Genomic DNA, 71,768 nt, shown 5'->3' on the forward strand with positions numbered 1-71,768 from the left:
AAAGACAGAGACAGGGAGAGAGTCAGAGAGAGAGAGAGAGAGTCAGAGAGAGAGAGAAAGACAGAGACAGGGAGAGGCAGAGAGAGAGAGAAAGACAGAGACAGGGAGAGAGTCAGAGAGAGAGAGAAAGACAGAGACAGGGAGAGAGTCAGAGAGAGAGAGAAAGACAGAGACAGGGAGAGAGTCAGACAGAGAGAGAGAAAGACAGAGACAGGGAGAGAGTCAGAGATAGAGAGAGAAAGACGGAGACAGGGAGAGGCAGAGAGAGAGAGAAAGACAGAGACGGGGAGAGAGTCAGAGAGAGAGATAAAGACAGAGACAGGGAGAGAGTCAGACAGAGAGAGAGAAAGACAGAGACAGGGAGAGAGAGAAAGACAGAGACAGGGAGAGGCAGAGAGAGAGAGAAAGACAGAGACAGGGAGAGGCAGAGAGAGAAAGAAAGACAGAGACAGGGAGAGAGTCAGAGAGAGAGAGAGAAAGACAGAGACAGGGAGAGGCAGAGAGAGAGAGAAAGACAGAGACAGGGAGAGGCAGAGAGAGAGAAAGACAGAGACAGGGAGAGAGTCAGAGAGAGAGAGAAAGACAGAGACAGGGAGAGAGTCAGAGAGAGAGAGAAAGACAGAGACAGGGAGAGAGTCAGAGAGAGAGAGAAAGACAGAGACAGGGAGAGAGTCAGATAGAGAGAGAAAGACAGAGACAGCGAGAGGCAGAGAGAGAGAGAAAGACAGAGACAGGGAGAGGCAGAGAGAGAGAAAGACAGAGACAGGGAGAGAGTCAGAGAGAGAGAGAGAAAGACGGAGACAGGGAGAGGCAGAGAGAGAGAGAAAGACAGAGACAGGGAGAGGCAGAGAGAGAGAGAAAGACAGAGACAGGGAGAGAGTCAGAGAGAGAGATATAGACAGAGACAGGGAGAGAGTCAGAGAGAGAGAGAAAGACGGAGACAGGGAGAGGCAGAGAGAGAAAGAAAGACAGAGACAGGGAGAGAGTCAGATAGAGAGAGAGAAAGACGGAGACAGGGAGAGGCAGAGAGAGAGAGAAAGACAGAGACAGCGAGAGGTAGAGAGAGAGAGAAAGACAGAGACAGGGAGAGGCAGAGAGAGAGATAAAGACAGAGACAGGGAGAGAGTCAGAGAGAGAGAGAAAGACGGAGACAGGGAGAGGCAGAGAGAGAGAGAAAAAGACAGAGACAGGGAGAGAGTCAGAGAGAGAGAGAAAGACAGAGACAGGGAGAGGCAGAGAGAGAGAGAAAGACAGAGACAGGGAGAGGCAGAGAGAGAGAGAAAGACAGAGACAGGGAGAGAGTCAGAGAGAGAGAGAGAAAGACGGAGACAGGGAGAGGCAGAGAGAGAGAGAAAGACAGAGACAGGGAGAAAGTCAGAGAGAGAGATAAAGACAGAGACAGGGAGAGAGTCAGAGAGAGAGAGAGAAAGACAGAGACAGGGAGAGAGAGAAAGACAGAGACAGGGAGAGGCAGAGAGAGAGAGAAAGACAGAGACAGGGAGAGGCAGAGAGAGAAAGAAAGACAGAGACAGGGAGAGAGTCAGAGAGAGAGAGAGAAAGACGGAGACAGGGAGAGGCAGATAGAGAGAGAAAGACAGAGACAGGGAGAGGCAGAGAGAGAGAGAAAGACAGAGACAGGGAGAGAGTCAGAGAGAGAGAGAAAGACAGAGACAGGGAGAGAGTCAGATAGAGAGAGAAAGACAGAGACAGGGAGAGGCAGAGAGAGAGAGAAAGACAGAGACAGGGAGAGGCAGAGAGAGAGAGAAAGACAGAGACAGGGAGAGAGTCAGAGAGAGAGAGAGAAAGACAGAGACAGGGAGAGGCAGAGAGAGAGAGAAAGACAGAGACAGGGAGAGAGTCAGAGAGAGAGATAAAGACAGAGACAGGGAGAGAGTCAGAGAGAGAGAGAAAGGCGGAGACAGTGAGAGGCAGAGAGAGAGAGAAAGACAGAGACAGGGAGAGAGTCAGAGAGAGAGTGAAAGACAGAGACAGGGAGAGAGTCAGAGAGAGAGAGAAAGACAGAGACAGGGAGAGGCAGAGAGAGAGAGAAAGACAGAGACAGGGAGAGAGTCAGAGAGAGAGGGAAAGACAGAGACAGGGAGAGAGTCAGAGAGAGAGTGAAAGACGGAGACAGGGAGAGGCAGAGACAGAGAGAGAAATACAGAGACAGGGAGAGAGTCAGAGAGAGAGAGAAAGACGGAGACAGGGAGAGGCAGAGACAGAGAGAGAAATACAGAGACAGGGAGAGAGTCAGAGAGAGAGAAAGACAGAGACAGAGAGAGTCAGAGAGAGAGAGAAAGACAGAGACAGAGAGTCAGAGAGAGAGAAAGACAGAGACAGAGAGAATCAGAGAGAGAGAGAAAGACAGAGACAGGGAGAGTCAGAGAGAGAGAGAAAGACAGAGACAGAGAGAGTCAGAGAGAGAGTGAAAGACAGAGACAGGGAGAGAGTCAGAGAGAGAGTGAAAGACAGAGACAGGGAGAGGCAGAGAGAGAGAGAAGGACAGAGACAGGGAGAGGCAGAGAGAGAGAGAAAGACAGAGACAGGGAGAGGCAGAGAGAGAGAGAAAGACAGGGTGAGAGTCAGAGAGAGAGAGAAAGACAGAGACAGGGAGAGGCAGAGAGAGAAAGACAGGGTGAGAGTCAGAGAGAGAGAGAAAGACAGAGACAGGGAGAGGCAGAGAGAGAGAGAAAGACAGAGACAGGGAGAGAGTCAGAGAGAGAGAGAAAGACGGAGACAGGGAGAGAGTCAGAGAGAGAGAGAAAGACAGAGACAGGGAGAGAGTCAGAGAGAGAGGGAAAGACAGAGACAGGGAGAGAGTCAGAGAGAGAGAGAAAGACGGAGACAGGGAGAGGCAGAGACAGAGAGAGAAAGACAGAGACAGGGAGAGAGTCAGAGAGAGAGAGAAAGACAGAGACAGGGAGAGGCAGAGAGAGAGAGAAGGACAGAGACAGGGAGAGGCAGAGAGAGAGAGAAAGACAGAGACAGGGAGAGGCAGAGAGAGAGAGAAAGACAGAGACAGGGAGAGGCAGAGAGAGAGAGAAAGACAGGGTGAGAGTCAGAGAGAGAGAGAAAGACAGAGACAGGGAGAGAGTCAGAGAGAGAGAGAAAGACGGAGACAGGGAGAGGCAGAGAGAGAGAGAAAGACAGAGACAGGGAGAGAGTCAGAGAGAGAGAGAAAGACGGAGACAGGGAGAGGCAGAGAGATAGAGAAAGACAGTGACAGGGAGAGGCAGAGAGAGAGAGAAGGACAGAGACAGGGTGAGACAGAGAGATGAAGAGCGAGTGAAATAAGTTGTGGAAAGCCCAGCTCCATGTTGGAACCAATGATCAATGTCTGTTTGAGGTCTTGCAGAGGGGTCACACAGAAATCCATAGAATCTACAGCCAGTGTTTAAAGTCCACATGAGCCTCCTCCCACTTCTCTCTTCCCACCTTGCCCCCTTATCCCTCTATTCCTTTCTCCCTCATTTATGGTTCAAGCCTCCCCTTAAATTTGTCAATGTTTTCTGCTTCAGTTGTTCCTTGAGGCAGCGAGTTCCACCTTCTCACTCCCATCTCCCAGCCCCTGAAACTCTGCTCCAACCAGCTCCACTTCCCTGCTTCCCACACTGCTGTACATTTTGCTGTTTAAGTATAAATAATTTTAAATCAAAGTGTTCGTTCATGGGATGTGGGCATCGCTGGCGAGGCCGGCATTTATCGCCCATCCCTAACTGCCCTTGAGAAGGTGGTGGTGAGCCGCCTTCTTGAACCGCTGCAGTCCGTGTGGTGACGGTTCTCCCACAGTGCTGTTAGGAAGGGAGTTCCAGGATTTTGACTCAGCGACGATGAAGGAACGGCGATATATTATTGCACAAGGTTAGGACTCATGGGGTTGGGGGCAATATATTAGTTTGGGTAGAGAATTGGTTAAAGGACAGAAAACAGAGAGTAGGGATAAATGGGTCATTTTCGGGTTGGCAGGTTGTAACTAGTCGGGTGCCGCAAGGATCAGTGCTTGGGCCTCAGCTATTTACAATCTATATTAATGACTTAGATGAAGGGACCGAGTGTAATGTACCCAAGTTTGCTGACGATACAAAGCCAGATGGGAAAGTAAGCTGTGAGGACGACACAAAGAGTCTGCAAAGGGATATAGACGGGTTAAGTGAGTGGGCAAGAAGGTGGCAGATGGATTATAATGTGGGGAAATGTGAGGTTATTCACTTTGGGGTAGGAAGAATAGAAAAACAGAATTTTTTTAAATGGTAAGAAACTATTAAATGTTGGTGTTCAGAGGGATTTGGGTGTCCTGGTACAAGAAACACAAAAAGTTAACATTCAGCTACAGCAAGCAATTAGGAAAGCAAATGGCATGTTGGTCTTTATTGCAGGGGGTTTGAGTACAAGAGTGAGGAAGTCTTACTACAATTGTACAGGGCTTTGGTGAGACCTCACCTGGAGTACTGTGTACAGTTTTGGTCTCCTTATCTAAGGAAGGATATACTTGCCTTAGAGGCGGTGCAACAAAGGTTCACTAGATAATTCCTCGGATGAGAGGGTTGTCCTATGAGAGGTTGAGTAGAATGGGCCTATATTCTCTGGAGTTTAGAAGAATGAGAGGTGATCTCATCGAAACATATAAGATTCTGAGTGGGCTTGACAGGGTAGATGCTGAGAGATTGTTTCCTCTGGATGGAGAGTCTAGAACTAGAGGGCATAGTCTCAGGATAAGGGGTCGGCCATTTAGGACCGAGATGAGGAGGAATTTCTTCACTCAGAGGATTGTGAATCTTTGGAATTCTCTGCCCCAGAGGGCTGTGGATGCTGAGTCATTGAGTACATTCAAGGCTGAGATCGATAGATTTTTGGACTCTAAGAAAACCAATCCATCTACTATCTCTGCAGCCATTTCTTTTAAGACCCTAGGATGAAGTCAGTCAGGACCTGGGGACTTGTCAGCTTTTAGTTCTAATAATTTTTTCAGAACCCTTTCCCTGGTGATTGTAAATGTTTTAAGTTCCTCCCTCCCTTTCACCTCTTGATTCACAATTATTTCTGGCATGTTATTTGTACCCTTTACAGTGAAGACTGATGCAATCCAGACAGGTGACAATTTGATAATATTTCATTTTATTCCTTATCTTGCTTCAGAATAATTCCAGTTGATTGCTCACAGCTTGAATCCATTTGATCCATACGTGGACCTGCTCCCATTGAACAAAGTCCCCTTGATGAAACATTGGGCCAGATTTAGCTGGAGTGAGGCATCTCGCACATCGAGGGTTTAACACTTTTTGCCCACAAAGTTGCTGAAAGCGCGGCCTGATAACGGGCACAGCGAGGGCAACAGGAGCAGGTGGGAACTGAGTGAACTGAAAGGGACAGAAAGATTAGATTAAGAAAGAGAGAAAAAATCATGAAGGCAAAAGCAAAATAATGCAGGTGCTGGAAATCTGAAATAAAAACAGAAAATGCTGGAAATACTCAGCGGGTCAGGCAGCATCCACAAATGAGTATTTCCAAAAATCATGGAGGGTTTTGATAAAGTAAATAAGGAGAAACTGTTTCCAGAGGCAGCAGGGTCGGTAACCAGGAGACACAGATTTAAGGTGATTGGCAAAAGAGCCAGAGGGGAGATGAGGGAACATAATTTACGCAGCGAGTTGTAATAATCTGGAATGTGCTGCCTGAAACAGTTTCAATAGTAACTTTCAAAAGGGGATTGGATAAATACTTGAAAATTTGCAGGGCTACAAGGAAAGAGCAGGGGAGTGGGACTAATTGGATAACTCATTCAAAGAGCTGGCACAGGCACGATGGACCGAATGGCCTTTTTCCGTGCTGCCTCATTATAGAATCTTAGGATTATAGAAAGAAGTAAGAAAAATAAAATTTAAATTTAAAATTTGACATTTTTAAAATCTCCAACAACAATTCACAACCTGAAGGAACGAGACTCCATATTTTTAATTGTTCATTTTCCGGGCCAGGGAGGTTGATTGGCAGGCATTAAAAATTAGCACCATGTTAAAAGGATACTTACACTGTTAATGACTAGACTTAAAATCATAGAATCATAGAAAGGTTACAGCATGGAAAGAGGTCATTCGGCCCATCGAGTCCGCGCCGGCTCAATGCAAGAGTAATCCAGCTAGTCCCACTCCCCCGTCCTTTCCCCGTAGCCCTGCAAATTTTTTCCTTTCAAGTACTTATCCAGTTCCCTTTTGAAGGCAATTAATTGAATCTGCCTCCACCACCCCCTCGGGCAGTGCATTCCAAATCCTAAACACTCGCTGTGTAAAAAAGTTTTTCCTCATGTCACCTTTGGTTCTTTTGCCAATCACCTTAAATCCGGTTCTTGACCCTTCTGCCAATGGCGGAAGGGTCAAGAACCAGAGGACCTAGATTTAAGGTGATTGGCAAAGGCACCAAAGGTGACATGAGGAAAAACTTTTTTATTCAAAATCACAAAGACCCTTCGTGATTTTGAATAAAAATCTTCTCTCAACCTTCTCTGTTCCAAGGAGAACAAGCCCAGCTTCTCCAGTCTATCCACGTAACTAAAGTCCCTCATCCCTGGAATCATTCTAGCAAATCTCTTCTGCACCCTCTCAAAGGCCTTCACGTCTTTCCTGAAGTGCAGTGCCCAGAATTGGACTCAATCCTCCAGTTGTGGACGAACCAGTGTTTTATAAAGGTTCATCATGACTTCCATACTTTTCGGCTGCGAGTTTAATGGTCAATTAATGTGCAAATGCAGCAACTTCATGAAAATCTCGGGGAGGTTAAGCACGAGATCCTGTTTTCACGAGGCGAACAGCGGAGTGGTACAAATCGGCCGATTCTCAATTCACGGGGTATCTCTTCCTCGCCTCAAGTTGCTGGCCGATTTGTGTGTTAATAACGGCATGCGTTGTTCAGACGCTGTTATTTTGACAGCACATTAGGCAGACCGTGTGAGGAGGGCGCCAGATGCAGAAATACAGCCGTGTGTGGCCCAGGAAATCAGAAAAAACATTCTGTCGAAATCCAGCTCCAAAGTTAGATTGTTGCAGCAACCGGCTCTTGCCACCAGGTGGCGATGCAAACCGCCGGTCAGGCAGCCCACTGAGACTGTGCCGGGTGTGGCCAGGAGCGGCGCTGTGGAGCCGCTCACCGCTCAATGTGAAGGAGAGTGAAGGAGAGTGAATGGGGAAAGTTTGATGCAGGTCACACTGTCACACAATTTGACAACCAGTTAAAGCACTAGGGATGGAAGAGGCTGGTCCTGCTGCTCAGGTCTGGTCCTAGTGCCTAAAAACAAACTTCATTCAGCATTGTGTGTTAATATTTCTGCTCAAATGTGAACTGAATGGGAATTAGTCCAGAGGAAGTTTGAATTTTAGTTTTAGGCTGCAGTGTTACTGGGCTGGAAGCAAGAGTGACAGCCGTGGCTCAGTGGGGAGCTCTGTCACTCCGGGTCAGAGGGTCGTGCATTCAAACCCCACTCCAGAGACTTGAGCACAAAATCTAGGACTGAGGGAGTGTTGCACTGTCGGAGGGTCAGTACTGAGGGAGCGCCGCACTGTCGGAGGGTCAGTACTGAGGGAGCGCCGCACTGTCAGAGGGTCGGTACTGAGGGAGCGCCGCACTGTCGGAGGGTCAGTACTGAGGGAGCGCCGCACTGTCGGAGGGTCAGTACTGAGGGAGCGCCGCACTGTCGGAGGGTCAGTACTGAGGGAGTGCTGCTGTGCTGGAGGGTCAGTACTGAGGGAGCGCTGCACTGTCGGAGGGTCAGTACTGAGGGAGCACTGCACTGTCGGAGGGTCAGTACTGAGGGAGCACTGCACTGTCGGAGGGTCAGTACTGAGGGAGTGCTGCTGTGCTGGAGGGTCACTACTGAGGGAGCGCTGCACTGTCGGAGGGTCAGTACTGAGGGAGCACTGCACTGTCGGAGGGTCAGTACTGAGGGAGCGCTGCACTGTCGGAGGGTCAGTACTGAGGGAGCGCTGCACTGTCGGAGGGTCAGTACTGAGGGAGCGCTGCACTGTCGGAGGGTCAGTACTGAGGGAGCGCTGCACTGTCGGAGGGTCAGTACTGAGGGAGCGCTGCACTGTCAGAGGGTCAGTACTGAGGGAGCGCTGCACTGTCGGAGGGTCAGTACTGAGGGAGCGCTGCACTGTCGGAGGGTCAGTACTGAGGGAGCGCTGCACTGTCGGAGGGTCAGTACTGAGGGAGCGCCGCACTGTCGGAGGGTCAGTACTGAGGGAGTGCTGCACTGTCGGAGGGTCAGTACTGAGGGAGCACCGCACTGTCGGAGGGTCAGTACTGAGGGAGCGCCGCACTGTCGGAGGGTCAGTACTGAGGGAGTGCTGCTGTGCTGGAGGGTTAGTAGTGTGTAAGAAACCCTATTCTTTAAAATATGAAGGATTAGCATTTGGTTTAATCTCATATGATCAAGATTTCTTTTCACTGATAAACAGTTTATGGACTTGTACTGTAGCTGGAAATAATAAACTGGTCAGGTTGCTCATTGGTATGGATGACATTTAGTTCGAAAAAGCTTTCTCAGTCAGAATGGTCTCTTATTTGCAAGGGGTCAGTGGTCTCCCAGGTAAGAGGGTAGCCTGTATCACAAACAAACAGGGCAATGATCAACAGATCAGTCAGGAAACTGAAAACAACTCCTTGTAAGGGATGGCTGAGCACGATTCGTCCTATAAAGATCTCACAATTTGTAGAGACAAGGACAGAACAATTGACAATGGTTACAATCTCTATCCAGTAATAATGATTGTTCCTCTGTATGATTGTTGCTCAACACATTGAGGGGGTTCAGAGTCGGTCAATCTCAATAAAGATTACTTGCAACCAAATTGGTGTCAACTCCAAGGACCTTACAGAGGATTCAGTAAGGGGGGGGGAGACATGGCCAGATGGGGAGGATTCGGTAAGGGGGGAGACATGGCCAGGTGGGGAGGATTCAGTAAGGGGGGAGACATGGCCAGGTGGGGAGGATTCAGTAAGGGGGGGGAGACATGGCCAGGTGGGGAGGATTCGGTAAGGGGGGGGAGACATGGCCAGATGGGGAGGATTCGGTAAGGGGGGGGAGACATGGCCAGGTGGGGAGGATTCGGTAAGGGGGGGGAGACATGGCCAGGTGGGGAGGATTCAGTAAGGGGGGGGAGACATGGCCAGGTGGGGAGGATTCGGTAAGGGGGGGGAGACATGGCCAGGTGGGGAGGATTCGGTAAGGGGGGAGACATGGCCAGGTGGGGAGGATTCGGTAAGGGGGGGGAGACATGGCCAGATGGGGAGGATTCAGTAAGGGGGGAGACATGGCCAGATGGGGAGGATTCAGTAAGGGGGGAGACATGGCCAGGTGGGGAGGATTCGGTAAGGGGGGGGAGACATGGCCAGATGGGGAGGATTCAGTAAGGGGGGGGGAGACATGGCCAGGTGGGGAGGATTCAGTAAGGGGGGAGACATGGCCAGGTGGGGAGGATTCAGTAAGGGGGGAGACATGGCCAGGTGGGGAGGATTCGGTAAGCGGGGGGAGACATGGCCAGATGGGGAGGATTCGGTAAGGGGGGGGAGACATGGCCAGATGGGGAGGATTCAGTAAGGGAGGGGGAGACATGGCCAGGTGGGGAGGATTCAATAAGTCGGGGGGGGGAGGGGTGGAGATATGGCCAGGTGGGGAGGATTCAGTAAGGGGGGAGACATGGCCAGGTGGGGAGGATTCAGTAAGGGGGGAGACATGGCCAGGTGGGGAGGATTCAGTAAGGGAGGGGGAGACATGGCCAGATGGGGAGGATTCAGTAAGGGGGGGGGAGACATGGCCAGGTGGGGAGGATTCAGTAAGGGGGGGGGAGACATGGCCAGGTGGGGAGGATTCAGTAAGGGAGGGGGAGACATGGCCAGATGGGGAGGATTCAGTAAGGGGGGGGGAGACATGGCCAGATGGGGAGGATTCAGTAAGGGGGGGGGAGACATGGCCAGATGGGGAGGATTCAGTAAGGGGGGAGACATGGCCAGATGGGGAGGATTCAGTAAGGGAGGGGGAGACATGGCCAGATGGGGAGGATTCAGTAAGGGGGGGGGAGACATGGCCAGATGGGGAGGATTCAGTAAGGGAGGGGGAGACATGGCCAGATGGGGAGGATTCAGTAAGGGAGGGGGAGACATGGCCAGGTGGGGAGGATTCAATAAGTCGGGGGGGGGGAGGGGTGGAGATATGGCCAGGTGGGGAGGATTCAGTAAGTCGGGGGGAGATATGGCCAGGTGGGGAGGATTCAGTATGGGGGGAGGTATGGACAGATGTGGAGGATTCAGTAAGGGGGGGAGATATGGCAGATGTGGAGGATTCAGTAATGGGGGGAGATATGGCCAGTTGGGGAGGATTCAGTAAGGGGGGGAGGTATGGACAGATGTGGAGGATTCAGTAAGGGGGGGATATATGGCAGATGTGGAGGATTCAGTAAGGGGGGGAGATATGGCAGATGTGGAGGATTCAGTAATGGGGGGAGATATGGCCAGGTGGGGAGGATTCAGTATGGGGGGAGGTATGGACAGATGTGGAGGATTCAGGAAGGGGGGAGATATGGCCAGATGTGGAGGATTCAGTAAGGGGGAGAGATATGGCCAGATGTGGAGGATTCAGTAAGGGGGAGAGATATGGCCAGATGTGGAGGATTCAGGAAGGAGAAGGTGTCACCACCCTTGAGCCAAGTTTTGGTCGAAGCTGGGATGTCAATACAATCATCAGAATAAGGTTGTGAATGGCGAGGGTCTTGGGGGGGGAAATGAGGGGACTGGGGCAGTGAGTTTCAATCTGCTGCCAGTGTGAAAGGGGGCAGGGTGGGTGGGATGAGAAGGAGGTGGATTCCCTGAGTGTGAAAACCGTCAAGAGAGGATGATGGAGCAGTTGGTGCCACTGTATTACAGGAAGAAGAGATGGATGGTGAAAGGGTCCTTCACAGAATGTCAAGACAACAGGGGAACAGTCACGGCCTGATACAAAAAGGGAAATCGATCCTGGAATGGTGCAGGAGAGCAATGAAGGCAGAGTAATGAAGGGTTGGTGTAAGGATTGGGGGTGGGGGAATGAACAGTGAGAGGTCAGGGCAACAAGAAGAGGAAGAGACAATGGCCCAAATGGGGTGGAGAGAAACAAAAGGCAGATGGAAGTAACGGACTCAAGGGTGCAGGACGGTCAGTGTTATCACACAGTCCCTGTATAAAGGACGGAGTGAAGTGCAGGACGGTCAGTGTTATCACACAGTCCCTGTATAAAGGACGGAGTGAAGTGCAGGACGGTCAGTGTTATCACACAGTCCCTGTATAAAGGACGGAGTGAAGTGCAGGACGGTCAGTGTTATCACACAGTCCCTGTATAAAGGACGGAGTGAAGTGCAGGACGGTCAGTGTTATCACACAGTCCCTGTATAAAGGACGGAGTGAAGTGCAGGACGGTCAGTGTTATCACACAGTCCCTGTATAAAGGACGGAGTGAAGTGTAGGACGGTCAGTGTTATCACACAGTCACTGTATAAAGGACGGAGTGAAGTGCAGGACGGTCAGTGTTATCACACAGTCCCTGTATAAAGGACGGAGTGAAGTGCAGGACGGTCAGTGTTATCACACAGTCCCTGTATAAAGGACGGAGTGAAGTGCAGGACGGTCAGTGTTATCACACAGTCCCTGTATAAAGGACGGAGTGAAGTGCAGGACGGTCAGTGTTATCACACAGTCCCTGTATAAAGGACGGAGTGAAGTGCAGGACGGTCAGTGTTATCACACAGTCCCTGTATAAAGGACGGAGTGAAGTGCAGGACGGTCAGTGTTATCACACAGTCCCTGTATAAAGGACGGAGTGAAGTGTAGGACGGTCAGTGTTATCACACAGTCACTGTATAAAGGACGGAGTGAAGTGCAGGACGGTCAGTGTTATCACACAGTCCCTGTATAAAGGACGGAGTGAAGTGCAGGACGGTCAGTGTTATCACACAGTCCCTGTATAAAGGACGGAGTGAAGTGCAGGACGGTCAGTGTTATCACACAGTCCCTGTATAAAGGACGGAGTGAAGTGCAGGACGGTCAGTGTTATCACACAGTCCCTGTATAAAGGACGGAGTGAAGTGCAGGACGGTCAGTGTTATCACACAGTCCCTGTATAAAGGACGGAGTGAAGTGCAGGACGGTCAGTGTTATCACACAGTCCCTGTATAAAGGACGGAGTGAAGTGCAGGACGGTCAGTGTTATCACACAGTCCCTGTATAAAGGACGGAGTGAAGTGTAGGACGGTCAGTGTTATCACACAGTCACTGTATAAAGGACGGAGTGAAGTGCAGGACGGTCAGTGTTATCACACAGTCCCTGTGCAAAGGACAGAGTGAAGTGTAGGACGGTCAGTGTTATCACACAGTCCCAGTATAAAGGACGGAGTGAAGTGCAGGACGGTCAGTGTTATCACACAGTCCCTCTATAAAGGACGGAGTGAAGTGCAGGACGGTCAGTGTTATCACACAGTCCCTGTCTCAAGGACGGAGTGAAGTGCAGGACGGTCAGTGTTATCACACAGTCCCTGTATAAAGGACGGAGTGAAGTGCAGGACGGTCAGTGTTATCACACAGTCCCTGTATAAAGGACGGAGTGAAGTGCAGGACGGTCAGTGTTATCACACAGTCCCTGTATAAAGGACGGAGTGAAGTGCAGGACGGTCAGTGTTATCACACAGTCCCTGTATAAAGGACGGAGTGAAGTGCAGGACGGTCAGTGTTATCACACAGTCCCTGTATAAAGGACGGAGTGAAGTGTAGGACGGTCAGTGTTATCACACAGTCACTGTATAAAGGACGGAGTGAAGTGCAGGACGGTCAGTGTTATCACACAGTCCCTGTGCAAAGGACAGAGTGAAGTGTAGGACGGTCAGTGTTATCACACAGTCCCAGTATAAAGGACGGAGTGAAGTGCAGGACGGTCAGTGTTATCACACAGTCCCTCTATAAAGGACGGAGTGAAGTGCAGGACGGTCAGTGTTATCACACAGTCCCTGTCTCAAGGACGGAGTGAAGTGCAGGACGGTCAGTGTTATCACACAGTCCCTGTATAAAGGACGGAGTGAAGTGCAGGACGGTCAGTGTTATCACACAGTCCCTGTATAAAGGACGGAGTGAAGTGCAGGACGGTCAGTGTTATCACACAGTCCCTGTATAAAGGACGGAGTGAAGTGCAGGACGGTCAGTGTTATCACACAGTCCCTGTGCAAAGGACAGAGTGAAGTGTAGGACGGTCAGTGTTATCACACAGTCCCAGTATAAAGGACGGAGTGAAGTGCAGGACGGTCAGTGTTATCACACAGTCCCTGTATAAAGGACGGAGTGAAGTGCAGGACGGTCAGTGTTATCACACAGTCCCTGTGCAAAGGACAGAGTGAAGTGTAGGACGGTCAGTGTTATCACACAGTCCCAGTATAAAGGACGGAGTGAAGTGCAGGACGGTCAGTGTTATCACACAGTCCCTGTATAAAGGACGGAGTGAAGTGCAGGACGGTCAGTGTTATCACACAGTCCCTGTATAAAGGACGGAGTGAAGTGCAGGACGGTCAGTGTTATCACACATTCCCTGTATGAAGGACGGAGTGAAGTGCAGGACGGTCAGTGTTATCACACATTCCCTGTATGAAGGACGGAGTGAAGTGCAGGACGGTCAGTGTTATCACACAGTCCCAGTATAAAGGACTGAGTGAAGTGTAGGACGGTCAGTGTTATCACACAGTCCCTGTATAAAGGACTGAGTGAAGTGTAGGACGGTCAGTGTTATCACACAGTCCCAGTATAAAGGACTGAGTGAAGTGTAGGACGGTCAGTGTTATCACACAGTCCCTGTATAAAGGACGGAGTGAAGTGTAGGACGGTCAGTGTTATCACACAGTCCCTGTATAAAGGACGGAGTGAAGTGCAGGACGGTCAGTGTTATCACACAGTCCCTGTCTCAAGGACGGAGTGAAGTGTAGGACGGTCAGTGTTATCACACAGTCCCTGTATAAAGGACGGAGTGAAGTGCAGGACGTTCAGTGTTATCACACAGTCCCTGTATAAAGGACGGAGTGAAGTGCAGGACGGTCAGTGTTATCACACAGTCCCTGTATAAAGGACGGAGTGAAGTGCAGGACGGTCAGTGTTATCACACAGTCCCTGTGCAAAGGACAGAGTGAAGTGTAGGACGGTCAGTGTTATCACACAGTCCCTGTATAAAGGACGGAGTGAAGTGCAGGACGGTCAGTGTTATCACACAGTCCCAGTATAAAGGACTGAGTGAAGTGTAGGACGGTCAGTGTTATCACACAGTCCCTGTATAAAGGACGGAGTGAAGTGCAGGACGGTCAGTGTTATCACACAGTCCCTGTATAAAGGACGGAGTGAAGTGCAGGACGGTCAGTGTTATCACACAGTCCCTGTATAAAGGACGGAGTGAAGTGCAGGACGGTCAGTGTTATCACACAGTCCCTGTATAAAGGACGGAGTGAAGTGCAGGACGGTCAGTGTTATCACACATTCCCTGTATGAAGGACGGAGTGAAGTGCAGGACGGTCAGTGTTATCACACAGTCCCTGTGTAAAGGACGGAGTGAAGTGTAGGACGGTCAGTGTTATCACACAGTCCCTGTATAAAGGACGGAGTGAAGTGTAGGACGGTCAGTGTTATCACACAGTCCCTGTATAAAGGACGGAGTGAAGTGCAGGACGGTCAGTGTTATCACACAGTCCCTGTATAAAGGACGGAGTGAAGTGCAGGACGGTCAGTGTTATCACACAGTCCCTGTGCAAAGGACAGAGTGAAGTGTAGGACGGTCAGTGTTATCACACAGTCCCAGTATAAAGGACGGAGTGAAGTGCAGGACGGTCAGTGTTATCACACAGTCCCTGTATAAAGGACGGAGTGAAGTGCAGGACGGTCAGTGTTATCACACATTCCCTGTATGAAGGACGGAGTGAAGTGCAGGACGGTCAGTGTTATCACACAGTCCCTGTATAAAGGACGGAGTGAAGTGCAGGACGGTCAGTGTTATCACACATTCCCTGTATGAAGGACGGAGTGAAGTGTAGGACGGTCAGTGTTATCACACAGTCCCTGTATAAAGGACGGAGTGAAGTGCAGGACGGTCAGTGTTATCACACAGTCCCAGTATAAAGGACTGAGTGAAGTGTAGGACGGTCAGTGTTATCACACAGTCCCTGTATAAAGGACGGAGTGAAGTGCAGGACGGTCAGTGTTATCACACAGTCCCAGTATAAAGGACTGAGTGAAGTGTAGGACGGTCAGTGTTATCACACAGTCCCTGTCTCAAGGACGGAGTGAAGTGCAGGACGGTCAGTGTTATCACACAGTCCCTGTATAAAGGACGGAGTGAAGTGCAGGACGGTCAGTGTTATCACACAGTCCCTGTGCAAAGGACAGAGTGAAGTGTCGGACGGTCAGTGTTATCACACAGTCCCTGTATGAAGGACGGAGTGAAGTGCAGGACGGTCAGTGTTATCACACAGTCCCTGTATAAAGGACGGAGTGAAGTGCAGGACGGTCAGTGTTATCACACATTCCCTGTATGAAGGACGGAGTGAAGTGCAGGACGGTCAGTGTTATCACACATTCCCTGTATGAAGGACGGAGTGAAGTGCAGGACGGTCAGTGTTATCACACAGTCCCTGCATAAAGGACGGAGTGAAGTGCAGGACGGTCAGTGTTATCACACAGTCCCAGTATAAAGGACTGAGTGAAGTGTAGGACGGTCAGTGTTATCACACAGTCCCTGTCTAAATGACGGAGTGAAGTGCAGGACGGTCAGTGTTATCACACAGTCCCTGTGTAAAGGACGGAGTGAAGTGTAGGACGGTCAGTGTTATCACACAGTCCCTGTATAAAGGACGGAGTGAAGTGCAGGACGGTCAGTGTTATCACACAGTCCCTGAAAAAAGGACGGAGTGAAGTGCAGGACGGTCAGTGTTATCACACAGTCCCTGCATAAAGGACGGAGTGAAGTGTAGGACGGTCAGTGTTATCACACAGTCCCAGTATAAAGGACGGAGTGAAGTGCAGGACGGTCAGTGTTATCACACAGTCCCTGTATAAAGGACAGAGTGAAGTGCAGGACGGTCAGTGTTATCACACAGTCCCAGTATAAAGGACTGAGTGAAGTGTAGGACGGTCAGTGTTATCACACAGTCCCTGTCTCAAGGACGGAGTGAAGTGTAGGACGGTCAGTGTTATCACAAAGTCCCTGTATAAAGGACGGAGTGAAGTGCAGGACGGTCAGTGTTATCACACAGTCCCTGTATAAAGGACGGAGTGAAGTGTAGGACGGTCAGTGTTATCACACAGTCCCTGTATAAAGGACGGAGTGAAGTGTAGGACGGTCAGTGTTATCACACAGTCCCTGTATAAAGGACGGAGTGAAGTGCAGGACGGTCAGTGTTATCACACAGTCCCTGTATAAAGGACGGAGTGAAGTGTAGGACGGTCAGTGTTATCACACAGTCCCTGTATAAAGGACGGAGTGAAGTGCAGGACGGTCAGTGTTATCACACAGTCCCTGTATAAAGGACGGAGTGAAGTGTAGGACGGTCAGTGTTATCACACAGTCCCTGTATAATGGACGGAGTGAAGTGCAGGACGGTCAGTGTTATCACACAGTCCCTGTATAAAGGACGGAGTGAAGTGCAGGACGGTCAGTGTTATCACACAGTCCCTGTATAAAGGACGGAGTGAAGTGCAGGACGGTCAGTGTTATCACACAGTCCCTGTATAAAGGACGGAGTGAAGTGCAGGACGGTCAGTGTTATCACACAGTCCCTGCATAAAGGACGGAGTGAAGTGCAGGACGGTCAGTGTTATCACACAGTCCCTGTATAAAGGACGGAGTGAAGTGAAGGACGGTCAGTGTTATCACACAGTCCCTGTATAAAGGACGGAGTGAAGTGCAGGACGGTCAGTGTTATCACACAGTCCCTGTCTCAAGGACGGAGTGAAGTGCAGGACGGTCAGTGTTATCACACAGTCCCTGTATAAAGGACGGAGTGAAGTGCAGGACGGTCAGTGTTATCACACAGTCCCTGTATAAAGGACGGAGTGAAGTGCAGGACGGTCAGTGTTATCACACAGTCCCTGTATAAAGGACGGAGTGAAGTGCAGGACGGTCAGTGTTATCACACAGTCCCTGTGCAAAGGACAGAGTGAAGTGTAGGACGGTCAGTGTTATCACACAGTCCCAGTATAAAGGATGGAGTGAAGTGCAGGACGGTCAGTGTTATCACACAGTCCCTGTATAAAGGACGGAGTGAAGTGCAGGACGGTCAGTGTTATCACACAGTCCCTGTGCAAAGGACAGAGTGAAGTGTAGGACGGTCAGTGTTATCACACAGTCCCAGTATAAAGGACGGACTGAAGTGCAGGACGGTCAGTGTTATCACACAGTCCCTGTATAAAGGACGGAGTGAAGTGCAGGACGGTCAGTGTTATCACACAGTCCCTGTATAAAGGACGGAGTGAAGTGCAGGACGGTCAGTGTTATCACACATTCCCTGTATGAAGGACGGAGTGAAGTGCAGGACGGTCAGTGTTATCACACATTCCCTGTATGAAGGACGGAGTGAAGTGTAGGACGGTCAGTGTTATCACACATTCCCTGTATGAAGGACGGAGTGAAGTGCAGGACGGTCAGTGTTATCACACAGTCCCAGTATAAAGGACTGAGTGAAGTGTAGGACGGTCAGTGTTATCACACAGTCCCTGTATAAAGGACTGAGTGAAGTGTAGGACGGTCAGTGTTATCACACAGTCCCAGTATAAAGGACTGAGTGAAGTGTAGGACGGTCAGTGTTATCACACAGTCCCTGTATAAAGGACGGAGTGAAGTGTAGGACGGTCAGTGTTATCACACAGTCCCTGTATAAAGGACGGAGTGAAGTGCAGGACGGTCAGTGTTATCACACAGTCCCTGTCTCAAGGACGGAGTGAAGTGTAGGACGGTCAGTGTTATCACACAGTCCCTGTATAAAGGACGGAGTGAAGTGCAGGACGTTCAGTGTTATCACACAGTCCCTGTATAAAGGACGGAGTGAAGTGCAGGACGGTCAGTGTTATCACACAGTCCCTGTATAAAGGACGGAGTGAAGTGCAGGACGGTCAGTGTTATCACACAGTCCCTGTGCAAAGGACAGAGTGAAGTGTAGGACGGTCAGTGTTATCACACAGTCCCTGTATAAAGGACGGAGTGAAGTGTAGGACGGTCAGTGTTATCACACAGTCCCTGTATAAAGGACGGAGTGAAGTGCAGGACGGTCAGTGTTATCACACAGTCCCAGTATAAAGGACTGAGTGAAGTGTAGGACGGTCAGTGTTATCACACAGTCCCTGTATAAAGGACGGAGTGAAGTGCAGGACGGTCAGTGTTATCACACAGTCCCTGTATAAAGGACGGAGTGAAGTGCAGGACGGTCAGTGTTATCACACAGTCCCTGTCTCAAGGACGGAGTGAAGTGTAGGACGGTCAGTGTTATCACACAGTCCCTGTATAAAGGACGGAGTGAAGTGCAGGACGGTCAGTGTTATCACACAGTCCCTGTATAAAGGACGGAGTGAAGTGTAGGACGGTCAGTGTTATCACACAGTCCCTGTATAAAGGACGGAGTGAAGTGCAGGACGGTCAGTGTTATCACACAGTCCCTGTATAAAGGACGGAGTGAAGTGCAGGACGGTCAGTGTTATCACACAGTCCCTGTGCAAAGGACAGAGTGAAGTGTAGGACGGTCAGTGTTATCACACAGTCCCAGTATAAAGGACGGAGTGAAGTGCAGGACGGTCAGTGTTATCACACAGTCCCTGTATAAAGGACGGAGTGAAGTGCAGGACGGTCAGTGTTATCACACATTCCCTGTATGAAGGACGGAGTGAAGTGCAGGACGGTCAGTGTTATCACACAGTCCCTGTATAAAGGACGGAGTGAAGTGCAGGACGGTCAGTGTTATCACACATTCCCTGTATGAAGGACGGAGTGAAGTGTAGGACGGTCAGTGTTATCACACAGTCCCTGTATAAAGGACGGAGTGAAGTGCAGGACGGTCAGTGTTATCACACAGTCCCAGTATAAAGGACTGAGTGAAGTGTAGGACGGTCAGTGTTATCACACAGTCCCTGTATAAACGACGGAGTGAAGTGCAGGACGGTCAGTGTTATCACACAGTCCCAGTATAAAGGACTGAGTGAAGTGTAGGACGGTCAGTGTTATCACACAGTCCCTGTCTCAAGGACGGAGTGAAGTGCAGGACGGTCAGTGTTATCACACAGTCCCTATATAAAGGACGGAGTGAAGTGCAGGACGGTCAGTGTTATCACACAGTCCCTGTGCAAAGGACAGAGTGAAGTGTCGGACGGTCAGTGTTATCACACAGTCCCTGTATGAAGGACGGAGTGAAGTGCAGGACGGTCAGTGTTATCACACAGTCCCTGTATAAAGGACGGAGTGAAGTGCAGGACGGTCAGTGTTATCACACATTCCCTGTATGAAGGACGGAGTGAAGTGCAGGACGGTCAGTGTTATCACACATTCCCTGTATGAAGGACGGAGTGAAGTGCAGGACGGTCAGTGTTATCACACAGTCCCTGTATAAAGGACGGAGTGAAGTGCAGGACGGTCAGTGTTATCACACAGTCCCAGTATAAAGGACTGAGTGAAGTGTAGGACGGTCAGTGTTATCACACAGTCCCTGTCTAAATGACGGAGTGAAGTGCAGGACGGTCAGTGTTATCACACAGTCCCTGTGTAAAGGACGGAGTGAAGTGTAGGACGGTCAGTGTTATCACACAGTCCCTGTATAAAGGACGGAGTGAAGTGCAGGACGGTCAGTGTTATCACACAGTCCCTGTATAAAGGACGGAGTGAAGTGTAGGACGGTCAGTGTTATCACACAGTCCCTGTCTAAATGACGGAGTGAAGTGCAGGACGGTCAGTGTTATCACACAGTCCCTGTGTAAAGGACGGAGTGAAGTGTAGGACGGTCAGTGTTATCACACAGTCCCTGTATAAAGGACGGAGTGAAGTGTAGGACGGTCAGTGTTATCACACAGTCCCTGTATAAAGGACGGAGTGAAGTGCAGGACGGTCAGTGTTATCACACAGTCCCTGTATAAAGGACGGAGTGAAGTGCAGGACGGTCAGTGTTATCACACAGTCCCTGTGCAAAGGACAGAGTGAAGTGCAGGACGGTCAGTGTTATCACACAGTCCCTGTCTCAAGGACGGAGTGAAGTGTAGGACGGTCAGTGTTATCACACAGTCCCTGTCTCAAGGACGGAGTGAAGTGTAGGACGGTCAGTGTTATCACAAAGTCCCTGTATAAAGGACGGAGTGAAGTGCAGGACGGTCAGTGTTATCACACAGTCCCTGTATAAAGGACGGAGTGAAGTGTAGGACGGTCAGTGTTATCACACAGTCCCTGTATAAAGGACGGAGTGAAGTGTAGGACGGTCAGTGTTATCACACAGTCCCTGTATAAAGGACGGAGTGAAGTGCAGGACGGTCAGTGTTATCACACAGTCCCTGTATAAAGGACGGAGTGAAGTGTAGGACGGTCAGTGTTATCACACAGTCCCTGTATAATGGACGGAGTGAAGTGCAGGACGGTCAGTGTTATCACACAGTCCCTGTATAAAGGACGGAGTGAAGTGCAGGACGGTCAGTGTTATCACACAGTCCCTGTATAAAGGACGGAGTGAAGTGCAGGACGGTCAGTGTTATCACACAGTCCCTGTATAAAGGACGGAGTGAAGTGCAGGACGGTCAGTGTTATCACACAGTCCCTGTATAAAGGACGGAGTGAAGTGCAGGACGGTCAGTGTTATCACACAGTCCCTGTATAAAGGACGGAGTGAAGTGCAGGACGGTCAGTGTTATCACACAGTCCCTGTATAAAGGACGGAGTGAAGTGCAGGACGGTCAGTGTTATCACACAGTCCCTGTCTCAAGGACGGAGTGAAGTGCAGGACGGTCAGTGTTATCACACAGTCCCTGTATAAAGGACGGAGTGAAGTGCAGGACGGTCAGTGTTATCACACAGTCCCTGTATAAAGGACGGAGTGAAGTGCAGGACGGTCAGTGTTATCACACAGTCCCTGTCTCAAGGACGGAGTGAAGTGCAGGACGGTCAGTGTTATCACACAGTCCCTGTATAAAGGACGGAGTGAAGTGCAGGACGGTCAGTGTTATCACACAGTCCCTGTGCAAAGGACAGAGTGAAGTGTAGGACGGTCAGTGTTATCACACAGTCCCTGTATGAAGGACGGAGTGAAGTGCAGGACGGTCAGTGTTATCACACAGTCCCTGTGCAAAGGACAGAGTGAAGTGTAGGACGGTCAGTGTTATCACACAGTCCCTGTATAAAGGACGGAGTGAAGTGAAGGACGGTCAGTGTTATCACACAGTCCCTGTATAAAGGACGGAGTGAAGTGCAGGACGGTCAGTGTTATCACACATTCCCTGTATGAAGGACGGAGTGAAGTGCAGGACGGTCAGTGTTATCACACATTCCCTGTATGAAGGACGGAGTGAAGTGCAGGACGGTCAGTGTTATCACACAGTCCCTGTATAATGGACGGAGTGAAGTGTAGGACGGTCAGTGTTATCACACAGTCCCTGTATAAAGGACGGAGTGAAGTGCAGGACGGTCAGTGTTATCACACAGTCCCTGTATAAAGGACGGAGTGAAGTGTAGGACGGTCAGTGTTATCACACAGTCCCTGTATAAAGGACGGAGTGAAGTGTAGGACGGTCAGTGTTATCACACAGTCCCAGTATAAAGGACTGAGTGAAGTGTAGGACGGTCAGTGTTATCACACAGTCCCTGTATAAAGGACGGAGTGAAGTGTAGGACGGTCAGTGTTATCACACAGTCCCTGTCTCAAGGACGGAGTGAAGTGTAGGACGGTCAGTGTTATCACACAGTCCCTGTATAAAGGACGGAGTGAAGTGCAGGACGGTCAGTGTTATCACACAGTCCCTGTCTCAAGGACGGAGTGAAGTGCAGGACGGTCAGTGTTATCACACAGTCCCTGTATAAAGGACGGAGTGAAGTGCAGGACGGTCAGTGTTATCACACAGTCCCTGTGCAAAGGACAGAGTGAAGTGTAGGACGGTCAGTGTTATCACACAGTCCCTGTATGAAGGACGGAGTGAAGTGCAGGACGGTCAGTGTTATCACACAGTCCCTGTGCAAAGGACAGAGTGAAGTGTAGGACGGTCAGTGTTATCACACAGTCCCAGTATAAAGGACGGAGTGAAGTGCAGGACGGTCAGTGTTATCACACAGTCCCTGTATAAAGGACGGAGTGAAGTGCAGGACGGTCAGTGTTATCACACATTCCCTGTATGAAGGACGGAGTGAAGTGCAGGACGGTCAGTGTTATCACACATTCCCTGTATGAAGGACGGAGTGAAGTGCAGGACGGTCAGTGTTATCACACAGTCCCTGTATAAAGGACGGAGTGAAGTGCAGGACGGTCAGTGTTATCACACAGTCCCAGTATAAAGGACTGAGTGAAGTGTAGGACGGTCAGTGTTATCACACAGTCCCTGTCTAAATGACGGAGTGAAGTGCAGGACGGTCAGTGTTATCACACAGTCCCTGTATAAAGGACGGAGTGAAGTGCAGGACGGTCAGTGTTATCACACAGTCCCTGTCTCAAGGACGGAGTGAAGTGCAGGACGGTCAGTGTTATCACACAGTCCCTGTCTCAAGGACGGAGTGAAGTGCAGGACGGTCAGTGTTATCACACAGTCCCTGTATAAAGGACGGAGTGAAGTGCAGGACGGTCAGTGTTATCACACAGTCCCTGTATAAAGGACGGAGTGAAGTGTAGGACGGTCAGTGTTATCACACAGTCCCTGTATAAAGGACGGAGTGAAGTGCAGGACGGTCAGTGTTATCACACAGTCCCTGTGCAAAGGACAGAGTGAAGTGCAGGACGGTCAGTGTTATCACACAGTCCCAGTATAAAGGACTGAGTGAAGTGTAGGACGGTCAGTGTTATCACACAGTCCCTGTCTCAAGGACGGAGTGAAGTGTAGGACGGTCAGTGTTATCACACAGTCCCTGTATAAAGGACGGAGTGAAGTGCAGGACGGTCAGTGTTATCACACAGTCCCTGTATAAAGGACGGAGTGAAGTGTAGGACGGTCAGTGTTATCACACAGTCCCTGTATAAAGGACGGAGTGAAGTGTAGGACGGTCAGTGTTATCACACAGTCCCTGTATAAAGGACGGAGTGAAGTGCAGGACGGTCAGTGTTATCACACAGTCCCTGTATAAAGGACGGAGTGAAGTGTAGGACGGTCAGTGTTATCACACAGTCCCTGTATAATGGACGGAGTGAAGTGCAGGACGGTCAGTGTTATCACACAGTCCCTGTATAAAGGACGGAGTGAAGTGCAGGACGGTCAGTGTTATCACACAGTCCCTGTATAAAGGACGGAGTGAAGTGCAGGACGGTCAGTGTTATCACACAGTCCCTGTATAAAGGACGGAGTGAAGTGCAGGACGGTCAGTGTTATCACACATTCCCTGTATGAAGGACGGAGTGAAGTGCAGGATGTCAGTGTTATCACACATTCCCTGTATGAAGGACGGAGTGAAGTGCAGGACGGTCAGTGTTATCACACAGTCCCTGTATAAAGGACGGAGTGAAGTGCAGGACGGTCAGTGTTATCACACAGTCCCTGTATAAAGGACGGAGTGAAGTGCAGGACGGTCAGTGTTATCACACAGTCCCTGTATAATGGACGGAGTGAAGTGTAGGACGGTCAGTGTTATCACACAGTCCCAGTATAAAGGACTGAGTGAAGTGTAGGACGGTCAGTGTTATCACACAGTCCCTGTCTCAAGGACGGAGTGAAGTGTAGGACGGTCAGTGTTATCACACAGTCCCAGTATAAAGGACTGAGTGAAGTGTAGGACGGTCAGTGTTATCACACAGTCCCTGTCTCAAGGACGGAGTGAAGTGTAGGACGGTCAGTGTTATCACACAGTCCCTGTATAAAGGACGGAGTGAAGTGCAGGACGGTCAGTGTTATCACACAGTCCCTGTATAAAGGACGGAGTGAAGTGTAGGACGGTCAGTGTTATCACACAGTCCCTGTATAAAGGACGGAGTGAAGTGTCGGACGGTCAGTGTTATCACACAGTCCCTGTATAAAGGACGGAGTGAAGTGCAGGACGGTCAGTGTTATCACACAGTCCCTGTATAAAGGACGGAGTGAAGTGCAGGACGGTCAGTGTTATCACACAGTCCCTGTATAAAGGACGGAGTGAAGTGCAGGACGGTCAGTGTTATCACACAGTCCCTGTATAAAGGACGGAGTGAAGTGCAGGACGGTCAGTGTGATCACACATTCCCTGTATGAAGGACGGAGTGAAGTGCAGGATGTCAGTGTTATCACACATTCCCTGTATGAAGGACGGAGTGAAGTGCAGGACGGTCAGTGTTATCACACAGTCCCTGTATAAAGGACGGAGTGAAGTGCAGGACGGTCAGTGTTATCACACAGTCCCTGTATAAAGGACGGAGTGAAGTGCAGGACGGTCAGTGTTATCACACAGTCCCTGTATAATGGACGGAGTGAAGTGTAGGACGGTCAGTGTTATCACACAGTCCCAGTATAAAGGACTGAGTGAAGTGTAGGACGGTCAGTGTTATCACACAGTCCCTGTCTCAAGGACGGAGTGAAGTGTAGGACGGTCAGTGTTATCACACAGTCCCAGTATAAAGGACTGAGTGAAGTGTAGGACGGTCAGTGTTATCACACAGTCCCTGTCTCAAGGACGGAGTGAAGTGTAGGACGGTCAGTGTTATCACACAGTCCCTGTATAAAGGACGGAGTGAAGTGCAGGACAGTCAGTGTTATCACACAGTCCCTGTATAAAGGACGGAGTGAAGTGTAGGACGGTCAGTGTTATCACACAGTCCCTGTATAAAGGACGGAGTGAAGTGTCGGACGGTCAGTGTTATCACACAGTCCCTGTATAAAGGACGGAGTGAAGTGCAGGACGGTCAGTGTTATCACACAGTCCCTGTATAAAGGACGGAGTGAAGTGCAGGACGGTCAGTGTTATCACACAGTCCCTGTATAAAGGACGGAGTGAAGTTCAGGACGGTCAGTGTTATCACACAGTCCCTGTATAAAGGACGGAGTGAAGTGCAGGACGGTCAGTGTTATCACACAGTCCCTGTATGAAGGACGGAGTGAAGTGCAGGACGGTCAGTGTTATCACACATTCCCTGTATGAAGGACGGAGTGAAGTGCAGGACGGTCAGTGTTATCACACATTCCCTGTATGAAGGACGGAGTGAAGTGCAGGACGGTCAGTGTTATCACACAGTCCCTGTATAAAGGACGGAGTGAAGTGCAGGACGGTCAGTGTTATCACACAGTCCCTGTATGAAGGACGGAGTGAAGTGCAGGACGGTCAGTGTTATCACACAGTCCCTGTATAAAGGACGGAGTGAAGTGTAGGACGGTCAGTGTTATCACACAGTCCCTGTATAAAGGACGGAGTGAAGTGTAGGACGGTCAGTGTTATCACACAGTCCCTGTATAAAGGACGGAGTGAAGTGTAGGACGGTCAGTGTTATCACACAGTCCCTGTATAAAGGACGGAGTGAAGTGTCGGACGGTCAGTGTTATCACACAGTCCCTGTATAAAGGACGGAGTGAAGTGCAGGACGGTCAGTGTTATCACACAGTCCCTGTATAAAGGACGGAGTGAAGTGCAGGACGGTCAGTGTTATCACACAGTCCCTGTATAAAGGACGGAGTGAAGTTCAGGACGGTCAGTGTTATCACACAGTCCCTGTATAAAGGACAGAGTGAAGTGCAGGACGGTCAGTGTTATCACACAGTCCCTGTATGAAGGACGGAGTGAAGTGCAGGACGGTCAGTGTTATCACACATTCCCTGTATGAAGGACGGAGTGAAGTGCAGGACGGTCAGTGTTATCACACATTCCCTGTATGAAGGACGGAGTGAAGTGCAGGACGGTCAGTGTTATCACACAGTCCCTGTATAAAGGACGGAGTGAAGTGCAGGACGGTCAGTGTTATCACACATTCCCTGTATGAAGGACGGAGTGAAGTGCAGGACGGTCAGTGTTATCACACAGTCCCTGTATAAAGGACGGAGTGAAGTGTAGGACGGTCAGTGTTATCACACAGTCCCTGTATAAAGGACGGAGTGAAGTGCAGGACGGTCAGTGTTATCACACAGTCCCTGTATAAAGGACGGAGTGAAGTGTAGGACGGTCAGTGTTATCACACAGTCCCTGTATAAAGGACGGAGTGAAGTGTAGGACGGTCAGTGTTATCACACAGTCCCTGTATAAAGGACGGAGTGAAGTGCAGGACGGTCAGTGTTATCACACATTCCCTGTATGAAGGACGGAGTGAAGTGTAGGACGGTCAGTGTTATCACACAGTCCCTGTGCAAAGGACAGAGTGAAGTGTAGGACGGTCAGTGTTATCACACAGTCCCTGTATAACGGACGGAGTGAAGTGCAGGACGGTCAGTGTTATCACACAGTCCCTGTATAAAGGACGGAGTGAAGTGTAGGACGGTCAGTGTTATCACACAGTCCCTGTATAAAGGACGGAGTGAAGTGCAGGACGGTCAGTGTTATCACACAGTCCCTGTGCAAAGGACAGAGTGAAGTGCAGGACGGTCAGTGTTATCACACAGTCCCAGTATAAAGGACGGAGTGAAGTGTAGGACGGTCAGTGTTATCACACAGTCCCTGTGCAAAGGACAGAGTGAAGTGCAGGACGGTCAGTGTTATCACACAGTCCCAGTATAAAGGACGGAGTGAAGTGTAGGACGGTCAGTGTTATCACACAGTCCCTGTATAAAGGACGGAGTGAAGTGTAGGACGGTCAGTGTTATCACACAGTCCCAGTGTAAAGGACGGAGTGAAGTGCAGGACGGTCAGTGTTATCACACAGTCCCTGTCTCAAGGACGGAGTGAAGTGCAGGACGGTCAGTGTTATCACACAGTCACTGTATAAAGGACGGAGTGAAGTGTAGGACGGTCAGTGTTATCACACAGTCCCTGTCTCAAGGACGGAGTGAAGTGCAGGACGGTCAGTGTTATCACACAGTCTCTGTATAATGGACGGAGTGATGTGTAGGACGGTCAGTGTTATCACACAGTCCCAGTATAAAGGACGGAGTGAAGTGTAGGACGGTCAGTGTTTTCACACAGTCCCTGTCTAAATGACGGAGTGAAGTGTAGGACGGTCAGTGTTATCACACAGTCCCTGTCTCAAGGACGGAGTGAAGTGCAGGACGGTCAGTGTTATCACACAGTCCCTGTATAAAGGATGGAGTGAAGTGCAGGACGGTCAGTGTTATCACACAGTCCCTGTATAAAGGACAGAGTGAAGTGTAGGACGGTCAGTGTTATCACACAGTCCCTGTATAAAGGACGGAGTGAAGTGTAGGACGGTCAGTGTTATCACACAGTCCCTGTATAAAGGACGGAGTGAAGTGCAGGACGGTCAGTGTTATCACACAGTCCCTGTCTAAATGACGGAGTGAAGTGCAGGACGGTCAGTGTTATCACACAGTCCCTGTATAAAGGACGGAGTGAAGTGTAGGACGGTCAGTGTTATCACACAGTCCCTGTATAAAGGACGGAGTGAAGTGCAGGACGGTCAGTGTTATCACACAGTCCCTGTATAAAGGACTGAGTGAAGTGTAGGACGGTCAGTGTTATCACACATTCCCTGTATAAAGGACGGAGTGAAGTGTCGGACGGTCAGTGTTATCACACAGTCCCTGTATAAAGGACGGAGTGAAGTGTAGGACGGTCAGTGTTATCACACAGTCCCTGTATAAAGGACGGAGTGAAGTGTAGGACGGTCAGTGTTATCACACAGTCCCTGTATAAAGGACGGAGTGAAGTGCAGGACGGTCAGTGTTATCACACAGTCCCTGTATAAAGGACGGAGTGAAGTGTCGGACGGTCAGTGTTATCACACAGTCCCTGTATAAAGGACGGAGTGAAGTGCAGGACGGTCAGTGTTATCACACAGTCCCTGTATAAAGGACGGAGTGAAGTGAAGGACGGTCAGTGTTATCACACAGTCCCTGTATAAAGGACGGAGTGAAGTGTCGGACGGTCAGTGTTATCACACAGTCCCTGTATAATGGACGGAGTGAAGTGCAGGACGGTCAGTGTTATCACACAGTCCCTGTATAAAGGACGGAGTGAAGTGCAGGACGGTCAGTGTTATCACACAGTCCCTGTATAAAGGACGGAGTGAAGTGCAGGACGGTCAGTGTTATCACACAGTCCCTGTATAAAGGACGGAGTGAAGTGCAGGACGGTCAGTGTTATCACACAGTCCCTGTGTAAAGGACGGAGTGAAGTGCATGACGGTCAGTGTTATCACACAGTCCCTGTATAATGGACGGAGTGAAGTGTAGGACGGTCAGTGTTATCACACAGTCCCTGTATAATGGACGGAGTGAAGTGTAGGACGGTCAGTGTTATCACACAGTCCCTGTATAATGGACGGAGTGAAGTGTAGGACGGTCAGTGTTATCACACAGTCCCTGTATAAAGGACGGAGTGAAGTGCAGGACGGTCAGTGTTATCACACAGTCCCTGTATAAAGGACGGAGTGAAGTGTCGGACGGTCAGTGTTATCACACAGTCCCTGTATAATGGACGGAGTGAAGTGCAGGACGGTCAGTGTTATCACACAGTCCCTGTATAAAGGACGGAGTGAAGTGCAGGACGGTCAGTGTTATCACACAGTCCCTGTATAAAGGACGGAGTGAAGTGCAGGACGGTCAGTGTTATCACACAGTCCCTGTATAAAGGACGGAGTGAAGTGCAGGACGGTCAGTGTTATCACACAGTCCCTGTGTAAAGGACGGAGTGAAGTGCATGACGGTCAGTGTTATCACACAGTCCCTGTATAATGGACGGAGTGAAGTGTCGGACGGTCAGTGTTATCACACAGTCCCTGTCTCAAGGACGGAGTGAAGTGCAGGACGGTCAGTGTTATCACACAGTCCCAGTATAAAGGACGGAGTGAAGTGCAGGACGGTCAGTGTTATCACACAGTCCCTGTATAAAGGACGGAGTGAAGTGCAGGACGGTCAGTGTTATCACACAGTCCCTGTATAAAGGACGGAGTGAAGTGCAGGACGGTCAGTGTTATCACACAGTCCCTGGAGAAAGGACGGAGTGAAGTGCAGGACGGTCAGTGTTATCACACAGTCCCTGGAGAAAGGACGGAGTGAAGTGTAGGACGGTCAGTGTTATCACACAGTCCCTGGAGAAAGGACGGAGTGAAGTGCAGGACGGTCAGTGTTATCACACAGTCCCTGTATAAAGGACGGAGTGAAGTGCAGGACAGTCAGTGTTATCACACAGTCCCTGGAGAAAGGACGGAGTGAAGTGCAGGACGATCAGTGTTATCACACAGTCCCTGGAGAAAGGACGGAGTGAAGTGCAGGACGATCAGTGTTATCACACAGTCCCTGGAGAAAGGACGGAGTGAAGTGCAGGACGGTCAGTGTTATCACACAGTCCCTGTATAAAGGACGGAGTGAAGTGCAGGACGGTCAGTGTTATCACACAGTCCCTGTATAAAGGACGGAGTGAAGTGCAGGACGGTCAGTGTTATCACACAGTCCCTGTATAAAGGACGGAGTGAAGTGCAGGACGGTCAGTGTTATCACACAGTCCCTGTATAAAGGACGGAGTGAAGTGCAGGACGGTCAGTGTTATCACACAGTCCCTGTATAAAGGACGGAGTGAAGTGCAGGACGGTCAGTGTTATCACACAGTCCCTGTATAAAGGACGGAGTGAAGTGTAGGACGGTCTGTGTTATCACACTGTCCCTGTATAATGGACGGAGTTATGTGTTGGACGGTCAGTGTTATCGCACAGTCCCTGTATAAAGGACCGAGTTATGTGTTGGACGGTCAGTGTTATCACACAGTCCCTGTATAAAGGACGGAGTGAAGTTTAGGACGGTCAGTGTTATCACACAGTCCCTGTATAATGGACGGAGTGAAGTGTAGGACGGTCAGTGTTATCACACAGTCCCTGTATAATGGACGGAGTTATGTGTTGGACGGTCAGTGTTATCACACAGTCCCTGTATAATGGACGGAGTTATGTGTTGGACGGTCAGTGTTATCACACAGTCCCTGTATAATGGACGGAGTTATGTGTTGGACGGTCAGTGTTATCACACAGTCCCTGTATAATGGACGGAGTGAAGTGTAGGACGGTCAGTGTTATCACACTGTCCCTGTATCATGGACGGAGTGAAGTGTAGGACGGTCAGTGTTATCACACAGTCCCTGTATAATGGACGGAGTGAAGTGCAGGACGGTCAGTGTTATCACACAGTCCCTGTATAATGGACGGAGTGAAGTGCAGGACGGTCAGTGTTATCACACTGTCCCTGTATAATGGACGGAGTGAAGTGTAGGACGGTCAGTGTTATCACACTGTCCCTGTATAATGGACGGAGTGAAGTGCAGGACGGTCAGTGTTATCACACTGTCCCTGTATCATGGACGGAGTGAAGTGTAGGACGGTCAGTGTTATCACACAGTCCCTGTATAATGGACGGAGTGAAGTGCAGGACGGTCAGTGTTATCACACAGTCCCTGTATAATGGACGGAGTGAAGTGCAGGACGGTCAGTGTTATCACACTGTCCCTGTATAATGGACGGAGTGAAGTGCAGGACGGTCAGTGTTATCACACTGTCCCTGTATAATGGACGGAGTGAAGTGCAGGACGGTCAGTGTTATCACACAGTCCCTGTATAATGGACGGAGTGAAGTGCAGGACGGTCAGTGTTATCACACAGTCCCTGTATAATGGACGGAGTGAAGTGCAGGACGGTCAGTGTTATCACACTGTCCCTGTATAATGGACGGAGTGAAGTGCAGGACGGTCAGTGTTATCACACAGTCCCTGTGAATGACACTGATCCTCATGTTGTCCGTGTTGTGTTTTCCTGAGACGGTTCAATCAATGGGAATGCCCTGAGCCCAGTCCACTGACAACTAATCCCTGTGTGTCCATCAATAATAGATGGGGTTGGAAGCTGTGATGGTTGTGCGGAGGTAGCAGCCTGTTTGGGAGACCCTGGATAGACACAATGACGCACAACTGCAAAGATCAAACACATTCGCAGCTCACAGATGGAGCCGGGGGCTGAGGCACGCAGGCGCACTGTCATCTGACTGCGTCTAAATCTCCTCCATCTGGCAATGGGCCAGGTTTAAAAAAAGAACAAGGCGAGAAGGTGTGGAGGAGGGGCAGAGGCAGGAGCACTCTGTACAGGAATCAGCTTTTCTGTGCAGAGAGCAGTCTGTCTACACAGGGGCAGTCTGTCTGTGCAGTCTGTCTGCACAGGGTGCAGTCTGTCTGTGAACAGAGCAGTCTGTCTATACAGGGAGCAGTCTGTCTTTCCAGGGGGCAGTCTGTCTATACAGGGAGCAGTCTGTCTATACAGGGGGCAGTCTGTCTGTAAAGAGAGCAGTCTGTCAACACAGGGGCAGTCTGTCTATGCAGGGAGCAGTCTGTCTATACAGGGGGCAGTCTGTCTGTACTGAAAGCAGTCTGTCTATACAGGGAGCAGTCTGTCTGTACTGAAAGCAGCCTGTCTATACAGGGAGCAGTCTGTCTATACAGGGGGCAGTCTGTCTACACAGGGAGCAGACTGTCGATACACGGGGCAGTCTGTCTATGCAGGGAGCAGTCTGTCTATACAGGGAGCAGTCTGTCTGTAAAGAGGGCAGTCTGTCTATACAGGGAGCAGTCTGTCTGTACTGAAAGCAGCCTGTCTATACAGGGAGCAGTCTGTCTTTCCAGGGGGCAGTCTGTCTATACAGGGGGCAGTCTGTCTACACAGGGAGCAGACTGTCGATACAGGGGGCAGTCTGTCTATGCAGGGAGCAGTCTGTCTATACAGGGGGCAGTCTGTCTGTAAAGAGAGCAGTCTGTCTATACAGGGAGCAGTCTGTCTATACAGGGAGCAGTCTGTCTATACAGGGAGCAGTCTGTCTGTAAAGAGGGCAGTCTGTCTTTTCAGGGAGCAGTCTGTCTATACAGGGAGCAGTCTGTCTATACAGGGAGCAGTCTGTCTGTACTGAAAGCAGCCTGTCTATACAGGGAGCAGTCTGTCTATACAGGGGGCAGTCTGTCTATACAGGGGGCAGTCTGTCTGTATTGGGAGTAGTCTGTCTATGCAGGCAGCAGTTTGTCTGTACTGGAAGCAGCTTGTCTGTACATGGAGCATTCTGTCTATACAGGGAGCAGTCTGTCTATACAGGGGGCAGTCTGTCTATACAGGGAGCAGTCTGTCTGTACTGAAAGCAGCCTGTCTATACAGGGAGCAGTCTGTCTACACAGGGGGCAGTCTGTCTGTACAGTCTGTCTGTACAGGGGGCAGTCTGTCTGCAAACAGAGCAGTCTGTCTATACAGGGAGCAGACTGTCGATACAGGGGGCAGTCTGTCTATGCAGGGAGCAGTCTGTCTATACAGGGGGCAGTCTGTCTGTGCAGTCTGTCTGTCCAGGGGGCAGTCTGTCTGCACAGGGTGCAGTCTGTCTGTAAACAGAGCAGTCTGTCGATACAGGGGGCAGTCTGTCTGTAAACAGAGCAGTCTGTCTATACAGGGGGAAGTCTGTCTGTAAACAGAGCAGTCTGTCCATACAGGGGGCAGTCTGTCTGTAAACAGAGCAGTCTGTCTATACAGGGAGCAGACTGTCGATACAGGGGGCAGTCTGTCTATGCAGGGAGCAGTCTGTCTATACAGGGGGCAGTCTGTCTATGCAGGGAGCAGTCTGTCTATACAGGGGGCAGTCTGTCTGTAAAGAGAGCAGTCTGTCTATACAGGGGGCAGTCTGTCTATACAGGGAGCAGTCTGTCCATACAGGGAGCAGTCTGTCTATACAGTGAGCAGTCTGTCTATACAGGGGGCAGTCTGTCTATACAGGGGGCAGTCTGTCTATGCAGGGAGCAGTCTGTCTATGCAGGGAGCAGTCTGTCTATACAGGGAGCAATCTGTCTATACAGGGAGCAGTCTGTCTATACAGGGGGCAGTCTGTCTGTAAACAGAGCAGTCTGTCTATACAGGGGGCAGTCTGTCTGTAAACAGAGCAGTCTGTCTATACAGGGGGCAGTCTGTCTGTAAACAGAGCAGTCTGTCTATACAGGGGGCAGTCTGTCTGTAAACAGAGCAGTCTGTCTATACAGGGAGCAGACTGTCTATACAGGGGGCAGTCTGTCTATGCAGGGAGCAGTCTGTCTATACAGGGGGCAGTCTGTCTGTAAAGAGAGCAGTCTGTCTATACAGGGAGCAGTCTGTCTATACAGGGGGCAGTCTGTCTATACAGGGGGCAGTCTGTCTATACAGGGAGCAGTCTGTCTGTACTGAAAGCAGCCTGTCTATACAGGGAGCAGTCTGTCTATACAGGGGGCAGTCTGTCTATGCAGGGGGCAGTCTGTCTATGCAGGGGGCAGTCTGTCTACACAGGGGGCAGTCTGTCTATACAGGGGGCAGTCTGTCTGTATTGGGAGTAGTCTGTCTATGCAGGCAGCAGTTTGTCTGTACTGGAAGCAGCTTGTCTGTACATGGAGCATTCTGTCTATACAGGGAGCAGTCTGTCTATACAGGGGGCAGTCTGTCTATACAGGGAGCAGTCTGTCTGTACTGAAAGCAGCCTGTCTATACAGGGAGCAGTCTGTCTACACAGGGGGCAGTCTGTCTGTACAGTCTGTCTGTACAGGGGGCAGTCTGTCTGCAAACAGAGCAGTCTGTCTATACAGGGAGCAGACTGTCGATACAGGGGGCAGTCTGTCTATGCAGGGAGCAGTCTGTCTATACAGGGGGCAGTCTGTCTGTGCAGTCTGTCTGTCCAGGGGGCAGTCTGTCTGCACAGGGTGCAGTCTGTCTGTAAACAGAGCAGTCTGTCTATACAGGGGGCAGTCTGTCTGTAAACAGAGCAGTCTGTCTATACAGGGGGAAGTCTGTCTGTAAACAGAGCAGTCTGTCCATACAGGGGGCAGTCTGTCTGTAAACAGAGCAGTCTGTCTATACAGGGAGCAGACTGTCGATACAGGGGGCAGTCTGTCTATGCAGGGAGCAGTCTGTCTATACAGGGGGCAGTCTGTCTATGCTGGGAGCAGTCTGTCTATACAGGGGGCAGTCTGTCTATGCTGGGAGCAGTCTGTCTATACAGGGGGCAGTCTGTCTGTAAAGAGAGCAGTCTGTCTATACAGGGGGCAGTCTGTCCATACAGGGAGCAGTCTGTCTATACAGTGAGCAGTCTGTCTATACAGTGAGCAGTCTGTCTATACAGGGGACAGTCTGTCTATACAGGGGGCAGTCTGTCTATGCAGGGAGCAGTCTGTCTATGCAGGGAGCAGTCTGTCTATACAGGGAGCAGTCTGTCTATACAGGGAGCAGTCTGTCTATACAGGGAGCAGACTGTCGATACAGGGGGCAGTCTGTCTATGCAGGGAGCAGTCTGTCTATACAGGGGGCAGTCTGTCTGTGCAGTCTGTCTGTCCAGGGGGCAGTCTGTCTGCACAGGGTGCAGTCTGTCTGTAAACAGAGCAGTCTGTCTATACAGGGGGCAGTCTGTCTGTAAACAGAGCAGTCTGTCTATACAGGGGGAAGTCTGTCTGTAAACAGAGCAGTCTGTCCATACAGGGGGCAGTCTGTCTGTAAACAGAGCAGTCTGTCTATACAGGGAGCAGACTGTCGATACAGGGGGCAGTCTGTCTATGCAGGGAGCAGTCTGTCTATACAGGGGGCAGTCTGTCTATGCTGGGAGCAGTCTGTCTATACAGGGGGCAGTCTGTCTGTAAAGAGAGCAGTCTGTCTATACAGGGGGCAGTCTGTCCATACAGGGAGCAGTCTGTCTATACAGTGAGCAGTCTGTCTATACAGGGGGCAGTCTGTCTATACAGGGGGCAGTCTGTCTATGCAGGGAGCAGTCTGTCTATGCAGGGAGCAGTCTGTCTATACAGGGAGCAGTCTGTCTATACAGGGAGCAGTCTGTCTATACAGGGGGCAGTCTGTCTGTAAACAGAGCAGTCTGTCTATACAGGGGGCAGTCTGTCTGTAAACAGAGCAGTCTGTCTATACAGGGGGCAGTCTGTCTGTAAACAGAGCAGTCTGTCTATACAGGGGGCAGTCTGTCTGTAAACAGAGCAGTCTGTCTATACAGGGAGCAGACTGTCGATACAGGGGGCAGTCTGTCTATGCAGGGAGCAGTCTGTCTATACAGGGGGCAGTCTGTCTATGCAGGGAGCAGTCTGTCTATACAGGGGGCAGTCTGTCTGTAAAGAGAGCAGTCTGTCTATACAGGGAGCAGTCTGTCTATACAGGGGGCAGTCTGTCTATACAGGGGGCAGTCTGTCTATACAGGGAGCAGTCTGTCTGTACTGAAAGCAGCCTGTCTATACAGGGAGCAGTCTGTCTATACAGGGGGCAGTCTGTCTATGCAGGGGGCAGTCTGTCTATGCAGGGGGCAGTCTGTCTACACAGGGAGCAGACTGTCGATACAGGGGGCAGTCTGTCTATGCAGGGAGCAGTCTGTCTATACAGGGGGCAGTCTGTCTGTAAAGAGAGCAGTCTGTCTATACAGGGAGCAGTCTGTCTATACAGGGAGCAGTCTGTCTATACAGGGAGCAGTCTGTCTATACAGGGAGCAGTCTGTCTGTAAAGAGGGCAGTCTGTCTATACAGGGGGCAGTCTGTCTTTTCAGGGGGCAGTCTGTCTATACAGGGAGCAGTCTGTCTATACAGGGAGCAGTCTGTCTGTACTGAAAGCAGCCTGTCTATACAGGGAGCAGTCTGTCTATACAGGGAGCAGTCTGTCTGTACTGAAAGCAGTCTGTCTATACAGGGAGCAGTCTGTCTGTACTGAAAGCAGCCTGTCTATACAGGGAGCAGTCTGTCTATACAGGGGGCAGTCTGTCTACACAGGGAGCAGACTGTCGATACAGGGGGCAGTCTGTCTATGCAGGGAGCAGTCTGTCTATACAGGGAGCAGTCTGTCTGTAAAGAGGGCAGTCTGTCTATACAGGGAGCAGTCTGTCTATACAGGGGGCAGTCTGTCTATACAGGGAGCAGTCTGTCTGTAAAGAGGGCAGTCTGTCTATACAGGGAGCAGTCTGTCTATACAGGGAGCAGTCTGTCTGTAAAGAGAGCAGTCTGTCTATCCAGGGAGCAGTCTGTCTGTACTGAAAGCAGCCTGTCTATACAGGGGGCAGTCTGTCTATACAGGGAGCAGTCTGTCTGTAAAGAGAGCAGTCTGTCTATACAGGGAGCAGTCTGTACTGAAAGCAGCTTTTCTGTAAAGGGAGCAGTCTGTCTATACATGGAGCAGTCTGTCTATACAGGGAGCAGTCTGTCTATATTGGGAGTAGCCTGTCTATGCAGGCAGCAGTTTGTCTGTACTGGAAGCAGCTTGTCTGTACATGGAGCATTCTGTCTATACAGGGAGCAGTCTGTCTGTGTTGGGAGCAGTCTGTCTGTGTTGGGAGTAGTCTGTCTGTACTGGATGCAGCCTGTCTGTGCAGGGAGCAGTCTGTCTGTAAGGGGAGTAATCTGTCTGTAAGGGGAGTAGTCTGTCTCTTCTGGGAGCAGCCTGTCTGTGTTGTGAGCAGTCTGTCTGTACTGAGAGCAGACTGTCTGTATGGGAGAGGTTTCTCCAGAAGGGAAGCAGTCTGTCTGTACTGGGAGCATCCTGTTTGTACAGGAAGTAGTCTATCTGTACCAGAAGAAGTTTCTCTGTACTGGGAGCAGTGTGTCTGTATAGGTAGCAGTGTGACTGTTTTGGGAGCAGCTTGTCTGTATAGGTAGCAGCCTGTCTGTACAGGGAGCAGCCTGTCTGTACAGGGAGCAGCCTGTCTGTACAGGGAGCAGACTGTCTGTACTGGGAGCAGTCTGTCTGTACAGGGAGCAGCGTGACTGTTCTGGGAGCAGACTGTCTGTGTTGGGAGCAGTCTGTCTGTACAGGGAGCAGTCTGTCTGTACTGGGAGCAGTCTGTCTGTACAGGGAGCAGCGTGACTGTTCTGGGAGCAGCTTGTCTGTGTTGGGGGCAGTCTGTCTGTACAGGGTGCAGTCTGTCTGTTCTGGCAGCAGCCTGTCTGTGTTGGGAGCAGTCTGTCTGTACTGAGAGCAGACTGTCTGTATGGGAGAGGTTTCTCCAGAAGGGAAGCAGTCTGTCTGTACAGGAAGCCACCTGTCTGTACTGGGAACATCCTGTTTGTACAGGAAGTAGTTTATCTGTACTGGAAGAAGTTTCTCTGTACTGGGAGCAGTCCGTCTGTACTGGGACAGCCGGTCTGAACTGGGAGCAGCCTGTCTGAACTGGGAGCAGCCTGTCTGTACAGGGAGCAGTGTGTCTGTACAAGGAGCAGGCGGTCTGTACTGGGAGTAGTCTGTTTGTACTTGAAGCATTCTGTATGTTCTGGGAGCAGTCTGTCTGTACTGGGCGCATCCTAACTGTACAGGAAGTAGTCTGTCGGTACAGGAAGTAGTCTGTCATTACAGGGAGCTGGCGGTCTGTACTGGGAGCAGCCTGTTTGTACTGGGTGCAGTATTTTTGTACTGGAAGCAGTCTGTCTGTACTGGGAGTAGTCTGTCTGTACTGAGAACAGTCTGTCTGTACTGAGAACAGTCTGTCTGTACTGGGAGTAGTCTGTCTGTACTGAGAACAGTCTGTCTGTACTGGAAGCATTCTATATGTTCTAGGAGCAGTCTGTCTGTACTGGGAGCATCCTATCTGTACAGGAAATAGTCTGTCTGTACAGAAAGCAGTCTGTCGGTACAGGGTGCTGGCGGTCTGTACTGGGAGCAGCCTGTCTGTACTGTGTGCAGTATTTTTGTACTGGGAACAGTCTGTCTGTACTGGAAGCATTCTGTATGTTCCAGGAGCAGTCTGTCTGTACCGGGTGCTGCCGACCTGTACTGCGAGCAGTCTGTCTGTACAGGGAGCAGCCTGTTTGTACTGGGAGCAGGCGGTCTGTACTGGGAGCAGGCGGTCTGTACTGGGAGCAGGCGGTCTGTACTGGGAGCAGTCTGTCTGTACAGGAAGAAGTTTATCGGTACAAGGAGCAGCCTGCCTGTACTGGGTGCAATATTTTTTTACTGGGAACAGTCTGTCTGTACTGGAAACATTCTGTATGTCCTGGGAGCAGTCTGTCCGTACCGGGAGCATCATGTCTGTACAGGAAGTAGTCTGTCTGTACAGAAAGAAGTCTGTCTGAGCAGGGAGTAGCTTGTCTGTACTGGGAGCAGTCTGTCTATACTGGGACCGTGGGGGCAGTCTCTCTGTACTTGAAGCAGCCTATCTGTACTGGGAGCAAGCTGTCTCTACTTGGATCGTGTGGCTGGCTGTCTGTACTTGGATCAGTCTGTCTGTACTGGGACCACCATGTCTGTTCAGGAAGCAGCTTGTCTGTTATGGGAGAAGTTTGTCTGTACTGGAATCAGCCTGTCTGTGCAGGGAGTAGCCCGTCTATACAGGAAGTAATCTGTCTGTACAGGAAGTAATCTGTCTGTACAGGAAGTAGTCTTTTTTTTTCATTCGTTTATGGGATGTGGGCGTCGCTGGCGAGGCCGGCATTTATTGCCCATCCCTAATTGCCCTTGAGAAGGTGGTGGTGAGCCGCCTTCTTGAACCGCTGCAGTCCGTGTGGTGACGGTTCTCCCACAGTGCTGCAAGGAAGGGAATTCCAGGATTTTGACCCAGTGACGATGAAGGAACGGCGATATATTTCCAAGTCGGGATGGTGTGTGACTTGGAGGGGAACGTGCAGGTGGTGTTGTTCCCATGTACCTGCTGCCCTTGTCCTTCTAGGTGGTCGAGGTCGCAGGTTTGGGAGGTGCTGTCGAAGAAGCCTTGGCGAGTTGCTGCAGTGCATCCTGTGGATGGTGCACACTGCAGCCACAGTGCGCCGGTGGTGAAGGGAGTGAATGTTTAGGGTGGTGGATGGGGTGCCAATCAAGCGGGCTGCTTTATCTTGGATGGTGTCGAGCTTCTTGAGTGTTGTTGGAGCTGCACTCATCCAGGCAAATGGAGAGTATTCCATCGCACTCCTGACTTGTGCCTTGTAGATGGTGGAAAGGCTTTGGGGAGTCAGGAGGTGAGTCACTCGCCGCAGAATACCCAGCCTCTGAACCTGCTCTCGTAGCCACAGTATTTATATGGCTGGTCCAGTTAGGTTTCTGGTCAATGGTGACCCCCTGAATGTTGGTGGTGGGGGATTCGGCGATGGTAATGCCTTTGAATGTCAAGGGGAGGTGGTTAGACTCTCTCTTGTTGGAGATGGTCATTGCCTGGCATTTGTCTGCCGCGAATGTTACTTGCCACTTATCAGCCCAAGCCTGGATGTTGTCCAGGTCTTGCTGCATGCGGGCTCTGACTGCTTCAATATTTGAGGGGTTGCGAATGGAACTGAACACTGTGCAGTCATCAGCGAACATCCCCATTTCTGACCTTATGATGGAGGGAAGGTCATTGATGAAGCAGCTGAAGATGGTTGGGCCTAGGACACTGCCCTGAGGAACTCCTGCAGCAATGTCCTGGGGCTGCGATGATTGGCCTCCAACAACCACTACCATCTTCCTTTGTGCTGGATATGACTCGAGCCACTGAAGAGTTTTCCCCCTGATTCCCATTGACTTCAATTTTACTAGGGCTCCTTGGTGCCACACTGAGTCAAATGCTGCCTTGATGTCAAGGGCAGTCACTCTCACCTCACCTCTGGAATTCAGCTCTTTTGTCCATATTTGGACCAAGGCTGTAATGAGGTCTGGAGCCGAGTGGTCCTGGCGGAACCCAAACTGAGCTTCGGTGAGCAGATTATTGGTGAGTAAGTGCCGCTTGATAGCACTGTCGACGACACCTTCCATCACTTTGCTGATGATTGAGAGTAGACTGATGGGGCGGTAATTGGCCAGATTGGATTTGTCCTGCTTTTTGTGGACAGGACATACCTGGACAATTTTCCACATTGTCGGGTAGATGCCAGTGTTGTAGCTGTACTGGAACAGCTTGGCTAGAGGTGTGGCTAGTTCTGGAGCACAAGTCTTTAGCACTACAGTTGGGATGTTGTCGGGGCCCATAGCCTTTGCTGTATCCAGTGCACTCAGCCGATTCTTGGTATCACATGGAGTGAATCGAATTGGCTGAAGACTGGCTTCTGTGATGGTGGGGATATCGAGAGGAGGCCGAGATGGATCATCCACTCGGCACTTCTGGCTGAAGATGGTTGCAAATGCTTCTGCCTTGTTTTTTGCACTCACGTGCTGGACTCCGCCATCATTGAGGATGGGGTTGTTTACAGAGCCTCCTCCTCCTGTTAGTTGTTTAATTGTCCACCACCATTCATGACTGGATGTGGCAGGATTGCAGAGCTTTGATCTGATCCGTTGGTTGTGGAATTGCTTAGCTCTGTCTGTAGCATGTTGCTTCCACTGTTTAGCATGCATGTCGTCGTGAGTTGTAGCTTCACCAGGTTGCCACCTCATTTTTAGGTAGGCCTGGTGCTGCTCCTGGCGTACTCTTCTACACTCCTCATTGAGCCAGGGTTGATCCCCTGGCTTGTTGGTAATGGTAGAGTGAGGAATATGCTGGGCCATGAGGTTACAGATTGTGCTGGAATACAATTCTGCTGCTGCTGAAGGCCCACAGCGCCTCATGGATGCCCAGTTTTGAGCTGCTAGATCTGTTCTGAATCTATCCCATTTAGCACGGTGGTAGTGCCACACAACATGTTTGATGGTGTCCTCAGTGCAAAGACGGGATTTCATCTCCACGAGGACTGTGCGGTGGTCACTCCTACCGATATTGTCATGGGCAGATGCATTTGCGACAGGTAGATTGGTGAGGACGAGGTCAAGTAAGTTTTTCCCTCGTGTTGGTTCGCTCACCACCTGCCGCAGGCCCAATCTGGCAGCTATGTCCTTCAGGACTCGGCCAGCTCGGTCAGTCGTGGTGCTACCGAGCCACTCTTGGCGATGGACATTGAAGTCCCCCACCCAGAGTACATTTTGTGCCCGTGCTACCCTCAGTGCTTCCTCCAAGTGGTGTTCAACATGGAGGAGGACTGATTCATCAGCTGAGGGAGGACGGTAGGTGGTAATCAGCAGGAGGTTTCCTTGCCCATGTTTGACCTGATGCCATGAGATTTCATGGGGTCCAGAGTCAATGTTAAGGACTCCCAGGGCCACTCCCTCCTGACTGTATATCACTGTACCGCCACCTCTGGTGGGTCTGTCCTGCCGGTGGGACAGGACATACCCAGGGATGGTGATGGAAGAGTCTGGGACGTTGGCTGAAAGGTATGATTCTGTGAGTATGGCTATTGCTTGACTAGTCTGTGGGACAGCTCTCCCAATTTTGGCACAAGTCCCCAGATGTTGGTGAGGAGGACCTTGCAGGGTCGACTGGGCTTGGTTTGCCTTTGTCGTGTCCGGTGCCTAGTGGTCCGTCTGGTTGTATTCTTATTATGACTTTTTTTAGCGAGATTGTACAACTGAGTGGCTTGCTAGGCCATTTCAGAGGGCAATTAAGAATCAACCACATTGCTGTGGGTCTGGAGTCACATATAGGCCAGACCGGATAAGGACGGCAGGTTTCCTTCCCTAAAGGACATTAGTGAACCAGATGGATTTTTACGACAATCCAGTAGTTTCATGGCCACCATTACTGATACTAGTATTTTAATTCCAGATTTTATTTAATTAATTGAATTTAAATTCGCCAGCTGCCATGGCGGGATTTGAACTCATGACTTCAGATTATTAGTCCAGCCTCTGGATTACTAGTCCAGTAGCATAACCACTATGCTACCGTACAGGAAGCAGTTTGTTTGTACTTCGATCAGTCTGTCTGTACTGGGACCACCCTGTCTGTTCAGGAAGCAGCTTGTCTGTAATGGGAGAAGTTTGTCAAGAGCGGGAGCAGCCGTCTGTACTTGGAGCAGTCCATCTGTACTGGGAGCAGTCTCTCCGTACTGGGAGCAGCCTGACTGTACTAGGAGCCGTCTGTCTGTTCAGGAAGCAGCTTGCCGTTGTGGGAGAAGTTTTTCTGTACTGGAATCAGCCAGTCTGTACTGGGAGCAGCCTGTCTATACTGGGAGCAGTCTGTCTGTACTGGGAGCAGTCTGTCAGTACAGGCAGCAGGCGGTCTATACAGGCAGCAGGCGGTCTATACAGGGAGCAGCCTGTCTGTATTGGGAGCAGTCTGTCTGTACTGGGAACAGTCTGTTCTTACTGGGAGCAGGCAGTCTGTACTGGGAGCCGTCTGTCTGTACTGGGAGCCGTCTGTCTGTACTGGGAGCAGTCTGTCTGTATTGGGAGCAGTCTGTCTCTACTGGGAGCCGCCTGTCTGTAATGGGAGTTGTCTGTCTGTACTGGGACTGGGGAGGGGTAGTCTGTCTGTACTTGGATCAGTCTGTCTGTTCAGGTAGCAGCTTGTCTGTAGTGGGAGATGTTTGTTTGTACCGGGAGCAGCCTCTCTGTATTGGGAGCAGCCGGCCTGTACTGGGAGCAGCCGGCCTGTACTGGGATAAAAACAGAAAATGCTGGAAACTCTCAGCAAGTGAGGCAGCATCTGTGGAGAAAGAAACAGAGTGAATGTTTCAGGTCGAAGACCTTTCGTCAGAACTGGAAGATGTTAAAGAGTTAAAGTTTTTAAGCAAACACAGAGACAGGGAAAGTGGGGGAGGGGAGGAAAGAACAAAAGGGAAGGTCTGTGATAGGGTAGAGAGCAGGAGTGATTAAATGACAAAAGAGATGATGGTGCAAGGCAAGGAGGGTGGGAATGGGACAAGTAAAGGAACAAACGATGGGTCTAGAGGAGCTGTAAATGGCAACAGCAGAACCATTACCAGCACATGCTGTCCAATAAAGTGGGAGCAGTGGTTCTGATCTGAAGTTATTGAGATCAATGTTGAGTCTGGAAGGTTGTGAAGTGCCTCATCGAAAGATGAGGTGTTGTTCCTCGAGCTTCCATTGAGCTTCATTGGAACAGTGTAAGAGGCCGAGGACAGAGAGGTCAGAGTGGGAGTGGGACAGGGATTTAAAATGGCAAGTGACCGGCAGGTCAGGGTCACACTTGTGGACTGACCGGAGGTGTTCAGCAAAGCGATCACCCAGCCTGTGTTTGGTCTCCCCAGTGTAGAGACCGCATTGTGAGCAGTGAATACAGTCAGTAAATTGAAAGATGTACAAGTAAACCGCTGTTTCACCTGGAAGGAATGTTTGGGGCCCTGGACGGTGGGAAGGGAGGAGGTGAAAGGTCAGGTGTTGCATCTCCTGAGCTCGCACGGGAAGGTGCCATGGGGAGGAGAGCGGGTGTTGGGGGTGATGGAAGAGTGGGCCAGGGTGTCGGGGAGGGAGTGGTCCCTTCGGAATGCTGGGAGGGGAGGGGAAGATGTGTTTGGTGGTGGGATTGCACTGGAGGTGGCGGAAATAGCGGAGGATGATACATTGAATGTGGAGGCTGGTGGGCAGAAGGTGAGGACCAGGGGGACCCTATCGTGGGTCTGGGAGGGAAGGGAAGGGGTGAGGGCAGAAGTGCGGGAAATGGGACGAACACAGTCAAGGATCAACTACAGTGGAGGGGAATCCTCAGTTGAGGAAAAAGGAAGACAAATCGGAAGCACTGGTGTGGAAGGTGGCATCGTCAGAACAGATGCAACGGAGATGGAGAAACTGGGAGAAGGGAATAGAGTCCTTACAGGAAGCGGGGTGGGAGGAAGTGGAATCAAGGTAGTTGTGGGAGTTGGTGGGCTTATGGTAGACATTGGTTGACATCCTATCCCCTGGAAATAGAGATAGAGAAGTCGAGGAAGGGAAGGGAAGAGTCAGAGATGGACCATGTGAAAGTGAGGAAAAGGTGGACATTGGAAGTAAAGTTGATGAAATGTTCCAGTTCAGGGCGAGAGCAGGAAACGGCACTGATACTGTCATCGATGTACCGGAAAAAGAGGTGAGGGAGGGGACCCGAGTAGGACTGGAACAAGGAATGTTCCACATATCCCACAAAAAGGCAGGCATAGCATATCCCACATGGGTTCCCATAGCAACAACTTTTATTTGGTGGAAGTGAGTGGAGTCAAAGGAGAAGTTGTTGAACGTAAGAACAAGTTCAGCCAGGCGGAGGAGGGTGGTGGTGGATGGGGGCTGGTTGGGTCTCCGTTCAAGGAAGAAGTGGAGGGCCCGCAGGCTGTCCTGGTGGGGGATGGAGGTGGAGAGGGACAGGATGTCCATGATGGATAGGAGATGGTTAGGGCCGGGGAACTGGAAACTGTTCAAGTGGCGGAGGGCGTCAGAAGAGTCATGGATGTAGGTTGGAAGAGACTGGACAAGGGGAGAGAAAATAGAGTCGAGATAGGAGGAAATAAGCTCCGTGGGGCAAGAACAGGCTGTACTGGACCAGTCTGTCTGTGCTGGGGCCAGTCTGTCTGTGCTGGGGCCAGTCTGTCTGTGCTGGAGCATTCTGTCTGTGCTGGGGCCAGCCAGTCTGTGCTGGGGCCAGCCAGTCTGTACTGGGGCCAGTCTGTCTGTGCTTGGCCAGCCTGGCTGTACTGGGACCAGTCTGTCTGTACTGGGCCTGTCTGTCTGCACTGGGACTAGACTGTCTGTACTGGGACTAGGCTGTCTGTACTGGGCCTGTCTGTCTGCACTGGGACTAGACTGTCTGTACTGGGACTAGGCTGTCTGTACTGGGCCTGTCTGTCTGCACTGGGACTAGACTGTCTGTACTGGGACTAGGCTGTCTGTACTGGGCCTGTCTGTCTGTACTGGGCCTGTCTGTCTGCACTGGGCCTAGACTGTCTGTACTGGGACTAGGCTGTCTGTACTGGGCCTGTCTGTCTGCACTGGGCCTGTCTGTCTGTACTGGGACTAGGCTGTCTGTACTGGGCCTGTCTGTCTGCACTGGGACTAGACTGTCTGTACTGGGACTAGGCTGTCTGTACTGGGCCTGTCTGTCTGCACTGGGACTAGACTGTACTGGGACCACAGGCCAGCAGGGAGTATTGAGGAGGCCGTTTTCACACAGATTAGTGAGAAACAACCGCCTGTATCTCCAGAACCGAGTGCCTCAAACACGAGGATCGTCCGCATTGCAGGGAGCGGCTCGGTGTGAGGAGTGGAGAATCCCCGCACCCGCTGCCGGGCAGGCTCTCCCCAGGTCCCCGGCCGGCTCTCCCCAGCCTGCCCACGGGCTGTGGTGCTGCCGCTCACTGCAGCTGTGCGTGGGCTGCCGTGGGACTGCGAGCCGCCGAGTGATTGGTGTTTGCAGAGAATTAATGGGAAACGCGGGGGCTGCAGCGGGGAAGCCGGAGCCAGTGACCTGAGACCAGCAACTGAGAGCTCAGTAACTGGGAATCCCCTCTCACATCGCCCCGGGCTCCGGCTCTCCTCACTCTCTCTCCTCACTCTCGCCATCTTACAATCTCTCTCTCTCTCCCTGTCACCCTCCTCTCTCTCTCTCTCTCTCTTTCTCTCGCCCTCTGACAATCTCTCTCTCTCTCCCTCACCCCCTCTCTCTCTCTCCCTTTCTCTCTCTCTGTCACCCCCTCTCTCTTCCTCTCTCTCTGTCACCCCCTCTCTCTCTCCCTCTGTCTCTCCTTCACCCCCTCTCTCCCTCTCTCTCTCACCCCACCTCCGTCTCTGTCACCCACCCTCTCTCTGTCCCTCTCTCTGTCAGTCACCCCCCCCCCGTCTCTCTCTGTCAACCCCCTCTCTCTGTCAACCCCCTCTCTCTCTGTCCCTTTCTCTCTCTGTCCCTTTCTCTCTCTGTCCCTTTCTCTCTCTGTCCCTCTATCTCTGTCACCCCCCCCTCTCTCTCTGTCACCCCCTCTCTCTGTCACCCTCCCCACTCTCTCTCTGTCACCCTCCCCACTCTCTCTCTGTCACCCTCCCCACTCTCTCTCTGTCACCCCCTCTCTCTCTCTCTGTCACCCTCCCCCTCTCTCTCTGTAACCCCCCTCTCTCTCTCTCTGTCACCCTCCCCACTCTCTCTCTGTCACCCTCCCCACTCTCTCTCTGTCACCCTCCCCACTCTCTCTCTGTCACCCCCTCTCTCTCTCTCTGTCACCCTCCCCCTCTCTCTCTGTAACCCCCCTCTCTCTCTCTCTGTCACCCTCCCCTCTCTCTCTGTCACCCTCCCCCTCTCTCTCTGTAACCCCCCTCTCTCTCTCTCTCTGTCACCACCCCTCTCTGTCACCCTCCCCTCTCTCTCTCTCTGTCACCCTCCCCTCTCTCTCTCTGTGTCACCCACCCCCCTCCCTTTCTCACACAGTGCTCCCCTCCACCCCTCTCCCCGGTGCTCACACTCGGTGCGGCTAATTTTAATCTCTATCACAGTCCGCCCTTTTCTCCCTCCGGTAGTTTAGAGCTGGCTCGTGTTTTAATGCCTGTTCCTCTCACTACCCCACGCTCTCCATGTCCCACACATTATACATTGATCAGTGAGGATGCGGGTGTGCACGGGTTTATACAAGTAATGGGGATTTCGCTGCAAACCTGACGGGCAACCCGTCCCACCTTTTATTAAGATGGCTGCTGATGTTATCTGCAGCAAACACGCCCCCGCACACCAGGAATCCCGTCTTTAGAAAGCTGGCGGCCCCGCGAGTCTCTGAGCGCGGCACACACTTTCCTGGGTCAGATTTATATCCCTGAATGTTGGTTTAATATTCAGCCTGCGTGTACATTCGCTAAAGCGGCCAATAAAACCTCAGTCCCTGTCTGAGTCCGGGGACAGCCCTGACTCGCTCATTAATGTCCATGGGTTTGTTTGTACTGAAGGAAGCGAGAGAGGCTGCGACTGTGACCCAGCCAGCCCCTGCCCCTCAAATCCTGTCAGGCACCTGGGTAAAATCCGGTCCGACAGACAGACAGACTGCCCCGAGCTCAGAGAGGGAGGGGGACAGGGAGAAAGAATGAGAGGAATAGGAAAGACAGGCAAATAGAGAAACGGGAGAGAGGGAAGGGGGAGAGAGAGGGGGAAAGGGAGGGAGAGGGAGGGGGGAGAGAGAGCGGAGAGGGAGGGAGAGGGAGAAAGAGAGAAAGGAGAGGGAGAAAGGGGGAGAGGGAGAGAGAGAGAGAGGGAGAGACAGAGGCGGAGAGAGAGAGAGGGGGAGAGCGAGGGAGAGTGGTAGAGAGAGGAGAGAGAGAGGGGGGAGAGAAAGAGAGAGGGGAGAGGCAGAGAGAGGGGGAGAGGGAGGGAGAGTGGTAGAGAGAGGAGAGAGAGAGGGGGAGAGGGAGGCAGAGAGAGAGAGGGGGGAGAGAAAGAGAGAGGGGAGAGGCAGAGAGAGGGGGAGAGGGAGGCAGAGAGAAAGAGAGAGAATAAAAAGACATATTGAGAAAGTGGACTGATCAGTAGCCAACAGTGCAAATCATAAACAGGAAGTGTTACATAAGTGTTGTTCCATATCACACTCCTGTCCATCCTGCAGCGGTGGAGGTCTATCTGTGGCGGGGGCACAAACTCCTGTCACAAACAAATAATATTAATAGATGATGCACATTAAATCACACACACATACTCACCCAGGCGGTAACTGAAGCTTGGGACCCCCAGCTTGAAGATAGATAACGAATACAATTTACCGCATCAAAAACAAAACACTGCGGGTGCTGGAAATCTGAAATAAAAAACGGAAAATGCTGGAAATACTCAGCAGGTCAGAGCAGCGCCTGTGGAGAAAGAAACTGAGTTAACATTTCAGGTCGAAGACCCTTCGTCAGAACTTAAAAAAGTGACAAAAGGGAGCCCCCCCACAGAGCTCTGTTGGGATTTATTGGGACTGTGCTGGGAGGTCTCTCACAGAGCTGTGGTGGGATTTCTTAAATATGTGCTGGGAGCTCTAAGAATGGCGATCTGTAAGCGCTGTGCTGGATTCTCTTGGAGCTGTGCTGGGAACTCACCTGCAGAAGTATGCTGGGATCTCGGAGCTGTGCTGGGAAGTCTCCCACATAGCCGTGCTGGGATCTTGGAGTTCTGCTGGGAGCTCTCCCACAGAGCTGTGCTGGGATCTCGGAGCTGGGCTGGGAACTCCTCTGCAGAAGTATGCTGGGATCTCGGAGCTGCGCTGGGAGCTCTCCCACAGAGCCGTGCTGGGATCTCGGAGCTGTGCTGGGAGCTTTCCCACAGAGCCGTGCTGGAATCTCGGAGCTGTGCTGGGAACTCCCCTGCAGAAGTATGCTGGGATCTCGGAGCTGTGTTGGGAACTCCCCTGCAGAAGTATGCTGGGATCTCGGAGCTGTGCTGGGATCTCGGAGCTGTGCTGGGAGCTCTCCCACAGAGCCGTGCTGGAATCTCGGAGCTGTGCTGGGAACTCCCCTGCAGAAGTATGCTGGGATCTCGGAGCTGTGCTGGGATCTCGGAGCTCTGCTGGGAGCTCCCCCACAAAGCTGCGCTGGGATCTCGGAGCTGTGCTGGGAGCTCCCCCACAGAGCCATGCAGTGAACTCGGAGCTCTGCTGGGAGCTCCCTCACAGATCCCTGCTGGGATTTCGGAGCTCTACTGGTCGCTGTATTAGGAGCTCCCCCACAGATCCATGCTGGGATCTCGGAGCTCTGCTGGGAGCTCTCCCACAGATCCCTGCTAGGATTTCGGAGCTCTACTGGTCGCTGTGTTGGGAGCTCCCCCACAGAGCCATGCTGGGAACTCGGTGCTCTGCTGGGAGCTCCCCCACACAGCCATGCTGGGATCTCCCCCACAGAGCCATGCTGGGATCTCGGAGCTCTGCTGGGAGCTCCCCCTATAGAGCCATGCTGGGAACTCCCCCACAGATCCGTGCTGGGATCTCGGAGCTGTGTTGGGAACTCCCCTGCAGAAGTATGCTGGGATCTCGGAGCTCTGCTGGGAGCTCCCCCACAGAGCTGCGCTGGGATCTCGGAGCTGTGCTGGGATCTCCCCCACAGAGCCATGCTGGGATCTCGGAGCTGTGCTGGGAGCTCCCCCACAGAGCCATGCAGTGAACTCGGAGCTCTGCTGGGAGCTCTCCCACAGATCCCTGCAAGGATTTCGGAGCTCTACTGGTCGCTGTGTTGGGAGCTCCCCCACAGAGCCATGCTGGGATCTCGGAGCTCTGCTGGGAGCTCCCCCACAGAGCCATGCTGGGAACTCCCCCACAGATCCGTGCTGGGATTTCGGAGCTCCACTGGTAGCTGTATTGGGAGCTCCCCCGCAGATCCATGCTGGGATCTCGGAGCTCTGCTGGGAGCTCTCCCACAGATCCCTGCTAGGATTTCGGAGCTCGACTGGTCGCTGTGTTGGGAGCTCCCTCACAGAGCCATGCTGGGATCTCGGAGCTCTGCTGGGAGCTCCCCCACAGAGCCATGCTGGGATCTCGGAGCTCTGCTGGGAGCTCCCCCACAGAGCCATGCTGGGAACTCCCCCACAGATCCGTGCTGGGATCTCGGAGCTGTGCTGGGAGCTCCCCCACAGAGCCATGCAGTGAACTCGGAGCTCTGCTGGGAGCTCCCCCACAGATCCCTGCTGGGATTTCGGAGCTCTACTGGTCGCTGTGTTGGGAGCTCCCTCACAGAGCCATGCTGGGATCTCGGAGCTCTGCTGGGAGCTCCCCCACAGAGCCATGCTGGGAGCTCGGAGCTCTGCTGGGAGCTCCCCCACAGAGCCATGCTGGGAGCTCCCCCACAGAGCCATGCAGTGAACTCGGAGCTCTGCTGGGAGCTCTCCCACAGATCCCTGCTAGGATTTCGGAGCTCTACTGGTCGCTGTGTTGGGAGCTCCCCCACAGAGCCATGCTGGGATCTCAGAGCTGTGCTGGGAGCTCCCCCACAGATCCGTGCTGGGATCTCGGAGCTCTGCTGGGAGCTCCCCCACAGATCCGGGCTGGGATCTCGGAGCTGTGCTGGGAGCGGTTGCAGCGCCGTGTTACTGTTGTTGAGTCGAGTGTCGGAGGGAGGGAGGGAGGGAGAGGGAGGGGGTGAAATAAACGGCACCGACTGCCCCGCCCCTTCACTTGAGAGTTGGAGCCGGAAAGTTTATTTATTTTTTCCGGGAGTTGAAAGTCCATCTGCGGCAGCGGCCCGGGGCCAGGAGCCGGGGCTGGGCCCAGCTCCCAGCGCTTCTGGGCTCAGCACTTTCTCTCTCTCTCCCTCTCCCTCCCTCGGCTGGCGGAAGCTCCATATTTGGGCCGGGCCCGGGACCCGCCGGATGCCCAAATATGGGCGCGGGGAGCGGCGTGACCAAATATGGCCAGGCGGAGCCCGGGGTCTTCCGGGAGAGCTCGCTCACCCCGGCTCCTGCATCATCCTCCTCCCCTCCCCTCCCCTCCCCTCCCCGCCCCTCCCCTCCCTCGGCCGGAGGGAGAGGGGTGAGGGGCTCCTACCCCACCCGGGCCGGGGGGAGGGGGGAGTGTGCTGGTCTGCTGGGGAGGGTCTCCCGCCCCGGGGGAGGGGGAGGGGGGGGGGCTCCCCGCTCGCGCACATACGTCACAGAGGAGCCGCCGCGCGCGCGTGTGTGGAAGGGGGCGGGGCCTGCCCAAACATGGTCTTCCTGCTCTCCTTATATGGGCATGTACGTCACGGCCAGGGCAGCGCGGAACCCGCTAAATAGCCGCGGCTCCCAATGCTGGCGAGGGAAAGCATTCATTGAGCGGGGGAAGAGAGAGACGGAGAGAGAGAGAGAGAGAGAGAGAGGAGGGCTCGGCACGGCACGGCTCGGCTCGGCTCGGCTCGGCTCGGCACGGCGTCTGCCATCTAAAACACACCGGCTTCTCCCCCCCTCCTCCTCCTCCCCTTCACCCCCCCCCTCCCTCCCTCACCACCCCCCCCACTGGACGGTGAGATCGAGCCGCGATGGTGACCAAGGCGGAGATTATGTCCCCCCTGCTCTCGGACCCGCTCTACCACTCCCTGGACGCCTACCCCAAGCTGGAAGATGTGATGATGACGGGCACTTTTGTCACAGCCTCCACCGACCAGCCCTTCTACGGGGAACCCCTGGAGCAGTTCGAGCATCTGCCAGCAGGTGAGTCCCCCCGGCGGGCCACCCTTACACCAGCCAGCCAGCCGCGCAACCCAGCACCGCACCGCGGACCCGGTCGCGCTGAGCTGGGCTCCGCTCGGTCTTTCCCTCTGCCGCCAGCTCCTGCGCTAACGTTGGGTGTCATTAAAAGTGACATTGATGTGCGGGGCACCGGAGGCATCGATCAGGGGGCGCGGTGACGCTGGAAGAAGGTTTCCCTCGGTGTTAGGTAGAATTGTTTAATCGATTGGATGTTCCATATTGGGAATCTTGCGCTCTGCATTATTTATTCCAGTGCAGTGTCAGGAAACACCGCCCGCGCAGCGAGACAGTGCAGGGAATACCACTGACACAAACAGAGAATCCTCACACACAGGGAGACACATACACACACACTCACAGAGAATCCTCACACACAGGGAGACACACACAGAGAATCCTCACACACACACAGAATCCTCACACACAGGGAGACACACACACACACACTCACAGAATCCTCACACACACTCACAGAATCCTCACACACACTCACAGAATCCTCACACACACACACAGAGAATCCTCACACTGACAGAATCCTCACACTGACAGAATCCTCACGCTGACAGAATCCTCACACACACAGAGACACACACAGAATCCTCACACACAGAGAGAGAGACACACACACACACACACACTGACAGAATCCTCACACTGACAGAATCCTCACGCTGACAGAATCCTCACACACACAGAGACACACACAGAGAATCCTCACACACAGAGAGAGACACACACACACACACACACACACTGACAGAATCCTCACACTGACAGAATCCTCACGCTGACAGAATCCTCACACACACAGAGACACACACAGAGAATCCTCACACACAGAGAGAGACACACACACACACACACACACACTGACAGAATCCTCACACTGACAGAATCCTCACGCTGACAGAATCCTCACACACACAGAGACACACACAGAGAATCCTCACACACAGAGAGAGAGAGACACACACACACACACACACACTGACAGAATCCTCACACTGACAGAATCCTCACACACACAGAGACACACACAGAGAATCCTCACACACAGAGAGAGAGAGACACACACACACACACACACACTGACAGAATCCTCACACTGACAGAATCCTCACACACACAGGGACACACACACACAGAACCCTCACACAGGGACACACACACAGAACCCTCACACACAGGGAGACACACATAGAATCCTCTCTCTCACACACACACAGAACCCTCACACACAGGGAGACACACACAGAATCCTCTCTCTCACACACACACAGAATCCTCACACACAGGGACACACGCACACCGATATAGACAAGGACACGGTGAAATATACACACCGATATAGACAAGGACACGGTGAAATATACACACCGATATAAACAAGGGGACACAGTGAAATATACACACCGATATAAACAAGGACACAGTGAAATATACACACCGATATAAACAAGGACACGGTGAAATATACACACCGATATAAACAAGGGGACACAGTGAAATATACACACCGATATAAACAAGGACACAGTGAAATATACACACCGATATAAACAAGGGGACACAGTGAAATATACACACCGATATAAACAAGGACACGGTGAAATATACACACCGATATAAACAAGGGGACACACATAGATACAACATATAAACAGACACCTTAAACAGAGGCACGCATAGATACAGAAATGCTGACACATTAATATTTACAGGCAACACACAATGTCAGGCAGACTGAGATTATGCCTGCTAGATGTTGAGGTCTCACTGATGGTTGTTTGATGCAATCTATTAAAAATTATTTTCCTTTCTCCTTCCAGACACATTTACAGATATTTCACCCAGTGGTGAGAAATCCCTCGTTGAGCCGTACTCGGGCCAGAACTGTCAGCTCCCATCGATCACCTATACAGGTCGCTTCTCACTGGAGCCCGCTCCCAGCAACAACAGCCTGTGGCCCGAGCCTCTCTTCAGTCTGGTCAGTGGCATCGTGAGCATGAGCACTCCTTGCACGCCCTCTGCCTCCTCTAGCCAGCCCATGAGCTGCTCTGTCCAACAAAGCGAGTCCAATGCCATCTACTCTGCCCCTTCTTCAACCTTCGCCAACTCCAGCTCTGATATCTTCACGGATGCCCAGTCTCAGGGCTTCCCGAGCCCGGGCAATGCCATCCAGTACCAGCCTCCGGGTTACTCAAACACCAAGAACTGCAGCACAAACTTCCAAGTGCCAATGATCCCGGACTATTTGTTTCCCCAGCAAGAGGACATCACCATGAGCAACTCGGAGCAGAAACCTTTCCAGGCACTGGAGCCCAGAGCCCAGCCTTCTCTCATCCCGCTGTCCACCATCAAAGCGATCGCCAGTCAGACCAGCTGTCCTGAACTCAAGAACATCAACAACACTTACCACTCCCAACTGATCAAACCCTCCCGACTGAGGAAATACCCAAACCGGCCAAGCAAGACTCCTCCTCACGAGAGACCCTACGCCTGTCCCATGGACTCCTGTGACCGGCGCTTCTCCAGGTCGGATGAACTCACTCGCCATATCCGCATTCACACGGGCCAGAAACCTTTCCAGTGTCGCATCTGCATGAGGAACTTCAGCAGAAGTGACCACCTCACCACTCACATCCGCACACACACTGGCGAGAAGCCGTTCGCCTGTGAAATCTGTGGGAGGAAGTTTGCCAGGAGCGACGAGAGGAAAAGGCACACCAAAATCCACCTGAGGCAGAAGGAGAAGAAAGCAGAAAAGGCCATCTGTATCTCCAGCTCCACTCTGCCTGCAATCTCCTACCCATCCTCAGTCACCAGCACGTATCCCTCCGCAGTAGTGAGCACCTCCTTTGAATCCCCAATCACCAGCGCGTATCCCTCCACAATAGTGAGCACCTCCTTTGAATCCCCGGTCACCAGCACGTATCCCTCCGCGGTAGTGAGCACCTCCTTTGAATCCCCGGTCACCAGCACGTATCCCTCCGCAGTAGTGAGCACCTCCTTTGACTCGCCAGTCACCAGCACGTATCCCTCCGCAGTAGTGAGCACCTCCTTTGACTCGCCAGTCACCAGCGCGTATCCCTCCACAATAGTGAGCACCTCCTTTGACTCGCCAGTCACCAGCACGTATCCCTCCACAATAGTGAGCACCTCCTTTGAATCCCCGGTCACCAGCACGTATCCCTCCACAATAGTGAGCACCTCCTTTGAATCCCCGGTCACCAGCACGTATCCCTCCGCAGTAGTGAGCACCTCCTTTGAATCCCCGGTCACCAGCACGTATCCCTCCGCAGTAGTGAGCACCTCCTTTGAGTCCCCAGTCATGAGCACGTATCCCTCCACAATAGTGAGCACCTCCTTTGACTCTCCAGTCACCAGCACGTATCATTCATCAGTGGTGACCAACACTTACCCATCAGTGACCTCACCCCGATCAGAGATGCCATCAGCCCTGACGCCAAGGATAATTGTGATCTGAAGTTATTCAGGTCTCTGACAGTGGACTTGTTTTTATATAAATAGACTTTGCCTTGCTATCGTGTACTCGTGCCACGCATTCCACCCCCCCATCCCTCACCATTCTGCAGGTACTGTTGATGTGAAGATTGTCTTATGGGGGATAAAGCCTTTGCATATTCCATCCTGTATTATTTGGAGTTGGCAGGGCAATTGGTGAATGTTTCTATCGTGCAATGCTGTCATCGGTCCCTTCAAACAAAACAAAATGCACTTGGAATGCCATCAGCTGGCAACATGTGCAAGAGATATTCTTTATTCTGTGGAGATCACCGCAGTACTTGTCAAGTGGCACAACTTTGCTTTGTCTTTGAGTTGGTTTTCAAGTGATGAGAAGTCTGTGTGCCTTCAATGTGCAGCTTGCTGACATGTGTCTCTGTTAGTGGATGCGCTGCATCAAAGCCTTAAAGGTGAAAGGAGAGAAATGGTCACAAAAGGCACTTTGCAGATGGAGGGAATGTCAGAGGACGGGGAAGAAGGGGAGAAATGCAAATGACATTTCTTTTGAATGTAAGCAAAAAATATCTAAAGTATATTTTTGTAATCTAAGTGTAAATAGATTCAGAGTCCGGATGTTGCAGTACCTACCGAGTAGGCGTGTATTTTTTGTATGTTCTCGACATGCGTTTCACCTGGTGGATACATTTCAATGTACAGTGTTTGTAAACGGAGCGCCTGACTGTTCTCGCTTCTTATACATTGGAATGCGCTTTACTGCCAATTGGATATTTGGTGTACAATATATCCTCGAGAAAAAAGTAAAATAAATCTTCAAAAGATTTCTCTCTAGGTTTCTGATTATCGACTGGTCTCCTCATTAAAAGTGCAAACCATATTCCCTGAAAGTGAGCTACATGCAGGTACACTCACTCCCCAAACAGAGACACTCACTCCCCAAACAGAAATTCACTCTTCAAAGAGAGGGTATGGGGAAAAGGCGGGAAAGTTGAGTTGAGGTAAAAAACAGAGACATTCATTACCGAAACAGGTATATTCTATTCTCAAACAGAGATATTCATCACCAAAGCAGAGACATTCACCACCAAAGCAGAGACATTCACCACCAAAACGGACACATTCATCACCAAAGCAGAGACATTCAGCACCAAAGCAGAGACATTCATCACCAAAACAGACACATTCATCACCAAAGCAGAGACATTCACCACCAAAACAGACACATTCATCACTAAAGCAGAGACATTCATCACCAAAGCAGAGACATTCATTACCGAAACAGACACATTCACGACCAAAGCAGAGACATTCATTACCAAAACAGACACATTCACGACTGAAACAGATACATTCCATTCACAAACAGACGCAATCATTCCAAAAACAGATACTTTCACAACCCAAACAGAGACATTCACTCGCCAAACAGAGACATTCATTCCTCAAACAGAGACATTCACTCCCCAAACAGAGACATTCACCCCCCAAACAGAGACATTCACCCCCCAAACAGAGACATTCATTCCCCAAACAGATACATTCACTCCCCAAACAGACATTAATTCCCCAAACAGATACATTCATTCCCCAAACAGAGACATTCAATCCCCAAACAGAGACATTAATTCCCCAAACAGAGACATTCACCCCCCAAACAGAGACATTCATTCCCCAAACAGAGACATTCATTCCCCAAACAGAGACATTCAATCCCCAAACAGAGACATTCATTCCCCAAACAGATACATTCATTCCCCAAACAGAGACATTCAATCCCCAAACAGAGACATTCATTCCCCAAACAGAGACATTCAATCCCAAAACAGATACATTCATTCCCCAAACAGAGACATTCCTTCCCCAAACAGATACATTCACCCCCCAAACAGAGACATTCATTCCCCAAACAGATACATTCACCCCCCAAACAGAGACATTCAATCCCCAAACAGAGACATTAATTCCCCAAACAGAGACATTCAATCCCCAAACAGAGACATTAATTCCCCAAACAGAGACATTCACTCCCCAAACAGATACATTCATTCCCCAAACAGAGACATTCAATCCCCAAACAGAGACATTAATTCCCCAAACAGAGACATTCATTCCCCAAACAGATACATTCACTCCCCAAACAGAGACATTAATTCCCCAAACAGAGACATTCATTCCCCAAACAGAGACATTCATTCCCCAAACAGACATTCACTCCCCAAACAGAGACATTCACTCCCCAAACAGAGACATTCACTCCCCAAACAGAGACATTCATTCCCCAAACAGAGACATTCACTCCCCAAACAGAGACATTCATTCCCCAAACAGAGACATTCACTCCCCAAACAGAGACATTCATGCCAAAAAAAGACACATTCACTCCCCAAACAGAGACATTCACTCCCCAAACAGAGACATTCATTCCCCAAACAGAGACATTCATTCCCCAAACAGAGACATTCATTCCCCAAACAGAGACATTCATTCCCCAAACAGAGACATTCATTCCCAAACAGAGACATTCATTCCCCAACCAGATACATTCATTCCCCAAACAGAGACATTCATTCCCCAAACAGAGACATTCATTCCCCAAACAGAGACATTCATTCCCCAAACAGACACATTCATTCCCCAAACAGAGACATTCATTCCCCAAACAGAGACATTCATTCCCCAAACAGAGACATTCATTCCCCAACCAGATACATTCATTCCCCAAACAGAGACATTCATTCCCCAAACAGAGACATTCACTCCCCAAACAGAGACATTCATTCCCCAAACAGAGACATTCATTTCCCAAACAGAGACATTCATTCCCCAAACAGAGACATTCACCCCCCAAACAGAGACATTCATTCCCCAAACAGAGACATTCACTCCCCAAACAGGTACATTCATTCCCCAAACAGAGACATTCACTCCCCAAACAGAGACATTCACTCCCCAAACAGAGACATTCATTCCCCAAACAGGTACATTCATTCCCCAAACAGAGACATTCATTCCCCAAACAGATAAATTCATTCCCCAAACAGATAAATTCATTCCCCAAACAGATACATTCACCCCCCAAACAGATACATTCACCCCCCAAACAGATACATTCACCCCCCAAACAGAGACATTCATTCCCCAAACAGAGACATTAATTCCCCAAACAGATACATTGAACCCACAAACAGAGACATTAATTCCCCAAACAGATACATTCACTCGCCAAACAGAGACATTCATTCCCCAAACAGATACATTCACCCCCCAAACAGATACATTCATTCCAAAAAAAGACACATTCACTCCCCAAACAGAGACATTAATTCCCCAAACAGAGACATTCATTCCCCAAACAGAGACATTCACTCCCCAAACAGAGACATTCATTCCCGAAACAGAGACATTCATTCCCCAAAAAGGACACATTCACTCCCCAAACAGAGACATTCATTCCCCAAACAGAGACATTCATTCCCCAAACAGAGACATTCATTCCCCAAACAGAGACATTCACTCCCCAAACAGAGACATTCATTCCCCAAACAGAGACATTCACTCCCCAAACAGAGACATTCATTCCCCAAACAGAGACATTCATTCCCCAAACAGACACATTCACTCCCCAAACAGAGACATTCATTCCCCAAACAGAGACATTCACTCCCCAAACAGAGACATTCATTCCCCAAACAGATACATTCACTCCCCAAACAGAGACATTCACTCCCCAGAGACATTCATTCCCCAAACAGATACATTCACTCCCCAAACAGAGACATTCACTCCCCAGAGACATTCATTCCCCAAACAGAGACATTCATTCCCCAAACAGAGACATTCATTCCCCAAACAGAGACATTCACTCCCCAAACAGAGACATTCATTCCCCAAACAGAGACATTCACTCCCCAAACAGAGACATTCATTCCCCAAACAGAGACATTCATTCCCCAAACAGACACATTCACTCCCCAAACAGAGACATTCACTCCCCAATCAGAGACATTCATTCCCCAAACAGACACATTCACTCCCCAAACAGAGACATTCATTCCTCAAACAGAGACATTCACTCCCCAAACAGAGACATTCATTCCCCAAGCAGAGACATTCATTCCCCAAACAGATACATTCACCCCCCAAACAGAGACATTCATTCCCCAAACAGATACATTCACTCCCCAAACAGAGACATTCACTCCCCAGAGACATTCATTCCCCAAACAGAGACATTCACTCCCCAAACAGAGACATTCATTCCCCAAACAGATACATTCACCCCCCAAGCAGAGACATTCATTCCCCAAACAGATACATTCACCCCCCAAACAGAGACATTCATTCCCCAAACAGATACATTCACTCCCCAAACAGAGACATTCACTCCCCAGAGACATTCACTCCCCAAACAGAGACATTCACTCCCCAAACAGAGACATTAATTCCCCAAACAGATACATTCATTCCCCAAACAGAGACATTAATTCCCCAAACAGAGACATTCACCCCCCAAACAGAGACATTCATTCTCCAAACAGAGACATTCATTCCCCAAACAGAGACATTCATTCCCCAAACAGAGACATTCATTCCCCAAACAGAGACATTCATTCCCAAACAGAGACATTCATTCCCCAACCAGATACATTCATTCCCCAAACAGAGACATTCATTCCCCAAACAGAGACATTCACTCCCCAAACAGAGACATTCACTCCCCAAACAGAGACATTCATTCCCCAAACAGACACATTCACTCCCCAAACAGAGACATTCACTCCCCAAACAGAGACATTCACTCCCCAAACAGAGACATTCATTCCCCAAACAGAGACATTCACTCCCCAAACAGAGACATTCATGCCAAAAAAAGACACATTCACTCCCCAAACAGAGACATTCACTCCCCAAACAGAGACATTCATTCCCCAAACAGAGACATTCATTCCCCAAACAGAGACATTCATTCCCCAAACAGAGACATTCATTCCCCAAACAGAGACATTCATTCCCAAACAGAGACATTCATTCCCCAACCAGATACATTCATTCCCCAAACAGAGACATTCATTCCCCAAACAGAGACATTCATTCCCCAAACAGAGACATTCATTCCCCAAACAGACACATTCATTCCCCAAACAGAGACATTCATTCCCCAAACAGAGACATTCATTCCCCAAACAGAGACATTCATTCCCCAACCAGATACATTCATTCCCCAAACAGAGACATTCATTCCCCAAACAGAGACATTCACTCCCCAAACAGAGACATTCATTCCCCAAACAGAGACATTCATTTCCCAAACAGAGACATTCATTCCCCAAACAGAGACATTCACCCCCCAAACAGAGACATTCATTCCCCAAACAGAGACATTCACTCCCCAAACAGGTACATTCATTCCCCAAACATAGACATTCACTCCCCAAACAGAGACATTCACTCCCCAAACAGAGACATTCATTCCCCAAACAGGTACATTCATTCCCCAAACAGAGACATTCATTCCCCAAACAGATAAATTCATTCCCCAAACAGATAAATTCATTCCCCAAACAGATACATTCACCCCCCAAACAGATACATTCACCCCCCAAACAGATACATTCACCCCCCAAACAGAGACATTCATTCCCCAAACAGAGACATTAATTCCCCAAACAGATACATTGAACCCACAAACAGAGACATTAATTCCCCAAACAGATACATTCACTCGCCAAACAGAGACATTCATTCCCCAAACAGATACATTCACCCCCCAAACAGATACATTCATTCCAAAAAAAGACACATTCACTCCCCAAACAGAGACATTAATTCCCCAAACAGAGACATTCATTCCCCAAACAGAGACATTCACTCCCCAAACAGAGACATTCATTCCCGAAACAGAGACATTCATTCCCCAAAAAGGACACATTCACTCCCCAAACAGAGACATTCATTCCCCAAACAGAGACATTCATTCCCCAAACAGAGACATTCATTCCCCAAACAGAGACATTCACTCCCCAAACAGAGACATTCATTCCCCAAACAGAGACATTCACTCCCCAAACAGAGACATTCATTCCCCAAACAGAGACATTCATTCCCCAAACAGACACATTCACTCCCCAAACAGAGACATTCATTCCCCAAACAGAGACATTCACTCCCCAAACAGAGACATTCATTCCCCAAACAGACACATTCACTCCCCAAACAGAGACATTCATTCCTCAAACAGAGACATTCACTCCCCAAACAGAGACATTCATTCCCCAAGCAGAGACATTCATTCCCCAAACAGATACATTCACCCCCCAAACAGAGACATTCATTCCCCAAACAGATACATTCACTCCCCAAACAGAGACATTCACTCCCCAGAGACATTCATTCCCCAAACAGATACATTCACTCCCCAAACAGAGACATTCACTCCCCAGAGACATTCATTCCCCAAACAGAGACATTCATTCCCCAAACAGAGACATTCATTCCCCAAACAGAGACATTCACTCCCCAAACAGAGACATTCATTCCCCAAACAGAGACATTCACTCCCCAAACAGAGACATTCATTCCCCAAACAGAGACATTCATTCCCCAAACAGACACATTCACTCCCCAAACAGAGACATTCACTCCCCAATCAGAGACATTCATTCCCCAAACAGACACATTCACTCCCCAAACAGAGACATTCATTCCTCAAACAGAGACATTCACTCCCCAAACAGAGACATTCATTCCCCAAGCAGAGACATTCATTCCCCAAACAGATACATTCACCCCCCAAACAGAGACATTCATTCCCCAAACAGATACATTCACTCCCCAAACAGAGACATTCACTCCCCAGAGACATTCATTCCCCAAACAGAGACATTCACTCCCCAAACAGAGACATTCATTCCCCAAACAGATACATTCACCCCCCAAGCAGAGACATTCATTCCCCAAACAGATACATTCACCCCCCAAACAGAGACATTCATTCCCCAAACAGATACATTCACTCCCCAAACAGAGACATTCACTCCCCAGAGACATTCACTCCCCAAACAGAGACATTCACTCCCCAAACAGAGACATTAATTCCCCAAACAGATACATTCATTCCCCAAACAGAGACATTAATTCCCCAAACAGAGACATTCACCCCCCAAACAGAGACATTCATTCTCCAAACAGAGACATTCATTCCCCAAACAGAGACATTAATTCCCCAAACAGAGACATTCACTCCCCAAACAGAGACATTAATTCCCCAAACAGAGACATTCACCCCCCAAACAGAGACATTCACCCCCCAAACAGAGACATTAATTCCCCAAACAGAGACATTCACTCCCCAAACAGAGACATTAATTCCCCAAACAGAGACATTCATTCCCCAAACAGAGACATTCATTCCCCAAACAGATACATTCACCCCCCAAACAGAGACATTGGGCCCGATTTTAGCACCCGGTTCCGGGTGCGTTCTCGGCGGGGGGGCCTCTAAAATCCCGGTTTCGAGGAGCGGGACCGGATCGCGCCTCGATCCCGCCCACTTCCTGGTTGCGCGCTGACGTGCGGGGGTGCGTGCGTTGGCCCCGCTGGTGGGAATCCCGCAGGCAATTAAAGCCAGCGGGGTTCCACTTGAGTGTATTTATCTTGGTATTTCAGGTCATTAAATGACCTGATTGAGCTGTTTATTTAACAGGTGTCGGATTTTACAGTGAAATGAGACTGTTTCCCATACTGGGGGAACCACTCACACTCTCAACGGACGTGTTGCAGCCAGCAGCCTGTGGCAGCTGCCAAGGTGCATTCCACAGGTCGGGGGGGGGAGAGCCTTCACCAACGCAGGAGGACACTCCGTAACATTGGGCAACGCCTGCCCTCCACCACCCTCCTCCAAGCAAGAAGATTCACCGGCGTGGAAGTCCAACCCCTGTGCGAGGACACACTTTTCTAGCGTGCACAACCCCGCAAACCTAAACCTGCGTTGCTGCGTTGACATCCTCGGAGGACGAACAGGATGACCAGCCTCAGCAGCCTCGCAGTCCACGCCGTCCGCCTCAGAGACATGCATCCCCACAACACGGTGCTGCGGCACATCCACCTGCACAGCAGGATGGAGGGCATCCGCAGAGAGAGATGCGTCGCAGGAGGCACTACCCTCCGCACAGGGTCTACAGACCGAGGCTCAGCTTCATGGACCTCTCTGAGCAGCAGTGCATACGGAGGCTCAGAGTCACTCGCCAGGTAGTCGCCGACATCTGCAGCCTCCTCAATGACGAGCTGCTCCCGGATGGACCAAGCAGCATCTTCTTACCCGTCGCCGTCAAAGTCACCACTGCCCTCAACTTCTTCGCCTCCGGATCCTTCCAGGGTGCCACGGGGGACATCACCGGGGTCTGTCAGTCGTCTGCACACAAGTGCATAAGGCAGGTCACCGATGGGTTGTTCCGCAGGGCCTCGACCTACATCAACTTCGCCATGGATGAGCGCAGCCAGACGGAGAGGGCGGTTGGATTCCATGCTGTGGCTGGCTTCCCACGGGTGCAGGGTGTAATCGATTGCACCCACATAGCAATACGGGCACCTCCACATGAGCCAGGGCTGTTTATCAACAGGAAAGGGTATCACTCCATGAACGCCCAGCTCATTTGTGACCACCGCCAGAGATTCCTACACGTGTGCGCCAGATACCCTGGCAGCTGCCACGATGCCTTCGTCCTCAGGGAGTCCACCGTCCCGCCCCTCTTCCACGCACCCAACGCCGGCAACGGCTGGCTCCTCGGCGACAAGGGATATCCCCTGCACACGTGGCTTATGACACCTCTGAGGAACCCCATTACCGAGCCTCAGCGTCGGTATAATGACAGCCACATTGCTACCAGGTCTACAATTGAGCAGGCTATAGGGCTGCTCAAGATGCGCTTCAAGTGCCTTGATCGTTCCGGGGGAGCGCTCCAATACACGCCATTCAGAGTGGGACGAATTATAGTTGTCTGCTGTGCCCTGCATAACATGGCACTACAGAGAGGGGTGCCGCTGGAGGAGGCCCCATGCACACCCGCCACCCACATTGAGGACGACAATGAGGAGGAGGTGGAGGAGGAAGAGGAGGAGGAGGAAGAGGGAGAGGAGGAGGAACGACCCATGCGCCGAACACCGGCTCACCTGCGTGCTCGTCAGGCCAGGGAGGCACTCATATGCCAACGGTTCTCCTAACATCACACTGTGTGAGGCGTTCACATGTCATAACGTGCACAGACGAGGGTCCATACAGGCTCCCTCCACAGAAGAGTGGTGCCTGTACACCTGCACCCACTGGATTATGCTCAATGGGTGGGACGGGGTGGTCGTCGTCATGATGAGGCGCACGGAAGGGACATATTGCACAAGCCGCAGAATTATGGACAAGAGGTGGCAGCATTGGTGAGAAAAAGTGAGTTTATTTTGTGGTGACATTCAAAGAGTAGAAAATTAAAAAAAAACGACAAACACCCTGGTGCAATCCCTGTGTGCTCACGGAACTTTAGGCGTTCGTTTTCGGGACCCCCTACGTGGTGCTACCCCTGTGGCTCCAGCAGAGGTGGTGGCAGGTTGCTCCTGTTCGTGCCCTGACCGGGTAGATGCTTTGGGCCGACGCCCCCTGGGTTTCGGTGCCCGTGAGGGCACCTCCACAGACTGCTCCTCCTGCACCTGTGCAGGGGCAGACTCGGCCACCTGGAGAGGATGGACTATTGCGGGCACTGGTTGAGAGGGGGGCAACGGGTGAGACTTGGGGGCGCTTTGAGTAGCGTCCACACTTCCATTTCCCCGTTCACCATCTTCCCTCTCATGGCCAAGGCCCACATCACCCCTTCCACCCTGCTGGACGGCAGTTTGGATGACGTGGGTGAGACCTTGCAAGGCCACCTCCAATGTATCTGTCAACCTGTTGATGGCGGCAGAATGTTGTTCACCCTGAATCCGAACAGCCGTTGTGAGGGCCTGGATGGACTCATTGGTGAGCTGTGCGTGACGCTCGAGGGAGGCTAGCCTGTCCTCCACCGCAGACGTTCCCACACCTACCCGCGACACTATCTCAGAGATGCCTTCACGTCCCTGCGACACTATCTCGGCGATACCCTCCTGCACCTGTGCCACCATTCCCCTCATGCAGGAGTTGGACTCCTCCATCCTCCGTGCGATTGTGGAGAGTGCGCGTGGCACCTCTCCCAGTACCTCAGCAATGTTCTGGTGCCCCTCGACGACTCTCCTTTTGACAGGTGGCCCCCTGGGTTCAGCATCTGGGTCCGGCTGAGCAAAGCCTGGAGAAGAGTGCTCCCACCGACGCGGACCCTCCGTGGCTGACCCTGCCACCAGGGTCTGCTCATGCTCATGTGTGCGCGGTGACTCACCATGTGCAATCCCAACTAGCTGAGGGGGGGGACCCACCGAGGTGTGTGTATCTGCGCTGGTGGATGCAAGGCTCATGTGTGACGATGCACCCTCAGAGACGGGCATGTCCTCTGAGGAATCGCCCTCAACCGAGACGTCGATCGCAGACGGTCCTGGAAGAGAACAGAGGGAAATATCAGGCATGTGACCAAATGTGGCGGTGCGGCATATGCCATGTGATGCTACGATCATTCACGATCATGAGTGATGAGTGCCAGCTTTCCCTTACCGGCCGTTTCGCCAGAACCAGACTCGCCATCCGCCATCGACAGGCAATGCAGCGTGCGGCTGATCTCCAGTGCCTCGACCTCGGCGTCTGTCAGGGCCATCTCGTGTGGCGGGCCCCCTCCGGTGCATGCCCTATCGCGTGCGTTCCTGGCCCTCTTCTCCTGTGAGGGCAAAACACAAAAACGTTATTGAGTGATGATGACAATGTGAGACGCTTCAAGCATTGGTGTGATTGGGTTGAACGTGTGCCAGATGGATGGGAGGATGCGTGTGCCACATGGCCATCCCATTGTATGGGCATTGGGGTGTGTGGTAGTGGTCGAGTGGGGACAGGGACGGTGGGTACGTGCAGGCACTGTGAGGATGATAGTTGGGTGGCTGTGAGGATTGGTGCGGGAGCGCAGTACTGTCAGTGGAGATGGGGTTGTGAGGTGTTTGAGGTGATGTGGAAGACGGAGTGATGCAGAATGCGTTAGTGTACTCACTTTTCCGGACCTGGTGAGGTCATTGAATCTCTTGCGGCACTGAATCCAAGTGCGGGTGGTGTTTCCCCTGCTTGTGACCTCCGCGGCCACCTCCTCCCATGCCCTCTTGGTGGCGCTGGCAGGGCACCTCCTTCCATCCGTGGGGAACAGCGTCTCCCTCCTCATGCGGACGCCGTCCAGCAGCACCTGGAGGGCGTGGTCCGTGAAACGGGGAGCAGCCTTACCCCTGTGCTCCTCCATCCTTGATGGAGTGTAGTTTGTGGCTGGAGGGGCTTTGGTGGACTGCCCCTTTAAATAGAGCGCAACCATCGCTCAGACGTCAATGCGCATGCGCAGGCCGCCGGCACGCAGCTGAGAAGCGCGGAACCCGTAACTGCCGGCTAATCACATCAATCATCCCGCGATCGCGTGCGCAACGCACTCAATTTGGCCGGCGCGTTTTCCTCGAGCCCGCCCGACCACCCGCTGCCAACCCGCACCCCTGGTAAAATCGGGCCCATTCATTCCCCAAACAGATACATTCATTCCCCAAACAGAGACATTCATTCCCCAAACAGATACATTCACCCCCCAAACAGAGACATTCATTCCCCAAACAGATACATTCATTCCCCAAACAGAGACATTCATTCCCCAAACAGATACATTCACCCCCCAAACAGAGACATTCATTCCCCAAACAGATACATTCAATCCCCAAACAGATACATTCACCCCCCAAACAGAGACATTCATTCCCCAAACAGAGACATTCATTCCCCAAACAGATACATTCACCCCCCAAACAGATACATTCACCCCCCAAACAGAGACATTCATTCCCCAAACAGATACATTCATTCCCCAAACAGAGACATTAATTCCCCAAACAGATACATTCATTCTCCACACAGAGACATTCACTCCGCAAACAGAGACATTCATTCCCCAAACAGAGACATTCATTCCCCAAACAGAGACATTCACTCCCCAAACAGATACATTCATTCCCCAAACAGAGACATTCATTCCCCAAACAGATACATTCATTCCCCAAACAGAGACATTCACTCCGCAAACAGAGACATTCATTCCCCAAACAGATACATTCACCCCTCAAACAGAGACATTAATTCCCCAAACAGATACATTCACCCCTCAAACAGAGACATTCATTCCCCAAACAGAGACATTCATTCCCCAAACAGAGACATTCATTCCCCAAACAGAGACATTCACTCCCCAAACAGATACATTCATTCCCCAAACAGAGACATTCACTCCCCAAACAGAGACATTCATTCCCCAAACAGAGACATTCATTCCCCAAACAGATACATTCATTCCCCAAACAGAGACATTCATTCCCCAAACAGATACATTCATTCCCCAAACAGAGACATTCATTCCCCAAACAGATACATTCACTCCCCAAACAGAGACATTAATTCCCCAAACAGAGACATTCATTCCCCAAACAGATACATTCATTCCCCAAACAGAGACATTCATTCCCCAAACAGATACATTCATTCCCCAAACAGAGACATTCATTCCCCAAACAGATACATTCACTCCCCAAACAGAGACATTCATTCCCCAAACAGATACATTCATTCCCCAAACAGACACATTCATTCCCCAAACAGAGACATTCATTCCCCAAACAGATACATTCATTCCCCAAACAGAGACATTCATTCCCCAAACAGATACATTCACTCCCCAAACAGAGACATTCATTCCCCAAACAGATACATTCATTCCCCAAACAGAGACATTCATTCCCCAAACAGATACATTCACCCCTCAAACAGAGACATTAATTCCCCAAACAGATACATTCACCCCTCAAACAGAGACATTCATTCCCCAAACAGAGACATTCATTCCCCAAACAGAGACATTCATTCCCCAAACAGAGACATTCACTCCCCAAACAGATACATTCATTCCCCAAACAGAGACATTCATTCCCCAAACAGAGACATTCATTCCCCAAACAGAGACATTCATTCCCCAAACAGAGACATTCATTCCCCAAACAGATACATTCATTCCCCAAACAGATACATTCATTCCCCAAACAGATACATTCATTCCCCAAACAGAGACATTCATTCCCCAAACAGATACATTCATTCCCCAAACAGAGACATTCATTCCCCAAACAGATACATTCACTCCCCAAACAGAGACATTCATTCCCCAAACAGATACATTCACTCCCCAAACAGAGACATTCATTCCCCAAACAGAGACATTCATTCCCCAAACAGAGACATTCATTCCCCAAACAGACACATTCATTCCCCAAACAGATACATTCACTCCCCAAACAGAGACATTCATTCCCCAAACAGAGACATTCATTCCCCAAACAGACACATTCATTCCCCAAACAGAGACATTCATTCCCCAAACAGATACATTCATTCCCCAAACAGAGACATTCATTCCCCAAACAGATACATTCACTCCCCAAACAGAGACATTCATTCCCCAAACAGAGACATTCACTCCGCAAACAGAGACATTCATTCCCCAAACAGAGACATTCATTCCCCAAACAGAGACATTCACTCCGCAAACAGAGACATTCATTCCCCAAACAGAGAAATTCATTCCCCAAACAGGTACATTCATTCCCCAAACAGAGACATTCATTCCCCACACAGAGACATTCATTCCCCAAACAGACACATTCACTCCCCAAAGAGAGACATTCATTCCCCAAACAGAGACATTCATTCCCCAGAGACATTCATTCCCCAAACAGAGACATTCATTCCCCAAACAGAGACATTCATTCCCCTAACAGACACATTCATTCCCCAAACAGAGACATTCATTCCCCAAACAGAGACATTCATTCCCCAAACAGAGACATTCATTCCCCAAACAGATACATTCACCCCCCAAACAGAGACATTCATTCCCCAAACAGATACATTCACCCCCCAAACAGATACATTCATTCCCCAAACAGATACATTCATTCCCCAAAAAGATACATTCATTCCCCAAACAGATACATTCACCCCCCAAACAGAGACATTCATTCCCCAAACAGATACATTCATTCCCCAAACAGATACATTCACCCCCCAAACAGAGACATTCATTCCCCAAACAGATACATTCACCCCCCAAACAGAGACATTCATTCCCCAAACAGAGACATTCATTCCCCAAACAGATACATTCATTCCCCAAACAGATACATTCACTCCCCAAACAGATACGTTCATTCCCCAAACAGAGATATTCATTCCCCAAACAGAGACATTTTGGCCAGATCCTGCCTTAATAGGATAAGGCAGGATCTGGCCAAAATGGACTGGGATCAGCTGCTTGTCGGAAAATCCGCATCGGAGCAATGGGAGTCTTTCAGAAAGGAGATTGAGACCATACAATGGCAACATGTTCCCGTAAAGGTCAAGGGTGGTTCCAAGAACTCCAGGGAACCTTGGATGTCAGGGGATATACGAGAATGGATTAGGAAAAAAAGGAGGGCTTTTGGCAGATACAAAAGGCTAAAGACGGAGGAAGCCCTAGAGGAGTACAAAAAGTGCAGGGGGATACTTAAAAAAGAAATTAGGAGATCAAGGAGGGGCCATGAAATAACACTGGCGAGCAAAATAAAGGAAAATCCTAAGATGTTTTATAAGTATATTAAGGGTAAGAGGATGACTAGGGAAAAATAGGGCCCATTAGGGACAAAAATGGCAATCTGTGTGAGGAGCCGGCAAATGGAGGAGGGGTTCTAAATGACTTTTTTGCATCTGTTTTCACTATGGAGAAGGACGATATAGACACAGAAATACGGCAGGGGGACTGTGATATACTCGAACATATTAACATCGAGCGGGAGGAGGTATTGGCGGTTTTAGCAGGCCTAAAAATGGATAAATCCCCAGGCCCGGACGAAATGTATCCCAGGCTACTGTGTGAGGCAAAGGAGGAGATTGCGGGGGCTCTGACACATATATTCAGAACCTCTCTGGCCACAGGGGATGTGCCAGAGGACTGGCGAACCGCTAATGTAGTACCATTATTCAAGAAGGGGAGTAGGGAAAAACCGGGGAACTCCAGGCCAGTGAGCCTAACATCAGTGGTAGGAAAATTATTGGAAAAAATTCTGAAGGACAAAATTAGTCTCCACTTGGAGAAGCAAGGATTAATCAGGGATAGTCAACATGGCTTTGTCAAGGGAAGATCATGTCTGACTAATTTGATTGAATTTTTTGAGGGGGTGACTAGGCGTGTGGATGAGGGTAACGCAGTGGATGTGGTATACATGGATTTCAGTAAGGCCTTCAATAAAGTCCCCCACAGGAGACTGGTCAAGAAGGTACGAGCCCATGGAATCCAGGGTGCCTTGGCACTTTGGATACAAAACTGGCTTAGTGGCAGAAGGCAGAGGGTGATGGTCGAAGGTTGTTTTTGTGACTGGAAGCCTGTGGCCAGTGGGGTACCACAGGGATCGGTGCTGGGTCCCTTGCTGTTTGTGGTCTACATTAATGACTTGGTTATGAATGTAAAAGGTATGATCAGTAAGTTCGCTGATGATACAAAGATTGGTAGGGTGGTAAATAGTGAGGAGGATAGCCTCAGTCTGCAGGACGATATAGATGGGTTGGTCAGATGGGCGGAACAGTGTCAAATGGAATTTAACCCGGAAAAGTACGAGGTGATGCACTTTGGAGGGACTAACAAGGCAAGGGAATACACAATGAATGGGAGGACCCTAGGCAAGACAGAGGGTCAGAGGGATCTTGATGTGCAAGTTCACAGATCCCTGAAGGCGGCGGAACAGGTAGATAAGGTGGTAAAGAAGGCATATGGGATACTTGCCTTTATTAGCTGAGGCATAGAATATAAGAGCAAGGAGGTTATGATGCAGCTGTATAAAACACTGGTTAGGCCACAGCTGGAGTACTGTGTGCAGTTCTGGTCGCCACACTACAGGAAGGATGTGATCGCTTTGGAGAGGGTGCAGAGGAGATTCACCAGGATGTTACCAGGGCTGGAGCGCTTCAGCTATGAAGAGAGACTGGGAAGATTGGGTTTGTTTTCCTTGGAGCAGAGGAGGCTGAGGGGGGACATGATTGAGGTGTACAAAATTATGAGGGGCACAGATAGGATGGATACGAAGGAGCTTTTTCCCTTCGTTGAGGGTTCTATAACAAGGGGACATAGATTCAAGGTAAAAGGCGGGAGGTTTAGAGGGGATTTGAGAAAGAACTTTTTCACCCAGAGGGTGGTTGGAGTCTGGAACTCACTGCCTGAAAGGGTTGTGGAGGCAGGAACCCTCACAACATTCAAGGAGCATTTGGATGAGCACTTGAAATGCCATAGCATACAAGGCTACGGACCAAATGCTGGAATATGGGATTAGAGTAGACAGGGCTGATGGCCGGCGCGGACACGATGGGCCGAAGGGCCTCTATCCGTGCTGTATGACTCTATGACTCTATGACACTCCCCAAACAGATACATTCATTCCCCAAACAGATACATTCACTCCCCAAACGGAGACATTCATTCCCCAGAGACATTCATTCCCCAAACAGAGACATTCACTCCCCAAACGGAGACATTCATTCCCCAAACAGAGACATTCATTCCCCAAACAGAGACATTCATTCCAAAAAAAGACACATTCACTCCCCAAACAGAGACATTAATTCCCCAAACAGAGACATTCATTCCCCAAACAAATACATTCATTCCCCAAACAGAGACATTCATTCCCCAAACAGAGACATTCATTCCCCAAACAGAGACATTCATTCCAAAAAAAGACACATTCACTCCCCAAACAGAGACATTCATTCCCCAAACAGAAACATTCACTCCCCAAACAGAGACATTCATTCCCCAAACAGAGACATTCACTCCCCAAACAGAGACATTCATTCCCCAAACAGAGTCATTCATTCCCCAAACAGATACATTCACTCCCCAAACGAAGACATTCATTCCCCAGATACATTCATTCCCCAAACAGAGACATTCACTCCCCAAACGAAG

The 71,768-nt window shown here is 50.7% G+C and overlaps 2 protein-coding genes across 2 annotated transcripts; one reads left to right on the forward strand and one right to left on the reverse strand.

Annotated features, from left to right (window-relative positions):
- Window positions 1-5,127: 5,127 nt before the first annotated feature.
- On the reverse strand, window positions 5,128-49,470 carry LOC137309965 (uncharacterized). The gene is made up of 4 exons (XM_067977961.1): window positions 48,708-49,470; window positions 48,009-48,584; window positions 47,631-47,725; window positions 5,128-5,357 (listed from the first exon to the last, which is right to left on the reverse strand). Exons 1-4 carry the CDS (start codon window positions 49,468-49,470, stop codon window positions 5,133-5,135), a joined length of 1,659 nt encoding a protein of 552 aa, XP_067834062.1. The 3' UTR covers window positions 5,128-5,132.
- Window positions 49,471-50,672: 1,202 nt separating this feature from the next.
- LOC137309963 (early growth response protein 1-like) lies at window positions 50,673-55,437 on the forward strand. Its single transcript, XM_067977958.1, has 2 exons — window positions 50,673-51,081; window positions 52,953-55,437. Exons 1-2 carry the CDS (start codon window positions 50,910-50,912, stop codon window positions 54,608-54,610), a joined length of 1,830 nt encoding a protein of 609 aa, XP_067834059.1. The 5' UTR covers window positions 50,673-50,909; the 3' UTR covers window positions 54,611-55,437.
- Window positions 55,438-71,768: the final 16,331 nt, after the last annotated feature.

Source organism: Heptranchias perlo, unplaced genomic scaffold, assembly GCF_035084215.1.
Source record: "Heptranchias perlo isolate sHepPer1 unplaced genomic scaffold, sHepPer1.hap1 HAP1_SCAFFOLD_196, whole genome shotgun sequence".
NCBI lineage: Eukaryota > Metazoa > Chordata > Chondrichthyes > Hexanchiformes > Hexanchidae > Heptranchias > Heptranchias perlo.

Bases quoted from the DNA above. Each gene is read 5' to 3' on its own strand.
- LOC137309965 (XM_067977961.1), bottom strand. From the start codon at position 49,470: ATGGCTCTGTGGGGGAGCTCCCAGCAGAGCTCCGAGATCCCAGCATGG. The intron at 47,726-48,008 runs GTGAGTTCCCAG...TTTTTATTTCAG, and splicing joins ATCCCAGCATACTTCTGCAG to ATTTCCAGCACCCGCAGTGT. The intron at 5,358-47,630 runs GTGAGTATGTGT...TGTCCCTTTCAG, and splicing joins AAGCTTCAGTTACCGCCTGG to TTCACTCAGTTCCCACCTGC.
- LOC137309963 (XM_067977958.1), top strand. From the start codon at position 50,910: ATGGTGACCAAGGCGGAGATTATGTCCCCCCTGCTCTCGGACCCGCTC. The intron at 51,082-52,952 runs GTGAGTCCCCCC...TTCTCCTTCCAG, and splicing joins GTTCGAGCATCTGCCAGCAG to ACACATTTACAGATATTTCA.